This window comes from Megalobrama amblycephala, linkage group LG15, assembly GCF_018812025.1.
Source record: "Megalobrama amblycephala isolate DHTTF-2021 linkage group LG15, ASM1881202v1, whole genome shotgun sequence".
Classification (NCBI taxonomy): Eukaryota; Metazoa; Chordata; class Actinopteri; order Cypriniformes; family Xenocyprididae; genus Megalobrama; species Megalobrama amblycephala.
Window position 1 is genome coordinate 24,259,921 of NC_063058.1, and position 72,089 is coordinate 24,332,009.

At 36.5% G+C, this 72,089-nt stretch overlaps 1 long non-coding RNA gene across 2 annotated transcripts; it reads left to right on the forward strand.

The window, feature by feature from the left end:
* Positions 1–492: 492 nt before the first annotated feature.
* On the forward strand, positions 493–58,537 carry LOC125247695. Of its 2 annotated transcripts, none has more exons than XR_007180147.1 (4): positions 493–2,081; positions 2,227–2,359; positions 50,517–50,715; positions 53,026–58,537. It is a non-coding gene; the product is annotated as an uncharacterized LOC125247695 (long non-coding RNA). The 2 variants fall into 2 exon arrangements; XR_007180146.1 differs by lacking the exons at positions 50,517–50,715; positions 53,026–58,537 and adding exons at positions 41,369–41,465; positions 43,932–44,796.
* The last annotated feature ends 13,552 nt before the right edge of the window (positions 58,538–72,089 follow it).

Consider the following 72,089-nt stretch of genomic DNA (forward strand, 5'->3'; position numbering starts at 1 on the left):
TTTTTTTTATCATAATTATTAGATAAGGATTTTTAACAAATTCTAGCTGAGCACATGCAGAAAAAATTCTCATTATTTCAATTGTTTTTTAAAATAAGTTTTTTATTTCCAAACTTTTCCAAATGATCATTACATTTACATTTACATTTTATTAACGCTTTTTCCAAAGCGACTTACAAGTGAGGAATACAACAAAGTCGTCATGACGAGGCAAATAGACAAGAAGTGCTCATAATACAAGTTATAATTATTGAATCATAATGATCATAATTATCGAATAAGGATTTTTAATAAACAATTTCTAGCTGAGCATGTGCAGACAAAAATTCTAATTTCAATTATTAAAAAAAAAAAAAAAAGATTTAATCATTTGCAATAATGAAATGAGAATTTAGTAATTTCAATAACTTTTCAGACAGACATAATCTTTGGATAAGGTTTTTTTTTTTTTTTTTTTTTTTTTTTTTTTTTTACAACAATTTCTAGCTAAACGTGTAAAACAGAAACCCAATATAAAAATGATAGAAAATAACTTTTTAAAACAAGATTTAATTGTTGATGATATTTTGATGATTTTCATTTTGACATTTTGATGATTTTTCTAAATGATCAGATAAGGGTTTTTTTTTTAACAATTTCATATCTGAGCTTCTGCAATTTCATGCACAAAAATGTATTATATGAAAATGATATTTTATTTACATATATTTCCTAAAAAAAGATTTTATTAATTTCCACAACTTTTCCAGATGATCATAATTATGGGATAAGAACTTTTAAAAATCTATTTCTAGCTGTGCACATGTAAAATAATAATAATAATAAAAAAAAATCCTCTATAAAAATTATAGAAATTTAAATTACTTTTTTTGTTACATGATTTTAATAATTTCTATGACTTTTTCCAGTCGACAATAATTATTGGATAAGGATTTTTAACACATGCAGAAAAAAATCTCATAATTTCAATTATTTTTTAAAATAAGATTTTATTTCCATAATTTTTCCAGGCGATCATAATTATCAGATAAGATAACAATTTCTTCTTCTTATATCTGTCTTGGCAAAGACAATCAAATCTCAGAGAAACTAAAACGTATGCACTCAGTGCTCAAGATGCCATTCATCCGAGTGGAAAAGGAAAACAAATACTCATGCCAGCTGCTGTTATCAGTGAAACAGCATTAGATATGGCTGAAGTTAGTATGCAACAATGTGCATACGTCATAGCGCATACTTCACTGCGTCCTTGGCTTTTGCCGGGGGTCGTGATCTCGTTCCTATGGTTTCATAAGCAAATCCTTTCCACAAATGGTAGCGACGTGCCTGATTTATTTGTCGAGTTTTGTAGGACGCAGGAAAAGCTCAGGTGAAGGATGAGAGCAGGGATCTTTAACCAACGCGGCGGACAGCACAATAACTCAGTATGATTGATTTATGCGTGTGCTGTTTAGAGTTCTGTTTAAAATCTGCACTATTACACTTACCTTTGGCTCTCCCAAAGGAGCAAGCCATGCATTTTCATGTTTACAGAGCGCAGGATAGAAGTTAGATCATCTCAGGCTGTATCACACTGGCTTTAATGGGATCTGTTGGGTAGCTATTCTGGAACAAGTGGGCAGGAAAAAGTGGAACTATTAGGATTTTATAAACGAGGTTCTCTGGGATGCTTTTAATAGTGGCTTATCCAATGCTCACCCCGTTTCCAGTATAATATTTTATTTTTCTAACCTCATTGTGTTACTTTAACCATAAACTTCATTACATTTTGTTACAATTATGCTAAAAAAACTATTGGTTACAAATACAAAAATATAATTTTCACTCAAAAACAAGATTTAAAGGCACACTATGTAGTTTTCGCCTTTAGAGGTCACTTATTTAAAACAAAGGCGTAGCTTGATGACACTTTGTCTTCACGTCTACAGTCGGTGGAAAAGAATCCGATGAGACTTGGGCAGAAATCACTAACATTACTGTCGTATGAAGCAGAGTGTGACGCACAGACACGGTCCGTGTCAAATTGCATAAAATTCCTTATTTCTCTGGATTTAAACATTCTTGGAAACATTTGGCATAATGTAAGTACACAAGTCAGCAAAATATATAATACTGTTCTAGTGTTATTTGGATATTTTAATCCAAAAATGTTACATATTGTGCTTTTAATGTCTTACATTATGTTGCCTCTCAAGTAAATTTATCTTGTTTTTATATATTTTATAGCATTTTCACTGCATGGAGAAGCAGGTTTTGTTTTCCAAGAATGTTCAGTGGAGGAGGACCGTTCTATCCCAGAATGCATTGCTGTCATCATATCCCTCTGTTACGGTTGTCAAGCGAGAGTGTGAACGATAAGGTGAGCATTTAATGACTCTGTCCATCATCAAGTGGCATTTGGTTGGATTTTTATGAGCTTATTTTTGTGAATTGATGGCCTGGATATGAAATTCTCCATGTTTTTATATGAAAGTACATGTATGCTTGGGGCTATATATATATAGATATATATATATATATATATATATATATAAAATTGATCAGAATTGAGTTTAAGAAAAGTCTATAAGGACTTAAATGAATGACTATGTTTGGAATAGCATACTAACATACTACTCTTATTGTTTCTACAGTATAGTATAGGTCACAATATCCAGTATACAAGCACTCCCACAATGCAATGCGCCCAGTATTGGAACCACATGTATCATTTTTAATAATTTAAAGTCAATTTTGAGCAATTATATATTTTGAGTATTATAATAAATGAAACATTATTTGGTAGTTGTCACGTACAAACACGGAAACTGGCAAGTAGATCCAAGTGCAGCTTTTAATAAACAAATCCAAGATCATAGTCGTCCAAGCAAAAGTCATAAATCCATCAAACAGTCCATAACAGAAACAGGGAAAATATTGTTTATGTTACGCCAGTGACATAAAACAAAACCTCGATGAACAACGATGAACAACTGAAGTATAAATAGACAGACACTAATAACATAATACAAGACAGCTGGATGCAATAACGGAATAATGAGTCCGGGAAGTGGGTTATGGGAAATGAAGTCCAAGTGATGAAAACCAAAAATCCAGGTTGGAGTGCCCTCTAGTGGCAGACAAGGGCACTCCCAGTAATGATCATGACAGTAGTATAGTAATTATTATAGATATATACACTGCTGTTCAAAAGTTTGGGATCGGTAAGATTTGTAATGTTTTTAAAAGAAGTCTCACCCTTGTAACCAAGGTTACATTTATTTAAATAAAAATAAATAAATAAATAATACAAAAAAAAAAATCATAATATTGTGAAAAGTTGTACCTTTTTTTTCAGTATAGGTGTGTGTGTGTGTGTGTGTGTTATAATTTGTGGAAAAATATATTTTAGTTTTATTATTTAAAAATGTATTTAATATTACATATTAAATTATTAAAATGCAAAATATCAACATTCATATCTATTTATTTTTAAGACACTAACATTCACATGCAACACATTGAGATTACATGACAACACTATAGTATACAACTGGTTAGGGTTATTAATTGTATATAAAACATTTTTTACTATTAAAAAACACTATATAGTGTATACTGCATTGTAGGCCTATTCAGTAAGTAATAAGCTTGTATACCATTCCAATCAGCATGCTAGAAATATTTTAGATTGAGGTCAGGTGTGCAGCTAAATATTGCATCATGACATTTATTATTGCGTGCATTATCATGTCTTGCTGTTATTTCAAGTTTCGCCATGTTGACACAAAATCCAGCTCATTCGCAGAGTGGCAAACGCTGAAAATTATGTAAATCGAGCACATGCACGATTAGTCAGAGGAAGATTAATTCAAACTAAATCTGGCAACCTTGAGACAAAGAACGGTGCTCTACATGGCTGTTCGCTTTTGTGCGTGTGAGATTTTTTTTCCCCACGTACATCCTTCACACAATTCATCAAGGCGAAAGGAGACCTTGTGTGTGTGTGTGTGTGTTTTACTGGGGGAGTGATGTTCCTTATTGCCCTCTGAGAGCTAATCACCATGGTGTTCCAGAGATAAATCCAAGCTTTAGATAAAAGCAAGACTCATTGTGCATAACAAACCGAGCGGACCTCCTCCCGCTTGCTCTCCACTTACTCACTGCTGACAGCACACACCCACCAGGATATCTTTGCTTGTGGAAACAGTTCTGATCTGAAATCAGTTTTGCTGCACTGGTTGTAGGTTGGGTTGAAGGTGGTGAAACTGGTCAGTAATGACATGGCAACTCACTGCAAAACAATGATTTTAGTCAAGTCAAATTTATTTGTATAGCGCTTTTCACAATACACATTGTTTCAAAGCAGTTTTAAAACAGTTGAGATTTACTATATATCACTATAAGCAAGTATACTGTATATATGTGTAAAAGAGGTCAGCTAGTAAAGAGTTGTGCGTGTAAACCTCACTCCCCTGGCCTCAAGAGGTGCACTAGTGACTGACTCTAGAGGCTGCGGTCTTTAGCGTCCTTGTTAGCGCGCTCACCTCCCATGCTGGAAGCGCTGGTGCGAATCCCGCACAGAGCAGAGTGAGGTTATATTTGATGCCATGACCCAGATGGAAATGAGGATTGGGGGGGTGAGTGTAACGAAAGCCAGATAGTAAGAGCTGTGCGAGTAAACCTCATTAACCTGGCCTCAAGAGGTTCACTAGCAACTGACGCTAGAGACTGTGGTCTTTAGCATCCTTGTTAGCGCACTCATCTCCCATGCTGGAAGTGCTGGTTCGAATCCCACCCAGAGCGGGGCGAGTAGAACCAGAGTGGTTGCACTTGGTGCCGTGACCCGGATGGAAATGAGGTTCAGGGGGTTGAGTGTAACGGAGGCCAGCTAGTAAGAGCTGTGCGAGTAAACCTCATTAACCTGGCCTCAAGAGGTTCACTTGCAACTGACGCTAGAGACTGTGGTTTTTAGCATCCTTGTTAGCGCACTCATCTCCCATGCTGGAAGTGCTGGTTTCGAATCCCACCCAGAACGGGGCGAGTACAACCAGAGTGGTTGCACTTGGTGCCGTGACCCGGATGGAAATGAGGTTCAGGGGGTTGAGTGTAACGGAGGCCAGCTAGTAAGAGCTGTGCGAGTAAACCTCATTAACCTGGCCTCAAGAGGTTCACTAGCAACTGACGCTAGAGACTGTGGTCTTTAGCATCCTTGTTAGCACACTCATCTTCCATGCTGGAAGTGCTGGTTCGAATGCCACCCAGAACGGGGCGAGTAGAACCAGAGTGGTTACACTTGGTGCCGTGACCCGGATGGAAATGAGGTTCAGGGGGTTGAGTGTAACGGAGGCCAGCTAGTAAGAGCTGTGCGAGTAAACCTCAATAACCTGGCCTCAAGAGGTTCACTAGCAACTGACGCTAGAGGCTGCGGTTTTTAGAGTCCTTGTTAGCCCACTCACCTCCATGCTGGAATCACTGGTTCGAGTCCAGCGTACAGCGGGGGTGAGTAGGACTGAAGGGGTTTAGGGGGGTGAGTGCAGTGGCGGAGGCAGAAAGTGGATGGTGGGTGGGCCTCTAAAAGTGTGGGTGGGCCACAATAATTCGCATCATCCCATGTTTTTCAACTGGCTTAATTTGGGAGGGAAAAAAAATGATGGACCATCCCTCAGTGGCGTCAATTCATAAAAAGTCAATGTATGGCAAGTTCAAATTAGGTTATTTAATATAATATTACGTGACAATATCAATTCAAGTAAATCTACGAACAAGACAAAACTGCAGAACCAACAGCACCAACCAAAATAATAATCACATATTTGTAAATAACCTGGCATGGTAAGAGGCAGCTATATGGATATATGGACTTTATTTAGCGTTCATGTAAACATACGTTCAGATTCTTCGAATGAATTTATTTAAGAAATTCATTAAAAACTGAATATTGCTTCAGCCTTATTCAAAGGCCACAGAAACATGTTCGTTTGTTACGCACTTCAATCCATTCCACACCCAACGTTCTTGGTTTCCTTCCTATTTATTAAATATAGGCAATTGGTTGATGAAACATTGATTGAATTTAAGATACAATTTCTACAAAACGAAATTAACTTTAAAGAAAGACTTACTATAAAAAAAACTTAATTAAGTGGTCAAACTCATGTCTGACCTGCTGCATGTCTCCCGACATTGCGCATCCGTCATTCTATTCACTTTTCATAATCAACATAGGTGACATTTAAAAAATAATATTAGGCTCTATAGACTAATATTTAAATATAAATCTGAAAATAACGCCGGCGCGTTCTGCTGATTTTTTTCCTCATGACAGAAAACAACAAGCCTTTCATCAAGACTACAAATGGTCTACTTTTATTCGTGTACGCTTGTACTTTTGTGAAATAAAATAAATAAAAAACGGTGCGCTTTCTTTTTTTCTGCGAGAATCTTTCTGAAACGTCTCAAAAATGAACTTAAACACAGCGTATAATTGTACCTAAAAGAAAGAAACATCTCCATTCAATATGTCTGTGTTAAATAAGAGGCGATCTTTCCATTAGAATGTGTTGTTTCTGAAATCATGGCTAGTGTAGCTGCTGTTATCATTTCTCTTGGCGCTCGTGCACATGCGCAGTCTTCACACAGACAATCAAAATGCACACAACGTGTCCTTGCACTCGATGTGCGATCACTGATGAACACCTTTGGTTTTAATGAGAAAAAAAAGATATGAGGGCGGATTAGAACCCAGAACCTCAGAAACGCTTGCCAAAAATTCTACCACGAGACCATTACATGAATTGTTGCAGTGAATTTATGTATTTATTCACTGCTGTGAAGAATCTCGGCATTAATTATATTGTATTATTAATACATTTTAGAAAACCCCTTGCACACAAATTACATGCAAAAAAAAAAATATTGCATTATCATGCCACGGCGGGCCAGACTAAACACCTATAGCTTACCTTGTATGGCTGATGTCTGTTCTAAACAAGTCAAAGTCGGCTGGGTTTTGAATTGAAGATGTTGATATCGTCATAAAATCTGTTAGTTCTCGTTCAAACGAATAAAGTTGTTACTATGTCCTGTCATCTTTGTCAAGTCGTTTTTCTTTATTAAATGCATCATAGATAGCGGGTAAGCCATTTTTTAACATAAAAAGGGTGCTGCTGGTTGAAATCCAGATATTTGTGTGAAGAACATAACTGGCTACTACTGGCGTGTGAAGTAACTGAAGAAGAGACGAATTAGCATATTCTTATTAAGAGTTTTAATGCATGAAAAAAACCAAAACAAATCAATTTAAAAAAGTTATTGAAGAATTGTTCAACGTTAGAAAATTGTTTTATAAAAAAAAACATATATATATATATATATATATATATATATATATATATATATATATATATATATTTCCCTGGATCTGACTGGGTGGGCAAGCTGTCAATCTGGCCCACCCGTAGCTCCGCCCCTGGGTGAGTGTAACGGAGGTCAGCTGTGCGAGTAAACCTCATTAACCTGGCCTCAAGAGGCGCACTAGCAACTGATGCTAGAGGCTGCAGCGTCCTTGTTAGCGTGCTTGTTAGCGTTTTAATAATAATTCAAATTCTATGAGAATAGGGAAGTCCACACCACCGCTATAACAATAACGACACAATATTGTTGAAATCACTTTCAGGATAATTTTTTTTCCAGCTGATGAATGATAATCAGCCAATCAGAATCCATCCTGCTTTAAAGAGCTTGAGCATTTAAAGTGGCATACTTCAAAACTGCATTGGACTCTTATAATAAACAGAATGTTATCATATGTTGGTGTGAACGCTAATATAGTTATCGCTATAAGCGGCGACAAAGACTGTCCCAGTTCGAAGCCTACTTCGAATGCGACCTACAAATGCATCCTTCAGTTCCCAGGCCATCAAGGATAGAAGTGGATCCTTCGCAGTCTAGCCTATCCCAAGATTCATTGCTCAAGCATGCTTGCTTGATGCGTGAGAACCAATGAGGTTCATTCTTGTGTGTTATGCAGCACATTTGAGCTTTCGCAAGAACCAATGAGGTTTGTTCTCACGCATCAAGCAAGTACGGTTGAGCTTCTGTTTATGTTCGCTGGTCAAACTTTATATGTGAATAAAAGCCTAAATTCAATCTGTTCATCATATAAAGCGACGACTAAAATTTGGACTAAACCGCTCAATTCATATGGTTTCATTTTATGATCTCTTTATGAGCTTTTTGAAGTGACAAAGTGGAAATTGCCTAGAATGTCAATGGGGGGATTTAAAATGTCTTCGTTGATGAACGAAAGTCTTATGAGTTTGGAACGACATGAGTAATTAAATTATGACAATTTTTTCATTTTTGGGTGAACTAACCCTTTAATTTTATGTTAGAAATGCTGTCAATTGAGCTTAACTTGTACTGAACCTGGAATGTTCTTTTAAGTAGGTGGATATTCTTTTAAGTAGAAAATAGGTGCATGATGCCCCCGGCAGGGACAGTCCATCATCCAGGCGTTGGGCTTCCTGTGAATGGGAGGATGCCCTGAGCCAAGTGCATGAGAGAGAAAGAGTGAGGGACTGGCACTGGGCGGCAGCTGCAAAGAGTGGCCACGGCAGCCGGCTCGCCACTGGGGATTTTTCAGCAGAGGCAGACGGCCAGGAAGTTAGAAGTGGATTGAGTGTGAGACGGAGAGAGAGACACAAACTGATGAGAGGATGAAGGAGTGGGTTTTTTTTGCAATCAGCATCTATTTCCTCTCTCATTAGTTTCAGGGGCTGTTGACTTCTGGATGCGCCTTTCATGGGTCAGTAGATCAGGGTTTTTCTGAGAGCCTAGACTGAATAGAGAAGGTAGAGTCGTGAACAGTCGATCAACGCTGTTATACCGTCCAAAACGAGGCGTGCAGGATCTATGACATTATTTATGTGCTGGGTCATGCGTGTATGCGCATGTGTCTGAATATTCTCTTGCATGAATGCTAAAACAGCTTGCTGCTCATATTTACATGAATTTAAAAGGGTCATATTTAGTGTTTCCTGTGATTTATGTTCTTGCTGAACAAAACCTATTTCTATGGGGCAGACCCTTCGGGCACCTGAGCAGAAGCATTAAGTACAGTACAGTGTGTCTAATATATATATATATATATATATATATATATATATATATATATATATATTTAAACATAAAAATTAATAGGTGGATACAAAAATCTGAAATAAATATTGTAAATTAAATACAAAATTATTGTAATTTTTCTGTCTTGTCTTCTTGAAAAAGAGAAAATCTCAACATTTTGTAGGAATCATAAAGAAAATCACACAAAAAAAGAATGGCATGTGCTGCTATGAATGTGAAATCTTTGTTCTGTTCGCTGCATATTTCATAAAATTCCTCAAAGTTCCATACTGGAAAAAAGAATCAATGGATATTGCGATGAGTTCAAACTCCAGTTGAAATCCTGATGATTCATTTTGCTCCGATTCAAGAAATCTCTAGCTTTCACTTGCAAATTTTTACCTTCTGACCGGATCATTTTTTCCATCTGCGTGGGAGAAACATCAGAAGTGCACTACATTGGCCATATCATACGGAATCAAATTTTCCTTGATGTTTTTGAGATAAAAGACTTCATTGTTCTATAAAAACACAGTATACCTTTCTCTGAAAGTCCTCCCAAGTGATAAAAAGACCATGTATTGCAACTAACCTGCTTAGTGGCAATATAGTTTTAAAATTCGAAGGTTTCTGACACCAGAAACCCAAAATATTAATACATGACTGCTCAGATTTAGTCTTTCTGCTCAGGTGCCCGAAGGGTTTCCACCATAGAAATAGATTTTGCTCAGCAAAAACATAAATCACAGGGAACACTGAGTATGACCCCTATAAATTCATGTAAATATGAACGGCAAGCTGTTTTAGCATTCATGCAAGAGAATATATATGTATACATATATAAGAGAATGTATTTTACATTGTTGCAGCACCTCTCTTCCCAGTCTGTCAGTAACACTCTGTTAAAGAGTTATTTCACCAAAAATGTAAATTCTGTCATTAATTACTCGCCCTCATGTCGTTCCACACCCGTAAGACCTTCGTTCATCTTCGGAACACAAATTATGATCTGATGGCTCAGTGATTCCTCCATTGACAGTAAGATAATTACCACTTTCAAATACCCAGAAAGGTACTAAGATATATTTAAAATAGCTCATGTGACTACAGTGGTTTATCCTTAATGTTATAAAGCAAGAAGAATACTTTTTGTGCACCAAAAAGACAAAATAACAACTTTATTCAACAATATCTAGTGATGGCAGATTTCAAAACACTGCCTCATGAAGCTTTATGAATCTTTTGTTTCGAATCAGTGCCAAAGGTGACAGTATTCGCCATCTGACTGCATGAACTGAACCGTGATGTCTGTACTGTACAGTTCGAGATGAATACATGTACCCCTAATATATATATATATATATATATATATATATATATATATATATATATATATAATATGTGTGTGTACATACATAGAAAAATACTAGTTAAGAAAACGCTTTTGGCAGGTAGGTAGAAAATGTTAGTTATTTTGTTCATTAAAGCAGCTCCCGCTTATCTCACAGTGATGCGCATTTGTCACTCAGTCATTATTAGGGTAATTGTAACCATGGCAGCAATTCTGGGATGCAGGAGTGATCTCTGACCTTCATATTTCCACGTCTTCCTCACCGATCCTCTCTCCCGGCGGCTCGCTCCGCTCTTGTCTGTCCTTCTGTCACCGCCGGATTGTTCTTTCACTGACCGCATTTCCTGCCTTGCTCATTTATCCAGAAAATGTGGCTGATTGTCTCACTCTCCCCACTGACACTGATTACATGCACAAACAATGTGTTTACCGAATTCTCCCCGTAACGAGGCGAAGCTAAGTACAATATTGTCGGTCTAATGAGCTCGTAAACGCAATATGCTGGCATTCTGTGACAATCAGCAGGCTGGCCTGTAATTGATGAATAGACCTGTAATTTTACAACGAGGCGGGAAGAACTTTTAGATGAGTACAAAGGAGGAAATTAACCAATAGAGATTGCTCAGACACACAAACAGTCACCCAAAAGCATGAATATGTGAAATGAACGCCTCTGTATTTAGACTACACTATTAATTGTTCTGGATTGTGGTGATTTGGTGTGAGAGGGGTAATTAGACAATGCACCACAACAACAGTGGGAGGAGTACAGCAGCATCGTGTTGATCAAGACAAGTCAATGTTAAGCGGGTCACATTTTTCCACTTGCAGTGTTAGAGGACCTATTATGCGCTTTTACATTTTCACCTTTCTTCAGTGTTTCATGTTGCTGTTTGAGCATGAAAAAAGAGTCTGCAAAGTTACAAAGCACAAATTATCTCTAAAGGGAGTTATTCTCTATATCTATATAGCACTGTTTCTGAACTCCCTCGCTGCATCCAAAAACAAATTCTTCCCTATATATTATGCGAAAAACGGCATGTCAACGTGTATCAAACTGCCAAAGTCACGTGATTTCAGTAAACGAGGTTTCGTTACGTCATAAGTGTTTCGAAACGTTTTGAAATTTCAATGGTTCATGTGACTTTGGCACTGATTACAGGTGATCCACACTCCAATCCAGAAGGGGGCGCACGCGGTAATGCAACACTGTTTGCTAACCGCCACAACAGGAAAAAGCGCAGAAGAAGAACAGGTGATCTAGATATGCGCGTAATCTCTCAACCAGTGTTTCAACTGCGGAAAGACATCAATAAAACATTTGCTTATCATCTCGCTTAGCATTACATTTACCTCAGGTAAGTCATTTAGTGTCCACAGCATGTTAGTTCACTAGAGAAATAAACTCTAGAGGGGAGCATTTCACTGAATATATATATTAGTTTATATATTCATTTTATTTACTTTACCTGTTTCACTGTTTTAACTTTAGTTAGTGTGTAATGTTGCTGTTAGAGCATAAACAACATCTGCAAAGTTATAACACTCAAAGTTCAATGCAAAGGGAGATATTTTCTTTTAATGAAGTGGCTGTTTAAGGACTACAACAAATGGCTGGTAGGGACTACAACAAGCTTCTTCCCGGGTTAGTGACATCACTAACTCTAAAATTTACATAAACCCCGCCCCCGGGAACACGCAACAAAGGGGGCGAGGCCATGTTGGGCTGAGTGCTGTTACCATGCCATAATTTTATGTCGGACTGCTTCACAAATGAGGGTCAATTCAATGCTGGATTTGCACAAAAGATTAACATGACGACACATGCTAGTTGATGAGTTGAATCAACTCCACAGCAACTACATAAATTTATCGACTAACCATTCAGAAACGTCCAGTTTCATTCTAAAAGTTGTAACTTCTTCATGAGTCTCTCCATCAGTGTCCGACTCCGGTTTGAACAATGTAAGGCTGAACACCGTTACTGACAATCCTCATTTTGGCTGCGAGAGATTCTCCAGCTTTGTTTTTGTTGAGCAACTGAAGCATGAGCTGTTAAAGCTCCGCCCTCTTCTGGAAAGGGGGCCGGGAGCAGCAGCTCATTTGCATTTAAAGGGAAAGACACAAAAATTGCATGTTTTTGCTCACCCAAATAGGGGCAAATTTGACAAGCTATAATAAATGATCTGTGGGGTAATTTGAGCTGAAACTTCACAGACACATTCTGGGGACACCAGAGACTTATATTACATCTTGTAAAAGGGGCATTATAGATCCCCTTTAAGAAAAATGATCATTTCAAATGTGGCACAGTGCTATTTCAGTGCTTTTGGTTGAAGTATATTGTAGGTATTAAACAAGATTTTGTTCAATACAGCAAGCAAAAATGGCACAGTTGTTCTAATGCTGTTTTGCTTTTTGGTTAAATGTTAATTAAAACAATTAAATCTTGTTTAAGAAAGTTTCGATTTGTATTGAAAAGCAAGACAAAAAGTAGGCTATTGATTTTTTTTTTTTTTTTTGGCAGTATTCTACATCTTACAGCACTCGGGCCACAACCAATTTGCACGAAAGAACCCTCAAAACCTTCAGATGAATGTTTGATCTCTCTTGCGTCAGTGTTATCATCTGTTGCATCATCCCTCGTTTTGCACTTTTCGTTTTAGTCCACCTACATTCGGCTCCCTGCACTGTCGTCCGACACCTAGGATCAACAGAACTAGAAGTCCTCGATGAGTTTCGTGCTTCGAGTCAGCGGCGTTCACCTCATAATGAGCTTATCTCTGCCATCTCCACTGTAATGCCATTGTCTGCCAATCGAAAGTGACATAAAAGAGAGTTAAGCTGATGTTATGTGGTGAATCAGGCCTCAAATAACTACGTCCATCGATCAGCCATCACACGGACAGCTGTTCCCATGGAAACAATGGTCAAGCAGAGCACTATTCTTGCTGTTGTTTAAATCAGCACATGACTGGAATTTATAATTGAAAAGCAGAGAGAGACTGGCCATCTTTTATAAGTTGTATTTGTACTTCAACTTAACTATGCATATGAGCTATATTAAGATTTCATCAGAGTTGGTTAAAATACTGATTTTCTGATTTAATTCATTTTTAAAATGAATATAAGGTTGAAGCTTCCCTGTATCATTGATTCCTGCGTCGATTTTCAGCACAGCGGATTCATATATATATTTAAATTAAAAAAAAAGAAGTTTGCAGTTTTTGTTGAGTATCTTCTTTGTTACATCATTCTGTAATGGCTTATATATGATAGGATAGGATAATATGATAGATATGATAGGAGAATATGGAGCTCATACTTGAGGAGGAAAAGACATTCAGAGGCCCAAATTGATCAAAAATAAGCAATTTTATGATCAAAGCTCTAATCAAAACATATAATGCAATACAATGATGATTGAAAGATATGAATAAACGTTACTCAAAAGCTTGATGTATCATATTTGATACTCACATTTTAACATAATTCTTCTTTTAAAAAAAAATGATGTATGGAAATGGATTTTTATAGAAAAAAAATCATTTGGATTCTATATGGAACCCTAGGGTTCTTGACTTTTTAAGTACCTTTATGCCAAAACCCTTATATATTTGGAGAAAACTTTTACTTTTTTATTTATTCATTTATTTATTTATTTTTTAGAATTTTTTACTTTATCAATTTGTTATGAAACTTGGTAAAGGTTTTTGCTTGCAATGTGAACACACAAGAAAAAAAATGGTCAAAAATGGTCACATTGGAAATTAATGGGAAACAAATTTCATCTAGTGGAAATGTTTGGTACTGCGTCCAAACAAAATCTTACTGAAAGCTTTTTTTTTTAACTCACTTGTTTAGATTTATATTTTTAGAGTAATATATGTTTTTGAAAAAAAAAGTATATATATATACAATTGAAAATAGTATATTTTTGCATCAAATTAATCTTCTAAAACGTTTTTACTTTTTAAAAACTTTTTTCAAATCAGCAAAACTCTACCAAGTGTCTTCTTTAAAAAGAGAACAAACTTAAGTCTGTGCTCCAAAACATTCAAGATTTATTATAGTTATAGTTAAACTTATAGTTTAAAAAAAAAAAGTGCTCAAAAAGTGGTTAACAAGTAATAAATGTAAGTCAAGTCAAATTTATTTATATATTCAAGATTTCAAAGCATCATAGAAGCACAGAAAAAAGGGAAGTTATAGTTAAACTTATAGTTTAAAATGGTGCTAAAAAATGTCGGTGCAGGGGTGGAAAAAACCCCCTAGGAGAAAAAAGCGTGCTAACACTGAAAAAGTTAGGAGGGAAAAAACAAGTAATAAATGTATATAACATTATATAACTACTGCATAAATATAATTTACCCTATAAAAAAAATTCCCATAAAATTTACGGTAAAAAAAAAAAACGGCAGCTGTGGTTGCCAGACCTTTACCATAAAAATACGGTAGCAACATTTTAGGTTTACTGTCTATTTTACAGTTCAAAACCGTATAATTTTAAGGTGCCATTAGGGCTGTAACGATATGCGATATAAAACCGAAATCGCGATACGCAGGTCCACGAACCTGTATCGCGATGTGAGAAGGCAGAATCGCGACACACCCCTTCCAACTCCCAGAGTTATCCTGTCTCAATCAGCTCTCTAGTTCAGTAAGTGTTTCGCGCACACATTGAATCTTGCAAGCAGGTTTAAACGTTTCTCATGTCAGTCTCTTGCATGGTCGCGTGAGAAAAGTCGTGGCTTTCTTTCACCGCAGTGCCACAGCAACAGCTGTGCTCACAGAAAAGCAAAAGACGCTTGCGATGCTTTGCTTTAAGAAGTTCTGTGGGGCCGTTCACATATTAACGGGCGTCTTTTCCGCGTGCAAGTCCGTTATTATTTTCAAATGTAGCCGCGTGGCAGGCGTGCTCATAATGGGATCAACGCGGTCGCGACGCGCATGCAATTCTCAACTTCTCAGAATGCCGCAAGCGCACCGCAGGTCGTGTGACAAGAATCAACCGATCAGCTATGGCCTTTCCGTAACAAAACATCAAAAGCTCAGCCGAACAGCTGATCATAGATGTACATGGTGGTTTTTATATCTTATCTCCATCAATATATCTCGTAGTAGAACTAATGCAAGGGCTAGAAATCATTTATCCTTTGCAGAAACATCCTGATCCTCTTGGAGAGCTCAGTTCATGGTTGCATAGCAACGACCGACGCCACGGGAGCGCGAGCGCTTTGGGAAGAAGGAGAAGCGGTGCGGCCGCGCCTTCCACGCGTTTTTAGACGCGATATGTAAACGTCTAAGTTCATGTTAAATTTAACATTTTTTTTCAGTGACAGACAGCCCTATTCAACTGTTAATTTGAATACAGAAGGTTTTTATTAAATTTTTATATTTATTTATTTTATTGAAATGTGATCTTGTATGTACAACAAGGAAAATTATTGAAATTTGTTCATGTTTTTTTAATAAATCTTGTTTGAATTTCAGTTTCATTTTGTTCAAAATATCGTGATACGTATTGTATCGTGAACTCCATATCGAGATACGTACCGTATCGTGACCTGAGCGTATCGTTACACCCCTAGGTGCCATCAAATTGAAAATTGAATATACCTTGGCATACTTGAATAACAAGAGTTCAGTACATGGAAATGACATACAGTGAGTCTCAAACTCCATTGTTTCCTCCTTCTTATGTAAATCTCATTTGTTTAAAAGACCTCCGAAGAACAGGTGAATCTCAACATAACACAGACTGTTACGTAACAGTCGGGATCATTAATATGTACGCCCCCAATATTTGCATATGCCAGCCCATGATCGAGGCATTAGACAAGGGCAGCCAGTATTAACGTCTGGATGTGCACAGCTGAATCATCAGACTAGGTAAGCAAGCAAGGACAACAGCGAAAAATGGCAGATGGAGTGATAATAACTGACATGATCCATGATAACATGATATTTTTAGTGATATTTGTAAATTGTCTTTCTAAATGTTTCGTTAGCATGTTGCTAATGTACTGTTAAATGTGGTTAAAGTTACCATCGTTTCTTACTGTATTCACGGAGACAAGACTGTCGTTATTTTCATTTTTTAAACACTTGCAGTCTGTATAATGCATAAACACAACTTCATTCTTTATAAATCTCTCCAACAGTGTGTAATGTTAGCTTTAGCCACAGAGCATACTATCAAACTCATTCAGAATCAAATGTAAACATCCAAATAAATACTATACTTACATGATCTGATATGCTGCATGACGAACACTTTGTAAAGATCCATTTGAGGGTTATATTAGCTGTATGAACTTTGTTTATGCAGCGATAGAGTCGAGAGCTCGGGAGGGGGCGGAGAGCGCGAGATTTAAAGGGGCCACAGCCTGAATCGGCGCATTTCTAATTATGCCTCAAAATAGGCAGTTAAAAAAATTAATTAAAACAAATCTGTGGGGTATTTTGAGCTGAAACTTCACAGACACATTCAGGGGACACCTTAGACTTATATTACATCTTGTAAAAAAACGTTCGATGGCACCTTTAAAGGTTTATATTGTAATAATTACAGTTAATATCTGTTTACTTTACACACTGTAAAAAAAATACCATTAAATTTATGATAAAAAAATCGTATTTCATTAACTGATATAATGTTAATTTTCCAGTCTATTGAAGTACTAATATTTGTTTTGTACCTTTGTATTACACTGACAACCACCAAACACAGTGATCATGATGAATCAAAAGATGATGAATCAAAGCTCACCCCTAATGTACATAACTGATTAGAAAAAACTAAGTTTCACGCAGGGAATTGTGGGAATGTCAATTTACGTTTTTCACTGTAAATTATACAATGACTTCTTATTTTTCACACCCAAAAAACTGTAAATTAACTATTTATATTAGACCTATTACAGTTATTCACCGTATATAGTACAGAAACTTTCTGTAAACCAGTTTTTCACCGTATCAGTTTTACAGTCTTTTACCGTTAAAATCACAGTCATTTTTTACAGTTTAGTATCATAAAATCCCCTAAAAATAAATAATTTTATACAAAAAACATCAAACTAAAATATAGTTCATTCATTTAATTGAAATAAGCACCAGAAGGTTTTATACAGAGCCTTCTAACAGTGTAGAACTTCATAGAAGAAACATGGGGGAACAGAATGCGACGGCGGATAAATCAGTAACTAATATTACAACAAATTAGGCCTGGTTAATGAGAATGTTGTTAAACCACATAGTCCTAACCCAGAGTTTTAAGAGTCTTATCTTGGGTTCAGCAGATCATTATTTCCCATAATTCTCAGAACTCTCCAGGCCGCTCATCAGGATACACAGTTCAGAGCCAGACTCCACTTTTGGGGCTTTTCTTTGTGAATGCCAAATTATGGGGTGCTACTTACTTAAAGGACAAAGTCATTTGGCAAACCCTTAGAGTTAACAGCACATCTATCATTCTGCATTGATATCTACTTGAGAGCTTGTTCCGAACTCCAAATGTGTAATGTTCTTTTGAATAGTGATCAAAAAAAAAAAAAAAAAAAAAATGCTTTTCTTTAAAAAATAAAATAAAATAAATAACACGGAAACTAAGAAAGAAAGAGATGCCGTAGCCCGGATACAACCCTCTCTTGTAAACCCAGGAAAAAGAAGTCTCTAATTTTATTTATAATTCCCCGACTGCTTCAGCTCTTTCATCCTTTCCCCTGCTCATCTTTCTCATCCCTCTATCCTGCTGACTGCAGGGAGCTGAAAAGAAGAGGGTCCCACTCCTATCTGAGCTTGAACCCAGTGTGCCGGCAGAATAGATTGTAGCTTTTATTTCCAGCGTGACTTTTCCTTCAATGAGATTTGGGGAAGGTGACTTTTATCCCTATTGAGGAGGGTAGCACTTGCATACGGCGTAGCGCTCGGATGAGTTGAGAAAGATACGACGGGCTCCGAGAAAGAGGGCCAATTCAAAATCCACAGCATGGGGACCCATTTACTTTGTGCCTGTTATCTTTGTGTATGACTTGGACTGCATACTAGGTGGAAAGTGAGCTCTGGATTTGTGAAATACAAAGATGTATTATCTCAACTAAGTAATGGAGCCACACGCTCTGATATTTCAAGGCTTACCCTTGGCTGTTCCGTAGATTCTGTTGAGAAGCGAATGACCTGAGGTATTAACCTGGGCAGAAATAAAAATAGGACCACTTCCTGTACTGATAAAAAAAGGGAGAGTGAGAGAGAATCTCGGAAAATCCTGCTATCTTGGCAGAAGTTGAGTTCAGTTAATAAGTCTATAACCGTGCTAACCTCAATTTAGTGTCGAAGGATTCCCCATTCCCATTTCTCTAGGACTACAAGCCCGTGGAACAGTGTCAGGGAAGCTACATTAGTTTGCTAAGCTACACAGTTAAAGGGTGAGTAATTCTGTCATTAATTACTCACCCCTCTGTTTCACACCTGTAAGACATTCGTTCATCTTCGAAACACAAATTAAAGATATTTTTGATGAAATCCGATGGCTCAGTGAGGCCTCTATTGCCAGCAAGATAATTAACACTTCCAGATGTCCAGAAAGCTACTAAAGACATATTTAAAACAGTTCATGTGACAACAGTGGTTCAACCTTAATGTTATGAAGCGACAAAAAAACAAAATAACGTCTTTATTCAACAATATCTAGTGACGGACAATTTCAAAACACAAGCTTTACGAATCTTTTGTTTCAAATCAGTGGTTCGAAGCGTGTATCAAACTGCCAAAGTCACATGATTTCAGTAAACGAGGCTTCGTTACGTCATAAGTGTTTCGAAATTTCAATGGTTCACCACTGGGGGGCGTGACTTTGGCAGTTTGATACACGCTCCGAACCACTGATTCGAAACAAAAGATTCGTAAAGCTTCGAAGCTTCATGAAGCAGTGTTTCGAAATCGTCCATCACTAGATATTGTTGAATGAAGTTTTTTTTTGACACACAAAAAGTATTCTCGTCACTTCATAACATTAAAGTTGAACCACTGTAGTCACATGAACTGTTTTAAATATGTTTTTAGTAGCTTTCTGAGCATCTGAAAGTGTTAATTATCTTGCTGGCAATGGAGGCCTCACTGAGCAATCGGATTTTATCAAAAAATATCTTAATTTGTGTTTCGAAGATTAATGAATGTCTTACAGGTGTTGAATGACATGAGGGTGAGTGATAAATGAGAATTTTCATTTTTGGGTGAACTAACCCTTTAAGCAGATACTTTTAGCTTAATTAAACTAGGGTTAACCTACCCTTTAGATAAAATAGTTGCCACACTATAAGCTGCTAATAAAAGTAGTTAGCAACACTGAAGCCATTTAAGGGGGCAATATCTTTAAATATGTATATATTTTATACAAGTTAGATAATATATACTGTTTTTTTTTTTTTTTTTTTTTTTTTTTTTGTAAACCAAACAGTTAATGGGTTGACGGGCTCCAGATATGGAAAAAAATAAAAATACTATGGAAGTCAATGGGGACCAGAAACTGTTTGGTTACCAACATTCTTCAAAATATCATCTTTTGTGTTCAGCAGAACAAATAATTTTATACAGGTTAGGAACAACTTGAGGATGAATAAATGGGTGAACAATATCCCTTTAACAATGCAATTTCAACTCAGTGTGACTGATATTCAGGTGTGACTTATTTTACAAAAAATGCAGTATTTAATATCTACGGAAGAGGATTAGGGCCAAGCAATAATAAAAAAATAAAACCATCTCGAGATTAAAGTTGTTAAATTACGAGAAAAAACGCGTTAAATTTCGAGAAAAAAGTCGAAATAAAATGTTGAGAATAAACTCATTAAATTACGAGAAAAAAGTCGTTAAATTATGAGAAAAAAGTTGTTAAATTTCAAGAAAAAAGTCAAGATAAAATGTTGAGAATTAACTCATTAAATTATGAGAAAAAAGTCGTTAAATTTTGAGAAAAAAAGTCGAGATAAAATGTTGAGAATAAAGTCATTAAATTACAAGAAAAAACTCGATAAATTTCAAGAAAAAAGTCGAGATAAAATGTTGAGAATAAACTAGTTAAATTACGAGAAAAAAGTCATTAAATTATGAGAAAAAACTCGTTAAATTTCAAGAAAAAAGTCGAGATAAAATGTTGAGAATAAACTCGTTAAATTACGAGAAAAAAGTCGTTAAATTACGAGAAAAAACTTGTTAAATTTCAAGAAAAAGGTCGAGATAAAATGTTGAGAATAAACTCGTTAAATTACGAGAAAAAACTCGTTAAATTTCAAGAAAAAGGTCGAGATAAAATGTTGAGAATAAACTAGTTAAATTACGAGAAAAAAATTAAAATAAAACTCGTTAAATTTCAAGAAAAAAGTCGAGATAAATGTTGAGAATAAACTCGTTAAATTACGAGAAAAAAGTCGTTAAATTACGAGAAAAAACTTGTTAAATTTCAAGAAAAAGGTCGAGATAAAATGTTGAGAATAAACTCGTTAAATTACGAGAAAAAACTCGTTAAATTTCAAGAAAAAGGTCGAGATAAAATGTTGAGAATAAACTCATTAAATTATGAGAAAAAAGTCGTTAAATTTCAAGAAAAAGGTCGAGATAAAATGTTGAGAATAAACTTATTAAATTACGTTAAATTTCAAGAAAAAAGTCGTTAAATTATACGAGAAAAAAGTTGTTAAATTTCAAGAAAAAGGTCGAGATAAAATGTTGAGAATAAACTCGTTAAATTACGAGAAAAAACTCGTTAAATTTCAAGAAAAAGGTCGAGATAAAATGTTGAGAAAAATGTTAAATTACGAGAAAAAAGTCATTAAATTATGAGAAAAACTCGTTAAATTTCAAGAAAAAAGTCGAGATAAAATGTTGAGAATAAACTCGTTAAATTATGAGAAAAAAGTCGTTAAATTACGAGAAAAAAGTCGTTAAATTACGAGAAAAAACTTGTTAAATTTCAAGAAAAAGGTCGAGATAAAATGTTGAGAATAAACTCGTTAAATTACGAGAAAAAACTCGTTAAATTTCAAAAAAAGGTCGAGATAAAATAAAATGTTAAATTACGAGAAAAAAGTCATTAAAATGAGAAAAAACTCGTTAAATTTCAAGAAAAAAGTCGAGATAAAATGTTGAGAATAAACTCGTTAAATTACGAGAAAAAAGTCGTTAAATTACGAGAAAAAACGTGTTAAATTTCAAGAAAAAGGTCGAGATAAAATGTTGAGAATAAACTCGTTAAATTACGAGAAAAAACTCGTTAAATTTCAAGAAAAAGGTCGAGATAAAATGTTGAGAATAAACTTGTTAAATTACGAGAAAAAAGTCGTTAAATTACAAGAAAAAACTTGTTAAATTTCGAGAAAAAGGTCGAGATAAAATGTTGAGAAAAAACTCGTTAAATCACGAGAAAAAAGTCGTTAAATTACGAGAAAAAACGTGTTAAATTTCAAGAAAAAAGTCGAGATAAAATGTTGAGAATAAACTCGTTAAATTACGAGAAAAAAGTCGTTAAATTACGAGAAAAAAGTTGTTAAATTTCAAGAAAAAGGTCGAGATAAAATGTTGAGAATAAACTGATTAAATTACAAGAAAAAAGTTGTTAAATTTCAAGAAAAAAGTCGAGATAAAATGTTGAGAATAAAGTCATTAAATTACGAGAATAAACTCGTTAAATTACGAGAAAAATGTTGTTAAATTATGAGAAAAACTTGTTAAATTTTCGAGAAAAAGGTTGAGAATAAACTCATTAAATTACGAGAAAAAAGTCGTTAAATTACGAGAAAAAACTTGTTCAATTTCAAGAAAAAAGTCAAGATAAAATGTTGAGAATAAACTCATTAAATTACGAGAAAAAACTCATTAAATTTCGAGAAAAAGGTCGAGATAAAATGTTGAGAATTAACTCATTAAATTATGAGAAAAAGTCGTTAAATTTTGAGAAAAAAAGTCGAGATAAAATGTTGAGAATAAACTCATTAAATTACGAGAAAAAAGTCGTTAAATTACGAGAAAAAGCTTGTTAAATTTCAAGAAAAAAGTCAAGATAAAATGTTGAGAATAAACTCATTAAATTACGAGGAAAAAACTCATTAAATTATGAGAAAAAGTCATTAAATTTTGAGAAAAAAAGTCGAGATAAAATGTTGAGAATAAAGTCATTAAATTACAAGAAAAAACTCATTAAATTTCAAGAAAAAAGTCGAGATAAAATGTTGAGAATAAACTTGTTAAATTACGAGAAAAAAGCCGTTAAATTATGAGAAAAAACTCGTTAAATTTCAAGAAAAAAGTCAAGATAAAATGTTGAGAGATAAAATGTTAAATTTGAGAATAAACGAGAAAAAGGTTGAGAATAAAGTCATTAAATTACGAGAAAAAAGTCGTTAAATTACGAGAAAAAAGTTGAATAAACTCATAAAATTAAATTACGAGAAAAAAGTCAAGAAAAAAGTCAAGATAAAGTTTCTGCTCTTTCTTGGTTTTCCTCGTATGTTGAGAATAAACTCGTTAAATTACGAGAAAAAAATCGTTAAATTATTTTTTTTTTTTTTTTTTTGAGAAAAAAAACGTGTTAAATTTCGAGAAAAAGGTTGAGAATAAAGTCATTAAATTACGAGAAAAAAGTCGTTAAATTACGAGAAAAAACTTGTTAAATTTCAAGAAAAAAGTCAAGATAAAATGTCAAATTTATTTATTGAGAATAAACTCAGAAAAAAGGGAATAAAATTACGAGAAAAAAGTTGTTTAATTACGAGAAAAAAGTCGTTAAATTTCATTTTTATTATAGAGAGAAAAAAGTCGAGATAAAATGTTGAGAATACTGTAATGTTGAGTTTCTCCAGACACAGGCTCTTTCTTGGTTCCAGCACCCGGCAAACCTTCAGAGAGACTCGTATCTCTCTGATGTACAACTAGTGTTATAGGAAATGTTCTCGGTTCCGGCCGACCTAATTACAGTTCTACGGATTTGAAAAATGTTAATGTATTGATAATGTGTTATTTGCAAGAGCAAAGAGATGGTGCAGGACTTTCGATCTAGGAAGACAGAGTTTAGGTGCTAGGAAAAGGACTGCCCATTTGAAGCAAGGTGTCTGAGATCCCGTGAAGGACAGGGCTCACTTATCTGCTAAACCATTTCTTGGTCAAGATTTTAAAATCACGATGTTTAATACTATGACAGAACTCATTACTTTCTGGTTTTACATATTACCACAGCGTAAAAGCCGAGCAGAACAACCACCCAAATCTTATACTGTCACACTGTTCCGATTTCAAATGATATATTTTTTAATTTTTTTAGAAACATGCAAATGAAAGATTTTACCATTTAATCGAAGGTTTAATTCCAAATTAATCTGTTCAAAGATTAGGATATCAGTTTTTTCTGAATTTAATAATAAATTTCTTGTCATGATTCCACTGTTAGTTTTGTGAATTTGTAGGTTTCGTCAGGGCGCGAGGAAATATAGAGCTTTTGCCAGTGAAAACTAACACCATTTTTTTTTTAAGGGCAGCATTTGAAAAGCAACGGTTTTTTTGCATATTGAACAATAGACATCTCTTTTTTGGAAAATGTGTGTGCAATTCCACTAATGTGTTTTCAAGTTTTGTGTGTGTGTGGTCCAGATATTCCTAATAGAGAAATACAGCATTATAGGATCATTTGATAACGAGAGCATATTATAGGTCTAAATCCTGATAAATAAATTTCTTTCTAAAAAGGAGCACATTTACTGCCTTTTTTATTTGACAGAAAAGGAAAATGTAAAAATGCTAGTTGAGGTTTTTTAATAAGAGTTTAATAAAGCCTGCTTGTTTTCTGAATTAATTTATAGAATGTCAAGTTTGTACGTTGATTTTGATGATTTGATAAGTTTAGTATTCTTCCTCTCCTAAAAATCATTTTGTATATGGAGAGTCCTATTAAAATGAAAACTGCTGTGGTCTATGGAAAAATGATCTCTGTTTCTAGAAAAGAACCATGTGTTTTCTATTGTGTGTGTGCATTTCTTATGTTGTACTCAATCATTTTTTCTTTCCACCGAAAAACTTCTAGTTTTGTTTTCTTCCAACATGTTTTCTAACACAAGTGTGCTCAAACAGCGTTGGATTAGCATTTTGCAAACCAATTAAGAAAAAAGTAGATTGTTATTGGAAAAGATTATTTATAATTTTGTTCTACAATATTTATGGCTGGGTGGTGGTTTTGTAGGCAGCTTATCTATCGCTCTGCTGTAGAATTTGCATCAATATCAATTCCATCATGTTAATGAAAGATGTAGTTATGTTTGGAGTCTTTATTATTATCTACATCAGTATTTAGTTAATTAAAAGTAATGGTGTCCTGGTGGCCTAACACAGTTCATCATGTTTCTCAAAGGAGTTATATTTGAAATTCACTGAAGTGTTTTAGGTGGCCATTTAAAGTAATGTAAGGCGGGACCGATAATTTCATTTACAATAATGTATCTTAGAACCACTTAAGCACTAAATGGGGAAAATTAAAGACAGAAGTCTGAAATTTACGAGTTTTTAAAGCCTCTGGACTTTAGTTATGACTCTGGACTGTACGTTATGATCCTGGGAATGAAATGCAGCCACTGTGTTTTTGTTCAATTTTATGGAGGGTTTATTTATACCCATAAAAGAAAAATGTGCGTGACGTTATAAAATCCATATCAGCCATGTAGCTAAAAATTCCGCCGCCTATTTTCCAATACAGTCTGCTCTTCGTGTCAAGTGGAGAGTTTTGTGATTGGTCATCTGTTAGCAATGACAGGATTTGTGGGCTAACGTCAAACTCCAGGCCTTTTCGACTGGAGAGCGGAAACTACTTCCACACTTGAACACATCATGCTGACCAGCGTTTCCTTCCTCGGAGATTGTTCAATTCCTGAGCTGTCGCTGATGAAGATGGCGAGTCGTCTGGCCTATTGGAGCAGCTTTGTACCTCTTCATCATGTTGAAGGCTGACATACTGCTTCTGAGAAACTGGGGCTTGAGTTGCCAAATCTTGATTTTGGAGGTTTTTAAGGATATTGCTGTTTCCAAACTTTTTTTTTAGTTTTTTTTTTTAGTTTGTCTCAGCTGTTACTAAATTAAAAATTAAACAAATTAGTTCAGTCAGCTGTACTTTTACGAGTATTTAGCACTTTCTTTTTCTTTCAAGTTCACAGAACTGATATATTTTGAGTTTTATTAACTTATTTCTTTTAATTTAGACGAACTTAAAGGGTTAGTTCACCCAAAAATTCTGTCATTAATTACTCTCCCTCATGTCGTTCCACACTTGTAAGACCTTCGTTCATCTTCGGAACACAAATTAAGATTGTTTTCATAAAATCCGATGGCTCGGTGAGGCCTGCATTGCCAGAAAGACAATTAACACTTTCAGTGTCCAGAAAGCTACTAAAAACATATTTAAAACAGTTCTACAGTGGTTCAACATTAATGTTATAAAGTGACGAGAATACTTTTTGTGCGCCCAAAAACAAAATAACGACTTTATTAAAAGTGATGGGCGATTTCAAAACACTGCTTCATGAAGCTTCAAAGCTTTACGGATCTTTTGTTTCGAATCAGTGGTTCGGAGCGTGTATCAAACTGCCAAAGTCACACCCCCCAGTGGTGAACCATTGAAATTTCGAAACACTCATGACATAACGAAGCCTTGTTTACTGAAATCACGTGACTTTGGCAGTTTGATACACACTCCGAACCACTGATTCAAAACAAAAGATTTGTAAAGCTTCAAAGCTTCATGAAGCGGTGTTTTGAAATCGCCCATCACTAGATATTTAATAAAGTCGTTATTTTGTTTTTGGGCGCACAAAAAGTATTCTCGTCACTTCATAACATTAAGGTTGAACCATGTTAAATGCTTTATATTGCTGTACTTATTCAGCAAGTGCCACACCATGTTATTGTTAACATGTTAGCAAATTAGCAAGTTAGCATTTTCTAAATTAGCTTGTTATAGCTAGCTAATTTTACACTAATAAAAACGTTTACATTGGGGTTACATGATAATTTTAAGTTAAATGTATGAGTGTACTCAAACATTTCAAGTTAAGAACAATTAAAATGTATGAGTAGTACAAAATAAAAATCTGCCAGTTCTGCTTAAACTTTGAATTGCCTTTGAATTTTTTTTTTTTTTTTTTTGGCAACTTATTCAGGTTTACAGTGTGACAATAAAAACATTTATAATGTTACTAAAAATTCTATTTCAAATAAATGCTGTTCGTTTAAACTTTATATTTATCAAATAATCTTCTTGATCAGCAAATCAGCATAATAGAATGATTTCTGAAGGATCATGTGACACTGAAGACTGGAGTAATGATGCTGAAAATTCAGCTTTGATCACAGGAATAAATTTCATTTTAAATATATTACAATAGAAAACGGTTGTTTTAAATTGTAAAAACATTTTATAATATTACTGATTTTATTGTATTTTTCATCACATAAATGCATCCTTGTAGAGCAAAAGAGACTTCTTTCAAAAACCGAGCCCAAATATATATATATATAAATTTCATCATCCTTCAAAAATTTTTCTTTCTGATCATTCTTTCAAAATAGCAGCAGGTTTCAGCCCTATAGTTTAAGTGTAACTTATTCAACTCTCATATAAAAGAAGAGTTGAAGATTTACTGAATGCGAAGAAAGCCAAATCTGTGCCGCCTCAGCTTAAAAGCTGCTTTGTGCTGATGTGGGACCACATTTTGCAATCCAAATCCCAGCCTTACTCAATTTAAGAGAAGCAGTAAAAAAAAGAGCTCACTTGAGGGTGGAAAGACCTTGAGCACCAAGGGCACAGGAAACAATAAATAAAAGGAAAATGTCACATCTGAGCCCCAAATCAATCAAAGACATAAATCGTATCAAGTGTTTTATTTTTAGCTGATTTCTTTTTGCCTTTGCTTGGGTCACAGTGCTCCATGACCCCAGATTCAATAAAAAGAGCTAAATGATTCAAGAAGAAAAAAATAAAGAGACAAAGAAAATCCAATGTGTTGATGCTTGTCATTTGAACACAAGAGAATTTTGATTTTAAAGACCAGAATAATTATGCTTTTTCTCTGCTTTTTTAAGGAATATTTCAGTATTTAGTATAAATGACTTATCTGTGCACACATCATTTTTTTTAAAATTAATAATCTTCGTAATCTTTAATCAAAACAACTTCCCTCCCTCTTGCAGCAACACCTCTTCTCTGATGATGAGTTTACTGTCACGAGGGCGGGGCAACCTGTCACTCACATGAGATCCACCAATAGAAAACCACAACCATCCACTCAATTCCCAATGGACGAAATCAAGTACAATTTGTCTTGTTCAAGAAGCTGTTTCACTCAGATATACGTCACTTAAGGAAAAAAAAGTCTATCGCAACTCATGCCGACTTTAATGAATGAAAATGTATGTCGACAAGAAATGTTTTTCTCTGGAAAAAAAAGATTCGTTCTGCTCTGGGACTTCTGCTGCAAACTCGTTTCGAAGGATTATATAATGTTAACCAAGACTTTAAACTTTAAACCCTTAAAATGAATAGCATTTCTGTAATCGTTTAACAATTGTTTATCATGTAGCCTAATATTTATTTTCTAGTACTATGCTTTATAAACCATAATATATGCCAAAAACGCAACAAATTCACAAAAGTAATGTGAAATGTAATCCACATCTTCAAAATCCATACGCTTGTGATGAATAACTCAAATTCAAGACTATATTGGGCAATCTTCATCTCCATTCGCAGCAGCGACCACAAACGTCAAATCACTCGTATACGAATTTGTACGTTTTTTGCTAAATCGCACGTATTTTATGAGTTGCCAAATTTGTATGAATTCATATGAATGACCTACTAACCCCGCCCGTAAACCTACCTGTCACTGGGGTTTAGACAAATCGTATGAATTAGCATAAATAAGCCACCTCATAAAATGAGTGCAAAATTGGTCATGAGATTGCATGAGATTCGTCACAGATTGCAACATGCTGTGTTTTGGGAGATGTGCGTTTAAATGAGAAATGCGTGCCTTTACAGATTGGATTGGGCTACAATTTTCAGCAATTAATAACTTGAATTCTGCTTTTTACCTCATATGAATCGATTAGCCTAGCCTATGCCGCTAGGGAGGACTGCGACTGCAACAGATCATCATTTGGACTGGTACCACTTTTGAAATTTTTGCAATAAATTATTGTGATTACAGCTGTCTGTTATTTTTTTCTTTATAACTGTACACATTTTTAAGAAAGGATTATAGCAGGTTTAGAGGTAGGAGTGGGATTAGCGGCTCAAAATATCATTTTAATGTATTGTTACCAGGGTTGCCAGGTTTTCACAACAAAACCCTCCCAATTGCACCTCAAAACTAGCCCAAAGGCAATTCAGAGGGGTCCCACGGTAAAAATCGCGTTCCAGGGGGTAAAATTCACATTTTTGGTGGGGCTCCCCTGGTAAAATTTGCATTCCAGGAACTAAATATTATATTATTTTGGGTCGATTCAACCCACGGACATGAAAAACGACCCACGGCAACAGTATAATAGTAGCCCAATTCCGCGGGAAAACCAAGGTTTTGGCAACAATGATTGTTACTAAAAGTCATTTTCCTACATGTCTAAAATGTATATATAGTCTAAAATTGTAAAAGGGAATTATCCGACAAGTCAAGGCACTGTCACGGCACACAGAGTGAAATATACATCGCGTAGCAAAGAGGATACTGACAACACGTCGACAGACAAGACACAGCAGGTTACTTATGATATTAAACAAAGTCCCAACTTTCAAATTGTGTCATTTTTTAAGAAAATCAAACAATAAAAACCGTTTTGTGGCTCTTTAATGTGTCGTGACAGATTGATGTAGCGCCTCAGCTCAAGCGGCTCATGAACCGATCATCTCTTCCTACTAGTTAATTTATAGCATCAAATAAACATGAATGAACATGAGAAGGAGTGTTGTTTCAAACGCAGAAAGATGTCAGTACACAACATTTTTCAAGTTCAAGTCCACCGAGGTTAATCTTCTAACTCCTGACTGCTTTGTCGGACAAAATGGCGGATTCGGCGTTATGACTGGTTAGATCGCTTGTCAATCAAACTCCCGGCGAAGGGTCAATTATACAAATATCTTTAAGGTATAAAAAATTCTTAAATATGTTTCTTTAGCTGTAAATACGTAATAATGTTTACGTTTAAATGTTGTCAATACGTTCATATTGTACATTTCAGCATCTATCAAATGTACAAAAATGTACGTTCTGCACTTGAATGTATTGATGCCTACGTATTACCAATGAGACCATGCTGAAGAAAACAAGGTCCAGTGAATTTCCACTTAAAGTAGATGTTTTGTATCACTATAATATGATATGTAAATATCCGACATGGTTTTAAATGCATTCTAATGTGATTACAAGCTTGAAGAGATCAAAGAAAATCCATGAAACATGTTGATGAGAGAAGACGGACTGTGTGGCATCGTGTCAAATGGGCCAATTTGTCATTTAAATATTACGCTAAAGAGAACCTCAGTTCCCAGAATTTGAAACGAGATCAGAAGCGTCTGAGTTCTCCGAACGTGTCCAAACAAGCCTCAGAGGAAAGCGTCCCGTGTCTTTTTGCTCCAGTCGCTGAGATTTTATTGTTTTAATCAAAGATTTCCCTCTGCAGCATGAGCAACTACAAATTATGTTGGACTGTTGGTCCGCCGCCAGTTGAACTGTTTTGTTCTTGGCTAATGTCATGCAGTGCCCTGAGATGCGAGTCTTTGCCATTTTCCTTATCTTTTGTCGCTCTGCCAATTACTAAACATCTTTTTATCAGTTTGATGTCAGAAAATGTTACATTTTGAGTGATAGACCTACTTTCCCATATTTAACTTGCGATGTTAAGGTGTTCTAAGAGTTTGCCAGGGAATTGCTATTTAATTGCTATACCATAGGGCGTTTTATGTGGTTTTTCTTTAGATTTACACATCTAAGAGAATTGTAGTAATTATTTTTCACAGTATAAATAGGTCTACTTTAACAACTACCTTCGTATTTTAGGCAACACAATCTCACCACCAATGGTCACCACCATATGGATGATTTTTTCCCAACTAGAATTAGACCTATAATTTCCTTTATGAAATGCTTTATAAAAAATTGGTCCCCCCAATGTTCAAGACATGGTCCCTCAGGTGGGGGCCCGTGGCATTAAAAAAACCCTTGACCAATGATATAATGAGTGTTGAAAGGTGAACTCTATATGCATTATGAACACAAGCTGAAGGTCTTCAAAAGTTAATGTTTCAGGATTTGGTTGAGAGATGGATTTCATTCAACTTCAACAATGGTGCCCACAACAGAAAAACTTTATCAAATTTTTCTTTTTCCCTTCTCCGTCTCTTGGGGAATGGAAACAGTGGAGACCTCTTTAAGAATCTGAGGTATTGTTGCCTGTTCTTTGCTTTTAATTAAGGTTAAATGAACAAATGGCAAGGATGTCTGCTGGACTGCCTGCCCTAAATAATCTCTCTGAAATTTCATTTGCCTTTCTCAAGCATGTACTACTATATAATGAGTTTTTGCTGAGCAAAATTTCAATTGAGTATAGAAGAGATAGTCACCCGCATTCAAAGCAATTTCCAGCAATGTCCTACAGACATCTTTAAATGAAATAAAGTCAAGTCTCATCACTTCCTGTTACTCACAAAGGCCTCATGAATGTTAAAATAGTATGTTTATTAAGGACCCTGCTGATGTTTTAAATAATTTGGGTTTCTGTTTCACAAGTAAGACCCATTGAGAACATTTCTGCTGGTTTAGTATGTTAAAATTCAGGGTCAATAAAAGTGCCCTAGAATGCTTTTTCACAAGATGTAATATAAGTCTAATGTGTCCCCTGAATTTGTCTGTGAAGTTTCAGCTCAAAATACCCCATAGATTTTTTTTTATTAATTTTTTTAACTGCCTATTTTGGGGCATCATTATAAATGCGCCGATTCAGGATGCTTCCCCTTTAAATCCTTGCGCTCCCCACCCCCAAGCTCGCGACTTTATATTACATTGCATTTACAAAGTTCACACAGCTAATATAACCCTCAAAATGGATCTTTACAAAGTGTTCGTCATCAGATCATGTAAGTATAGTATTTATTTGGATGTTTACATTTGATTCTGAATAAGTTTGATAGTATGCTCCATGGCTAAAGCTAACATTACACACGGTTGGAGAGATTTATAAAGAATGAAGTTGTGTTTATGAATTATACAGACTGCAAGTGTTTAATAATGAAAATAATGACGGCTCTTGTCTCCGTGAATACAGTAATAAACGATGGTAGCTTTTACCACATGAAGCAAAAATGCCACCAAAATTAATAAAAATGCCCAAAAATTCAAGATATAGGGCAAAAAAAAAAAAAATCACTTTGTGTGTTCTTGTTTTTAATATTTATAAAGGATTATATATATTATAAAGGATACCACACAAGCAAAAATGACATTTTCCCGAATATCAGCACATTTGCAAATACAACAGTTATTAAAGCTGCAAGCAGCGATGAAAGGGCCCTCGCACCCGGGCTCACCGCCACCCATTGGCCTTAGGAAAACAGTGAACAGTGGGCGACATGCATGTAAGCGAGTGAATACAGGAGAATTATGCCAAAGTCATTTCGAAATGCCACACTTCCTGTGGCCAACAGGTGGCGCTTTGACCATCACTGAATATTGCCATGATGATGTCTTCAGGCAAGGACTATCATCGAACATGTGAAGTTTGAAACAGATCGGACATTGTATGCCTGAATTACAACAACTTCCTGTTTCTTTCGTGGCGTTATTTGCAAACATTAGCACTCAGCCAAGTGTTGCATGATTTAACGTGTTTCTAGCATGTTTGGTACTTCGTGGCATAATGAAACGTGAATCTGGTAGTGAATTACAGTGTAAAGCATGCCATTTCCTGTTGCCAGCAGGTGGCGCTATGGCTAACTGAATATTGTCATATAGATGTCTTCAGGTCAGGACTCTAATAAAACATGTGAAGTTTGGGGCAGATCGGACACTAAATGCCCGAGTTACAACAACTTCCTGTTTCATGGCGAAACATCGAACTTTGCCAGGCCGCCACGGACACGCCTTTCAGCGAAAACTCTAGATCTTCGCAATTTAACGTCTCAAAGGCCTTTAGATTAGACTGACCAAATATGATGTTGATCTGATTGAAGCTCTAGGAGGAGTTCATTAAAGTACAACGTCTGGAAATGGCAAAAACTGCACAAATTTTGCAAAGAAAATTCAAAATATCTCACTTCTAGTTAGTTTTCAGATTTCACTCCACTACTTTTTTTGTAGGTATTGGGCTGTTAGATGTGTGTACCAAATTTCATACCTGTACGTGAAATGTAGTGTCAGGGGCACTTCGTTGAAATTTTTTAGGTGGCGCTATCGAGCCATTTTGCCACACTTAATTCTGAAACCCACATCAGACGTAAATTTTCACCACTTCTGACGCATCTGCAAAGTTTCATGAGTTTTCGAGTATGTTTCAGCCCTCAAAAAAGTGATTCACCTTACATGGCGAAACATCAGACTTTGTTGGTCACCATGGACACGCCCTTCAACGAAAACTCAAGATCTTTGCAATTTAACATCTCAAAGGCCTTAAGATTAGACTGGCCATATATGATGTTGATCTGGTTTAATCTCTATGAGGAGTTAATCACAGTGTAAAACATGTCATTTCCTGTTGCCCCCAGGTGGCGCTATGACTGTTATTGAATATTGTCATATAGATGTCTTCAGGTCAGGACTCTAATAAAACATGTGAAGTTTGGGGCAGATCAGACATTGTATGCCCGAGTTACAACAACTTCCTGTTTCATGGCGAAACATCAAACTTTGCCAGGCCGCCACGAACACGCCCTTCAGCGAAAACTCTAGATCTTCGCAATTTAACGTCTCAAAGGCCTTTAGATTAGACTGACCAAATATGATGTTGATCTGATTAAAGCTCTAGGAGGAGTTCGTTATAGTACAACATGTGGAAATGGCAAAAACTGCCAAAATTTTGTAGAGAAAATTCAAAATATCTCACTTCCTGTTGGGTTTACAAACTTTGCACCCAGGGGCTTTTTTGTAGGTATTGGACTGTTACATCTGTCTACCGAATTTCATAACTGTACGTGAAACGTAGCACGAAGGGCGCTTAATTGAAATTTTGTAGGTGGCGCTATCGAGCCATTTTGCCACACCTAATTCTGAAACCCATATCAGATGTAAATTTTCACCACTTCTGACACGTGTGCAAAGTTTCATGAGTTTTTGAGAACGTTTAGGCCCTCAAAAATGCGATTCATTTTGGAGAAGAAGAATAATTGGCTGAGCAATTCCAATAGGGTCCTCACACCATCGGTCCTCGGGCCCTAAATATTCGGTGACTTACATTTTAGACATTGAATTTGAACTTACTTTGCGACCGTTAAAAAACTATGTTCTATATAGTATGAATAGGAGTAGTATGAATGTAATCTTGACATACTACATCCGCCATGTTGTCATTATCATGTGACCTACAGGCGTCAGTTACGTCGCTTCACCTCCATTCATAAATCCTCTCCCGTGGCCTCATGGGATATTAAAGTGTCCATCGAATGCACACTTCAGAATCTCACCAGAAGTAGTAGGTCATCCGGGAACTTTTCGTCTACTGTTTTTCGAATACTATGAATTCGGACATACTGCTCTGTTGGCGTACTGTTTTTCGCATACTATATAGTAGAAAAGTATTCGATTTTCGGATGCAGCGTATATCACTTGCTTTGTCCCTGAATGAATCAGCACAATCAGAATCAGAACAACTCGTTTGACTGAATGATTCAATGACTCACTCGTTAAGACAATGAATTGCCGCCACCTACTGGTGGTTTAGTTTCATACTTAAAAGTATCATTTAATTGTGGTTAAAGAGATAGAATGCGTTGATAAATGTCCTCTGTATAGGACATATTTTGTTTTGCATGCAACTTTAATGTCATTATTTGGTTTCTTTCCTTTTGTAAACTTGTGTGCAGCTTTTCTTTTACTGATTTTTTCCTGCGTTTATGTCTTGACTATAAAGTGTATTGGTCTGCTGAGTTTATACACGTGTAAAATGAACAGATTCTGGTGTAGAGGGGCTTCCTCTGCTCTGTGCCAGGGCTTTATGCCAATGATCTAAAATCCAGCATACATAAGCATATCTAAAGGAAACCCCTCTTTTGAAGAGCGACTGAAAAGCGCTGCGATTCAAGGGTGAAAACATCTTCAGAAAGTATGACTCACTCTTTTGCTAATGAGAGCACTGCTGATCTGCTTAAAAAAAGTGAGTTGTAAGAGCTATTTATGCTAAACAGTATAAATATTAATAGTCAACATAGCATGAAAAATGAAGTTATTTTTTCCTCACAACTTTACATCCTCCTTTATATATACTAAAGCACCTGAATTTCTGTTCATCATAATGTCGACTCTTTGGATGTGTGACGCTACCCATGACCTCATGCTGCTCAAGGCTAAGCACGAACCTGTGTGGCATATTTACCTCCGTAATGAGCATTTCATGGCCTTCCCTCTTGTAATAGAATATTCTTGTCTGGTGAATTTATAATGGAGTTTGCATTCTCTGGTTCTTATTAAACTCTGTCGCTAGGATGGGCTAGTACAAACGACCCTTCTATTAGCCTTCCTGCACCCGGCGCGGTCATTAGAGCAACATTAGGAAATTAGAGGAGAATTGCATTATGGGTGCAGCAGATGGAGTGGCTGCAGTACAGGACAAATGTGATTGGCTCTTCCAGCTGCAAAAACAGTTGGGTCATTCTAGTGCCTTTTTCAGTTTGGTAAAATTATTTAAAAAAAGAAATATTTTTATGATTTTAAACATTCAGTCAGATCAGATATATTTTAAATATTGAATTCTCTCTCTCTCTCTCTCTCTCTCTCTCTCTATATATATATATATATATATATATACAGTACAGTCCAAAAGTTTGGAACCACTAAGATTTTTAATGTTTTTAAAAGAAGTTTCGTCTGCTCACCAAGGCTACATTTATTTAATTAAAAATACAGTAAAAAACAGTAATATTGTGAAATATTATTACAATTTAAAATAACTGTGTACTATTTAAATATATTTGACAAAGTAATTTATTCCTGTGATGCAAAGCTGAATTTTCAGCATCGTTACTCCAGTCTTCAGTGTCACATGATCCTTCAGAAATCATTCTAATATGCTGATCTGCTGCTCAAGAAACATTTATGATTATTTTCAATGTTGAAAACAGTTGTGTACTTTTTTTTTCAGGATTCCTTGATGAATAGAAAGTTCAAAAGAACAGCATTTATCTGAAATACAAAGCTTCTGTAGCATTATACACTACCGTTCAAAAGTTTGGGGTCAGTAAGAATTTTTATTTTTATTTTTTGAAAAGAAATTAAAGAAATGAATACTTTTATTCAGTAAGGATGCATTAAATCAATCAAAAGTGGCAGTAAAGACATTTATAATGTTACAAAAGATTAGATTTCAGATAAACACTGTTCTTTTGAACTTTCTATTCATCAAATAATCCTGAAAAAAAATATTGTACACAAATATTTTGTACAATTGTACACATTAAATGTTTCTTGAGCAGCAGATCAGCATATTAGAATGATTTCTGAAGGATCATGTGACACTGAAGACTGGAGTAATGATGCTGAAAATTCAGCTTTGCATCACAGGAAATAAATTACTTTGTGAAATATATTCAAATAGAAAATAGTTATTTTAAATTGTAATAATATTTCACAATATTACTGTTTTTTACTGTATTTTTAATTAAATAAATGTAGCCTTGGTGAGCAGACGAAACTTCTTTTAAAAACATTAAAAAACTTTTGGACTGTACTGTATATATATGCTGTAAAATATGATTTTCATGATTATCACATTTTTTTCTTTTGTCAAATCAGCTTTAATTGATGAGGTTCAGATTACATAATATTTTGAGTTTCTGTTGATCAAACCAATCGCCTTTGTTGTATTAACAAAATTTTAAGGCAACCAGGTAACTTACTTTTTTAAGTTAAACCAACAATTCTTTGGAAGTGTGTGTGTGTGTATGGGTCATTGACGAATAAGGTTTTTTAAAAGTGTAGATATAATTAATTTTGAAGTTTTATTAAGTGTTAACAATGAGATTATGTGGTTTTTATAATCAATTAACACTGCTTTTGTCATTTTTTACAAGATGGACAAACTTTGTCACCAAAAAAGTCATTCGGTTTAACCAAAACTTCGTTTTTACTGAATGACACTTTTGGTTATACCGAATGATATTTTCAAACAATGCTAACAGACTGATATGTAGCTAGTTAGATAGTTAGTTTTTATGTATTTTTTATGTAATTTTATGTAATATGTTACTTTGCTTCATGACCATGTGGTCCTTTGCAGGTGTCTGAATGATGTCACATCCTGTCACATGATATTGATCGCATGTCTTATAACAAAGCAACGACTTTTACACATAATTTTAATACCATTTTGCACTATGTTAATATATGATGTAATAAAATCATGCCAGAATAAAAAATATATTCATTTACTACATTTTAAGATATTTTAATCAAAAATGAAGTGGCTGTATTGGCCTTTGGACGGTTAAACCGAATGACCTTTTGACACTTCAAAATCTTTAAAATACCTTTATATGTAGCCAAATATAATTATAAAATTAAATTTTTTTGTTTATTTATTTACTTTATATTTAGCCATCTTGAGCTAAATAATTACATAAATTATTTATCATTTATATTATTATGAATAAAACAAGTGATTTATTAACATACATTTTTTTAAAACGACAATTTGTGCACTCTTTTTATGTATATGAGAGACACAAATGTCATCTGTTTTGTAGAAAGGCCCATTTGTGTGATGATAGTAAATGTCACCGCTAGCTTATCATTTAACCACGTCAAAGACAGTTTGAATGAGTATGGATGAGGAAGTGTGCGTGTTTTTAAAGGTTTAGACTGAAATGCATTGGTGCTAAAAGTTCATTTTACTCTGCATGTCCTTGTGTAGCAGCGACCACTTCTTTCCAGATGAATTAGACAAAAACCTTCAAGAAAACAAGTCGAGCTACAAGGTTTGACCTGTTGAATTTGTGTTATGCTGAAGAACCTTGCACTCACCCTCAAAGTTTGAAAAGTTTTCTCCTTTCGCACTCGTCCGCGTGCCACAAGCGAAATCCCTGTACTACGATCAAAATGAATGTCTCAGACCTTGTACCCTTAAATGAGTTATGCTCCCGAGAGCGTTACATAAGGAAAACAGATCATGTCTTTAGGACATACACTGTCCGTACGCTTCTTAATCTTCCGCTATAGTCTTCATGGGCTCACGATGTGCGCCCTGGGCAATGAGCCTTGAAGATATCCACGATACCGCCAGGCCGTTAGTGTGATTGAGCGAAGGTGCTCGTCTTTTTCCGTTATTTATACGTTTTAATGATATCCTCACTGTGCGTCCCATCTCCTCCCAAGGCTGCTAGTGTAAAATGCATATTTTAAACACTTGCCCAATGCAGATAACTCCCATCAGTCATTCCTGGACATGTTTAGTGTGGGTTGTGAGGACAGGGGGTCTCGGAAAGCGGAGAACCGGTCCAAGTATCCTCTTCCAACTGCGCGAGAGGACATTTTATTAAATAACTTTAAATATTAATGCAATCCTCTGGCTATGTTTGCTCACTGTTCCGAAATCATCCACCCTTCCCCGAATACACTTGCGTGTGTGTGTTTCTTTTATGTGTGTTCTTCAAAAATGAATGAATATGTATATGTTTTCTTTCCCCTCACACCCGCTGTTGCCCAAGCTCCGTGCCAGCAGGCAACAACCGTGTTGCATTTCATCCTGGTTTTACGCCAGCATGGCAGGTTTGTCAATACAGATTGTCAGCGTCTCTGTCAGCCAGAAAGGGTCATCTGTGCTTGTGTCAGAAATCGGCACTGTAGCCTCAGGATATGGAGGTCTTTAGAGTCAACAGTCTGACACAAGAACACAAAGCTCTGAGTTTCCTGGCCATTGGCTGAGTGTCGCAGCCAAGGTTTCATTAACTATACATAACAGCTGAATATTTCAAACGTTTCTCCTTTGTGTGCGTCCTCCTTTGTATATTAAGGGGATTATGGGCTCATTTTCTCAAAAACATTGATTAATACTCACTTTGTTAATCAGTGTCTCTGGTGCTGTCCTTTTAATAGGGCTGGGACAATACATTGATTCTCAATGTTTGATACAGTGATTCTGGATCTGTTCTGATATTTTCTCTTTCAAATCGATTCTGAGCTTAGTTTTGAACAGCAGATTTAACTAGTTTTTAACCACACACTCATGCTCACGAAGAAGAGTGCTGGAGAGTGATCCTGCGCAGTGTTGCCAAGTCCACGGTTTTCCTGTGGAATTGGGCTACTTTTACAGTATTTCCGCAGGTTGTTTTTCATGTCCGTGGGTTGAAGCAACCACAATAACGTGATATTTTACCATGACCAAATTTTACCAGGGGAAAGGCGGATTTTACCCCCTGGAACCTGGTCACCTAGTTTTGAGTATCAATTGGGCGGTTTTGTTTTGAACACCTGGCAACACTGATCGTGTGTTCGGCTGAGTCATTTAAGTGGTTAAATATACTTTCAACTCGGCTCAGAAAGCTTTTATGAATTATTATTTTATGTTTAAGTGGTGTGTGTAAAGCAACTGGAAGAAAGCAGTGTTTCTAAAGCACGTAGTACCATCTACGGTTAAAAACTAAGCTCAGAATCATTTCAAGAGAGAATTGCGATATATCGAAAAAATATCAGAATCGTCTCAGATTCTTTGTATCACGAATTGAGAATTTATGTATAGTCCCAGCCCTACCTTTTAAAGGTGCCGTAGAACATCTTTTTAAAAGATGTAATATAAGTCTAAGGTGTCCCCTGAATGTGTCTGTGAAGTTTCAGCTCAAAATACCCCATAGATTTTTTTTATTCATTTTTTTAATTGCCTATTTTGGGGCATCATTAAATATGTGCCGATTCAGGCTGCGCGGCCCCTTTAAATCTCGTGCTTCCCTCCCCCGGAACTCGCGCTTACCTTAACCAGCATAAACAAAGTTCACACAGCTAATATAACCCTCAAAATTGTTCTTTACAAAGTGTTCGTCATGCAGCATGTCTAATCGCATAAGTATGGTATTTATTTGGATGTTTACAAAGATAACATTACACACTGTTGGAGAGATTTATAAAGAATGAAGTTGTGTTTATGAATTATACAGACTGCAAGTGTTTAAAAAATGAAAATAATGACAGTCCGTGAATTTAGTAATAAACGATGGTAACTTTAACCACATTTAACAGTACATTAGCAACATGCTAACGAATCATTTAGAAAGGCAGTTTACAAATATCACTAAAAATATCATGATATCATGGATCATGTTAGTTATTATTGCTCCATCTGCCATTTTTCGCTATTATTCTTGTTTGCTTACCTAGTCTGATGATTCAGCTGTGCACAGATCCAGACGTTAATACTGGCTGCCCTTGTCTAATGCCTTGAACATGGGCTGGCATATGCAAATATTGGGGTCATACATATTAATGATCCCGACTGTTAAATAACAGTCGGTGTTATGTTGAGATTCGCCTGTTCTTCGGAGGTCTTTTAAACAAATGAGATTTACATAAGAAGGAGGAAACAATGGTGTTTGAGACTCACTGTATGTCATTTCCATGTACTGAACTCTTGTTATTCAACTATGCCAAGGTAAATTAAATTTTTGATTCTAGGGCACCTTTAAGATCCAATTCAACCATATGAATAAGCAAAAATTACTTTAGTTAAACATTTTTTTTTAAGAGAGTTAGTAAGAGAGAGAGAGAGTTTAAGTTAGAGAGTTAAACTTTCTTCTTCTGCAATCCAGAATGGCAGCACAGCTGACAGGTTTATTTGAGCTGCGCCCTCTACTGCTGTGTTTTTACATTTCATTCAGCCTGAGGCTTATTCATTTCACTTTTGGTGTGAAAGATAAATAGATAGAAAACAAAAACAAAGATACTGCTGTTTTCATTCATAATGCAAATGATAAATAGGTCAAATAAATAGGCTACTAAAATAAAAAACTTGTTCTTATAAGCCAAGTAAGAATTTTCTTGTTTCCGCGGGGAACATAAAAACATCACGGCATTCTTGGATTAAGACCCTCTCAGAGATTTAATTAGCTGAGCTATGCTAATCACAGTCTTGTGGCCACTGAAAAATACATTAAACACACACCTGCTATGACAACACCCAGACAGCGCAAACAAAGAGAGAATGCGAATGTGAGTCTTTATAGAGAACATTCAGTGCCGACATGCCAACCAGGGGAATTTATACAACCTGCACTATAGTTACAGCTGTGAGAAACATTAACATTCTCATATTCTCAAAAACATGTTGGTGTGGGTCCATTATCAACCTACTTTCTGGCTTGATTGGAGAGAAATAGAACTGCGACACTTGCATTGTTCTGAAACTATTATTTCATTTAGGTTCATGCTGAAAAAGAATGTGTTTTCAGGACTATATACCTGACTGGATGTGTGTTTGTTCATTCAAATATATAAGAATTGAATTAAATATCTACATATTTAAAAATAAACAAACTATCCAAAATTAAATAGGTTAAATTTGCTGAAAAGTATATTTGAAAATAGTATCATAATTAAAGCCAATTTAAAAAATGCACACGCACGGCCATGTCATTGAATTTCACACACGCAGATATGTCATTGTAATAGACGCAAATGAAAGGACTGATAATGTTAATTACAGCAGCAAGGTGACACGGCGGCTCTTGCTGAAGACTGCAGTCATCGCTTTAATCAGGGAGAGATCATCAACCGAGCGAGGTCAAACAGAGAAACCACACGTGAGTTCAGACATATAATCTGATCAACTCTCCATCTCCATCCCTCTCATACTCAGTTGTTTTTCACTCTTTTTTTAATGTATTAAATTAATTTTTTTGGAATATGTTCTGTAATTTGTATTATATAATATATAAAATGTTTTATAAAGTAGTATTTTATTTTATTTTATTTTATTTTATTTTCCACATATAAAAGAAGATCTTACCAGACTCATACAGAATAAAGGATGTCAATGATGACAAAATGTCAACATTTTGAACTATCCCTTTAAAGGGTTATTTCACCCCAAAAATGAAGATTCTGTCATTTATTAGTCACCCTCATGTTGTTCCACACCTGTAAGACCTTCATTCATTTTCAGAACACAAATTAAGATATTTTTTTTTATAAAATCCAATGGCTCAGTGAGGCCTCTGTTCGCCTTATTCACCTCGAACGTTCTAAGGAGCTTGAGGGGGTACACCTACCACTTCCGGGAATTCTCGCGTTGCGATTTCTCTTAGCGGCAATGGCGCGGCACTGCTGTGTTCCCCAGTGCTCCTCACACAGGAAAAAAAAATCCAACAGTGGACAAACCTTTCGCCGTTTTCCAGAGGATAAGGGACTACGTCGAGAGTGGATAAAAAATATCAGAAGGCATCCTGGTCACTGGCATAAAGTTGGTTTGACGTCAGACGTTTGATATTCGCAAATTTAAGGACTGTCTCTAAAGTTACATCCGACATTGGTATGCACGATTCTAACTTCAATAACATTTGAAGGGAAGAATTAACAGCCATAAAACCAGCTGTAAAGTGTTAATCTACATGTCAGCTATGATGCACACCTTTTATATTTTTAATATTTATTAAAATAAACTGTCAAATTATGTGTAAATATGGTTATTTTTCACTGCTGTATATACGCTCATACATAAATATGCCATAAATTAATGCTCAATAACATAGGAAGAGAAGAATTAACAGCCATAAAACCAGCTGTAAAGTGTTAATCTACATGTCAGCTATGATGCACACCTTTTATATTTTTAATATTTATTAAAATAAACTGTCAAATCATGTGTAAATATGGCTATTTTTCACTACTGTATATACGCTCATACATAAATATGCCATAATTTAATGCTCAATAACATGAAGAGAAGAATTAACAGCCATAAAACCAGCTGTAAAGTGTTAATCTACATGTCAGCTATGATGCACACCTTTTATATTTTTAATATTTATTAAAATAAACAGTCAAATCATATGTAAAAATGGCAAGATTCGTAGTCGTTTCCATTGCTGCTACTGATTGATAGTACTGTATCGGAGTCCAACTTACAGGTTTGTGTACCCCTCAACGGCGTTCGAGTTTTCAAAATGGCCGCCAGGTGAATAAGGCGAATTGCCAGCAAGTTAATGCCCAGAAAGCTACTAAAGACGTATTTAAAACAGTTTATGTGAGTACAGTGGATCAACCTTAATATATTTAACACTATCTAGTGATGGGCGATTTCAAAACACTGCTTCGAAGCTTTACAAATCTTTTGTTTCGAATCAGTGGTTCGGAGCGTGTATCAAACTGCCAAAGTCACATGATTTCAGTAAACGAGGCTTCATTACGTCATAAGTGTTTTGACATTTCAACCGTTCACCACTGGGGGGCGTGACTTTGGTAGTTTGATACACGCTCCGAATTGAAACAAAAGATTCGTAAATCTTCGAAGCTTCATGAAGCAGTGTTTTGAAATCGCACATCACTAGATATTGTTGAATAAAGTCGTTATTTTTTTATTTGTTTTTGGTGCACAAAAAGTATTCTTGTCGCTTCCTAACATTAAGTTTGAACCACTGTAGTCACATGAACTGTTTTAAATGTGTCTTTAGTAGCTTTCTGAGCATCTGAAATTGTTAATTATCTTGCTCTCAATGGAGGCCTCACGGATTTGATCAAAAATAGCTTAATTTGTGTTCTGAAGATGAACGAAGGTCTTAAGGCAGGAACACACCAAGCCAACGCCGACGAACTAGTGGTGATGAAAGCAGACTGAGGGGTTGGCTCACGTCGGCAGCATCTGTGTCCAAAGTTGCCCTGACGCACCAAACCAACACTCGACAAGTAGCACGTCAGTTCCTGCGCCTGTGTAAGATGAAATACCTGTCCGAACCAGCCAGGTGGCAGTAGCTGAACAGCCAATCAGACATGTCGAATCGTCCGAAAAAAAGCAGACGAGGACCAACTTCAGTGCGGAACACACTGAGAAAACTCAGTCGGCCGACCGTTGGCTTGGTGTGTTCCTGCCTTTACGGGTGTCGAACAACATGAGGGTGACTAAATAATGACAGAATTTTCATTTTTGGGTGAACTAAGCCTTTAACAGTCGTGGTGACTATGGACTTATATTTTTATATTATGCTGGTTATACTGCATATTATGTCATTAATTATATATATATAATTTTGTTCCACTGAATCAAATAACAGTATATTGGCTTTGGACGCACTGTGTCTGTGTGCCTCATCATTTTCCAATTGACGTTTGTGACTCATATCTGACTCTGCCATGCCCGCACCTCGACTGTGAACAGCTGGCTCCGGAGGCGACACGGGTCGGGCCCCTTGATTGGATTGCATTAACTGGATTGAGGTGGTGTTGTGGCCCGCCCGGGTCTGTGTTAAATTGCAATATGAGGATAAGTGATGGGCCCAAGTAAATCAAAGTGAAAGGACCCCTTCTCCCCTAAATACGTGGCTTGGCTGACTTCAAATCTTTTGTGTGGGATTTAAACCATACTGTTTTCATCTCGGCAAACTCTGTATCCTGTCATCACGTGGTTTTCCCTCTTCTAAATAAATAATGGGACTTCATAGGATAGCGGTGGGCTACTTTTATGGAATGCCATGAGGATCAGATGGACAAATGATTATTCCTGGAGTGAAATCACTTTGTTTTTGGCCTTCTGACTTTTTTTATTATCTTGAGAAAAGTCTTGCTCAGCAGATCACAAAATAAAGGAGAAATAAATTTGCCTTGTTATTTGAGGAAAAAATTGTTCAGTAGATTTGTGTGCAAATTTAAATAAAACGTAAGACCTAGAAAATGAATCAATTCAGTGAGTCATTACACATAAATGGTGTTTATTTGTCACCACACTGCTATAAAGATGTAATCTGAAGAAATGATCACTAAACTAATCTAATTTAAGTCACTAAAATGAATCAAAAACTGCACTACTTCCTTCAAGAAAGCGTTTGATTAGACAAAACTATTTAAATGCATACGTTTAGCAGTAAACTAGCATGTAGTTTCAAAGCTAACACACCTAAAAGCCACACACAACAAATGCTTTCTTAGGGGTTTTTTAATAGCTTTGTTGTAGTTATTTTTTGTGTAGCTTTGCTACTTCTAGTGTCGCTACTTTTGAAGTAGCTTGGCTATTGTTTAGCAATTTGCTAACTTTCTGAAGCTAGCAAATAGCTAAACAATAACAAGCTAATAGAAAATAGCTCCAGTTAAAGGCTCTTGTTCAGGCAGCGTCCTGGCACCTGGACAATATATGTTGAAATAAGAACAGCTGGAAAAAATGTTAAACAAGCAAAGAGCACCAGTTTTTTTGAAGCTACAGCTACCTAGTCGTTCTGACATTTCTCTGAAGTGCCTTTCTTCGCACAGTCTCAATTTGTTAAATTGTGCATGTGTCTATTTAATTCATTATTCATGTGGCCTTGCTATTAGAATCCTGCTTTTTTTACAGGCGCAATTGTGTATGAAAACACTGTAATGGAAGATGGATCTCTTTTGGACATCATGCTGTGTGTAATGTATGAATTTCCAATTTTTTTCCCCATTTTGAATCACATATTGAGTTGTTAGGAGACTGTGAAGTGTTCAGTTAGAGACGCTATGGTGAAACTCAGACGTGTACTTCATGTTGTGAAGTCTCCAGTAGAGAAAACACTCTGTCTGCAGATGTTGTGAATGTAGTTTTGTTGCTTGTTCTGTTTGTGAACATTTGCAAAAACCACCAACTCTCACTCACAGAAGACGTGTACTGTTCGACTGTACATCTAGTCACCGATAATGCCAATGCAATTTCGGTTGTAAGTGTCACAAGTGCTGTCCATCCCAGAAAATCACTTAATAGCCAATTTCATGCAAGAACGGTGAGGAACGAAATACAGAGTTAATACTAAAGAAGAGAACAGGAGAGTCCAGAGAGAGAGAGAGAAACAGGTTTGGCTCTAGTCACACCTCATGGGCCTGTGATAAGGTACGAAGTAATAACTCGTCTTCTATGAGTTTTTCCTAAGCAAAATCATCTACATTCCCTCCAATGTAGTTTACAGGTGTCTGTAGCATCTTGTTTTATTTCACCAATGGCATAAATCTGGTCTAGATTGCAGTTTATAGAACGACCCACTTAAAAGTTACGGAAAAAAACGAAACTGGCGCCGCGTTCGTTCCGTAAGTAGAATAGGGAAGGCGTAGAACATTCAGCGTAAGCGTTATGAAGAATGCGGAAGCGGAAAGTACGTTCAAGGCGATATTTTGTTTATAAAGCATAAACGGTTGTATTTTTGTCGAAAATGACCAATCGATTCGCTAGATAAGACCCTTATTACTCATCTGGTATCGTTTAAAGCCCTTGAAGCTGCACTGAAACTGTAATTTTGACCTTCAATCTGTTGGTAGGCATTGAAATCCACTGTAAGGAGAAAAATCCTAGAATGTTTTCCTCAAAAACCTTCATTTCTTTTCGACTGACGAAAGAAAGACATGAACATCTTGGATGACATGGAGGTGAGTAAATTTATCAGGAAAAGTGTATTTAAAAGTGGACTAATCCTTTAACTACTACAAATAATTTCTGTCATTTCGGCGAGTCTGATTAAAAACAAACTACTCTTACGAACTGGTTCTTTGTAGTGAAGGAATCAGAAAAGTACAGTTCGAAGCAGTCTGATTCTCAAGCAAATGACTCTTATGAACTGGTTCTTTGTAGTGTAGTTTTTGTGTGCTGTATGCATCAGATAGACGTTGATAGACTCTGAATGGTCCTTGCCACATCACAGACTCCAGAAAACACCAAAGTTATTCAGTAATAAGCTTTTACAGACACAAAAACTTGCAGTTGAACAATTGCCTCAAGCTAAAAAAGCCTTTTCCCTCCTGTTTCTTGTTGATGTTTCTAATATGTAAACATCATGTTTTACTGAAACAGTAGTAGCATATATGTTTTTAAGTGTTATTTGGAGCAGTTTAAATGGTTTTAACTGAATGTTGGGAAAAACGGTTCTGTCTTTGTAGACTTGCATCATCACATGGGATAAAACCCAGCTCTTCAGAAACCTACAGATCTTTCCATTTGGCTCTAAACAGAATTAGCTTCCACGCTAAACTAGTGTCAACACCAGTGCTTGAGACTGCCACAGTCTAAAACAACATCAAAATGTGACTCCACAACAGCACATACTTCTTGCATATTAACAACACAATTGTAAAAAGGACACAAGCGGTTATTGTCATTTTGCTAACACCAAACTGATCAAAGCGTTTCGCCTTTAGCATGAGTGCTAGCTGCTTCAGATCTGTTGCTCTTTTATCTTTTCAGCGTTTATATGAAGTCAGACAGAATTTTTCCCCACTCTCTTGCCCAATATGGAATTCTACTGTAGAAGATTATTTTAACTTTTTTTTGGATGACTGGATAGAAGCTGTTAATTAACTCAGAATTAGTAACAAAATGGTGGCGTTTTATGCTATCAGCTTTTTACCGCCATCAAAGAAAATGTGTTTTGATGAGTATTTTAGGATCTGAATGATAAAATATTTGATGTGTTTAGCAATGACCTAGACCTGTATGCAAAGTCTTTTTTGTTTTGCATTGAAGTAAAAATGAATGCCAGGATTAATCACTTATATTCTTTTATTCACACTGAAAGGCTTTTTCAGTATAATCACAAGACAGCTACATAAATCTTTAATGAATATGACTTCAATTTAGGTGATTTATACAACAAAAAGAGGTTATTAATTGAATATAGGCCTACTTTCTAGTTTAACACCCTGCTTGGCTGTTGGTTCTGTGCATTGTGTCATTTACAGGATCACGGTTAGTAAGTCAGGTTAGTAACTAAAAGATAATAAAATAACTGGAGATGAGAAGGAAATTTTCTGCATGCTGTTATCCAACCCATTTCTGCAAATTACATTACATTGCTTCTTGCATGTCTCGTGACTCTTTCAAAGTGAAATACGGAGCTATGTAGAACTAAAACAAGTAAACAGATTATTACAACGGGGCCACAATTTAGTAAAACAAGGGAATTAATTCTTATTCGTGGTCATGATATATTAGTAGCAGCAGCAATAACAACAGCGGAAGCAATTCCAGCAATAGCAGCAGCAATAACCAACAGCAGAAATAACAGCAGCAGCAATAACCACCACCACCACCACCACCAGCAGCAATAACAGCAGTAGCAGCAGCAATAACCAACAGCAGAAATAACAGCAGCAGCAATAACCACCACCACCACCACCAGCAATAACAGCAGTAGCAGCAGCAATAACCAACAACAGCAGCAATAACAGCAACAGCAATAACCAACAGCAGAAATAACAGCAGCAGCAGCAATAACCAACACCAGCAGCAGCAACAGCAGCAGCAGCAATAACCAACAGCAGAAGCAATAACAGCAACAGCAGCAGCAGCAACATCAATAACCAACAGCAGCAGCAATAACAGCAGTAGCAGCAGCAATAACCAACAACAGCAGCAATAACAGCAATAGCAGCCATAACCAACAGCAGAAGCAATAACAGCAACAGCAGCATCAATAACCAACAGCAGCAGCAATAAGAGCAGTAGCAGCAGCAATAACCAACAGCAGCAGCAATAACAGCAGTAGCAGCAATAACCAACAGCAGCAGCAATAACAGCCGTATCAGCAGCAGCAAGTAGCAGCAGCAATAATCAACAACAGCAGCAGCAATAATCAACAACAGCAGCAATAACTGTAGTAGCAGCAGCAATAACCGCAGTAGCAACAGCAGCAGCAATAACAGCAGTAGCAGCAACAACAGCAGTAGCAATAACCAACAGCAGCAATAACAGCCGTAGCAGCAGCAATAACCAACAGCAGCAATAACCACTAGCAGCAGCAGCAGCAGCAGCAATAACCAACAGCTGCAACAATAGCAGCAGCAACAGCAGCAGCAAGTAGCAGCAGCAGCAGCAGCAAGTAGCAGCAGCAACAGCAACAACAATAACCAACAACAGCAGCAATAACAGCAATAGCAGCAGCAATAACCAACAGCAGCAGCAAGTAGCAGCAGCAGCAGCAATAACCAACAGCAGCAGCAATAACCAACAGCAGCAGCAAGTAGCAGCAGCAAGTAGCAGCAGCAGCAGCAGCAATAACCAACAGCAGCAGCAAGTAGCAGCAGCAGCAGCAATAACCAACAACAGCAGCAAGTAGCAGCAGCAGCAGCAGCAATAACCAACAGCAGCAGCAAGTAGCAGCAATAACAGCAGTAACAGCAACAATAACCAACAACAGCAGCAATAACCAACAGCAGCAGCAAGTAGCAGCAGCAGCAGCAATAACCAACAGCAGCAGCAAGTAGCAGCAATAACAGCAGCAGCAGCAGCAATAACAGCAGTAGCAGCAGCAGCAGCAACAACAACAGTAGTAGCAGCAATAACCAACAGCAACAGCAATAACAGCAGCAGCAATAACCAATAATAGCAGCAAGTAGCAGCAGCAATAACCAACAGCAGCAGCAAGTAGCAGCAGCAATAACAGCAATAGCAGCAGCAATAACCAACAGCAGCAGCAAGTAGCAGCAGCAGTAACAGCAGCAGCAACAGCAGCAGCAATAACCAACAACAGCAGCAATAACAGCAGCGGCAGCAATAACCAACAGCAGCAATAACAGCAGTAGCAGCAGCAATAAACAACAGCAACAGTAATAACCAACAGCAGCAACAGCAGTAGCATCAACAATAGCAACGTAGCAGATCTATTCTGTCAAGACCAAACATGTCACCATATCCATTACCATGGCAAACACACCGAGAGTTGTCATGGCAGATTTTTTTTTTTTTTTTTTTTGTCCCATATGCGGGATCCGTAGTTAAATGTCCAGTGAGTGTTTAGGTTTATCCAAAACAGATGAATGCAAATCCGGTAACGTTGTGTTTTGAGGTCATAACATAGTATTATGCAAGGAACTGTGTGAAAATATGACTTAATTAATACATAGTCTGCCCTTGTAATCATAATTTGTTTTGGAAAGGAATAAAAGTTGTTGGGTGTTTTAATGCCACTAGTGTTCAGCTGGAAACTGCAGTGAATATATATGCATTTTTTTGCAGTTTTACATAATTGTAGGTAGAGGTTGTTTTACTGCTTCATTTCTTTCACTGAGCTCTAAGATAACAGTGTTTTTATACAACAAAATGCAAAGTTGTGGGAAAAGATCACGTACTGGACAGAGACTGTCCAAGGCTGTCTGGGATTTTTTTTTTTTTGAGGCAGGAACTGGCTCACGAGAGTGTATTGTGAACGAACAGAGGGATTTTTGTAGTAAAGCTACAGGGATTCATAAATTTCAGCTTCCATTTTTCCAAATCTCGGATTTGCTTGTTGTCAAGCATATCATCCCAGTGTAGATACATCCGTGTTATTCCTCCTAGTTTTTTGAAATTCAATGGGGTGTTCACTCGAATCTCTCTATAATTCATGGGACTTCGACCGTATATGCTGGGCGCTATTTATGTTTTTTTTTTTTTCTTCTTCTTCTTTTGGATGAAACGTCTCTCTCTCTCTGGAGTGGCAGACCCAAATGCCAGAAATGAAAAAAGTCGTTCGGTCACATTTCTCTCTCTCTCTCTCTCTCTCACTGCTCGTTGCTGGAGTGTGTGGTTTTGGAAAAAAAAAAAAAAAAATTGATTGTAAGCTCTGTCGTGACTACCTCTTGCCGGAGCTCTTGGACGGCCTGTGCAGTTGTAATTTCTCAGATGGCAGAATCTCATTTACTCCTGAGCGCGATGTGTATTTCAGAATGTGTGAAAACAAGGCACTCAACGCAGCTGAGAGAGGGGGCTGTCAGATGCCACTCAGGCCAGACTCAGAGCCCTCATCATCCCCTAGTGGATTAACACCTTCTGGCCTGGATCTGCGCCGTGCGGCTGGCCCTCTCATCTATCTCGTTCAGGCCTCCAGAGGAAAGCGAGTCCATGTTTCCGGCAATCCAAAGCAAGTATGTGTCTCCTGCAATCAAATGGACAGCTATCACAGTATGTTGTGCTTTTTTGAGGCAAGCATTACTATTAATATTGCTCATACTTGGGGTTAGGGGATTGTCCAAATAAGTATTAAAGGTGCCCTCGAATGAAAAATTGAATTTATCTTGGCATAGTTAAATAACAAGAGTTCAGTACATGGAAATGACATACAGTGAGTCTCAAACCCCATTGTTTCCTCCTTCTTATATAAATCTCATTTGTTTAAAAGACCTCCGAAGAACAGGCGAATCTCAACATAACACCGACTGTTACGTAACAGTCGGGGTGTACGCCCCCAATATTTGCATATGCCAGCCCACGTTTCCAACATTATAAAAGGCATTAGACAAGGGCATCCAGTATTAACGTCTGGATGTGCACAACCAAATCAACAGACTAGGTAAGCAAGCAAGAACAATAGTGAAAAATGGCAGATGGAGCAATAATAACTGACATGATCCATGATAACATGATATTTTTAGTGATATTTGTAAACTGTCTTTCTAAATGTTTCGTTAGCATGTTGCTAATGTACTGTTAAATGTGGTTAAAGTTACCATCGGTTATTACTGTATTCACAGAGACAATAGAGCCGTCGCTATTTTCATTTTTAAACACTTGCAGTCTGTATAATGCATAAACACAACTTCATTCTTTATAAATTTCTCCAACAGTGTAGCATTACCCGTTAGCCACGGAGCACTATCAAACTCATTCAAAATCAGAAGTAAACAATATAACAGTATACAGTACTCACATAATCCGATGCATGCATGCCGCATGCATGACGAACATTTTGTAAAGATCCATTTTGAGGGTTATATTAGCTGTGTAAACTGTGTTTATGCACTGTTTAAGGCAAGCGCGAGCTCTGTGGGCGGAGAGCACGGGATTTAAAGGGGCCGCAGCATAAAAGCGGTGCATTTATAATGATGCCCCAAAATAGGCAGTTAAAAAAATTTATTAAAAAAATCTATGGGGTATTTTGAGCTGAAACTTCACAGACACATTCAGGGGACACCTTAGACTTATATTACATCTTTTAAAAACATAATCTAGGGCACCTTTAAACTTTGATGATCTTGTCCTGCACAGTTTGTATTATGCACAGACCTATAGCAACCACACTCAAAAAAACAAAACAAAAAAACAACAACAACAAAAAAACATGTTTTCCAGTACAAATATGTATACAATCTTAAATCAAAAAATCAATCAATCAATCTTAAATCATTCAAATTCAAATATGTTTTTAATTCACTAAAAAGAACCGGTTCGCAAATCTCATTTGTTCGTGAATTGGATTATACTTATCTCCTTGTACTGTATGTTTCTGATTCACTAAAAAGTACCGGTTCAAAACATTTATTTGTTTGTGTATTGGACTACACTGGTTACACTGTATGTTTTTGATTCACTAAAAAGAACCAATTCATAAGAGTCGTTTGTTGGTGAATAAGACTGCACTGGTCACCTTGTATGTTTTTAAGACCTGGCTCATAAGAGTCATTTGTTTGTGAATTGGTTTACACTAGTTGGTTTACACTAGTTGGTTTTTGATTTACTGAAAAGAATCACTTCATAAGAGTCATATGTTCATGAATCAAATTACAATTCTCACACAGTATGTTTTTAATTTACTAAAAAGGTGAATTCATCTCATTTGTTCGTGAATTGGATTATACTTGTCACCTTGTATGTTTCTGATTCACTAAAAAGTACCAGTTCAAAAGATTTATTTGTTTGTGTATTGGACTACACTGGTTATGTTTCTGATTCACTAAAAAGAACCAGTTCCTAAGAGTTGTTTGTTGGTGAATCAGACTGAACTGGCCACCTTGTATGTTTTTAATTCACTAAAAAGAAGTGTTTCATAAGAGTCATATTTGTGAATTTGGACTAGACACTAGTTGCAGTGTACATTTTGGGGATTTTAAGAATGCATATACATACCCAGCCATAAAAAAATATGTGAACCGGACTCAAACCCGCAACACAGCTCACCTTGCCAGAGCATGTGCAAGAACTGTGTTATTTTCAAAGGTGGAATGAATCATGGCAGAGGGCTCTGGGCGGGCGATTTGTTGAGCTAATGGTGGGCGAGACATCACATTTTCATGTTTGCAGGTCCAATGCATCACAGAGGGCCACAAACATTCATCACAGTTCACATCTCCTCTGCAGACATTTGCAAAATCTGTGTTTACTCATTATGTCTAGGTTTTCAATTCTCTGTCAGTGAATATGGATTAGATAAGCTCTCTTTCTCTCTCTCCCCCCCTCAGCATGGAGCAAGCGAGCGCTTCCAGAGACCCGGACAGAAATTCGGTGTGAAATGCGAGGGCTGTCTGCGTGTGTGAGGGAGCTGACAGGATTTTAGGAGCGTGGAAATGGAAATAAGAAGCAGGCTTTGGATGTGCCCGGCTGCCATCCTGGAGGAAAGATTGGTGTCTGTCGCAACTGGCCCAATTTCAAAATTGCCACGTCCGTTTACTCTCCATCTTTATTTACACAAATCTGTTTTGTCACTCTCTCTTCACCATTTGCCTGGACAGATGCATTAAAACACTCAAAACAATCAAATCCGAAGCGGCCGGTCGAGATGGAGTTGATTGACGAATTGGCACGGCTTTCCCGGCAAACGTACTGTGAGACAATGAAAAGCGCTTGTTGTGGCTGGAACGAACCAAACCAGCTCATTGGATTTCAGAGGCAGAGTGTGATGAATAAATTGGACTATTAAATTCATCTGAATATAAATGTGATATATTTATCATAATATTTGTCTTATTTGATATAGTAGATCTTAATGTCATTTATCCAATGGAAGATTGTAGGGGAACATCACAGGAAACAATACAAGCAATCAGGACTTTAGGGAAACTACCGACTCACAACATTTTCTAGAAACATTTATTTGCCAGGCTTTATAGATTTGTTTTTTAGTTTTTATTTATGTTTTGCTGACTTGTAAGACCAGAGATAATAACTTATCCATTAGCAGCTCTGTATGTTGTGTGCCATATGTTATTGCAGCTAAAAATAGCAATTTTATGGCTAGTGTGTTCATAGACCACTGCAGCGATGACCTACATATGAGTGAATATCATGAAAAGGTCACATTTCTCCTGAAAATCAGAAGAAAAAAATAAGAAACTACATTTTCACAAAGAAAATGGATTTTTTTTTTTCATGACAATTATACACATTTCCGCTGTAAAACTGAGCTTTTTTTACCATCAATCTTAATTATTCTGATTAAATTCTCAGTCTACTATCAATAAATGATCTAATTTAAATCTGCATAATTAAAGGTAGCACAACAAATACTACCATGATGTATAAACAGTGTCATGAAAATATTTTCACAAGGTAAAGCATCTTAAAAATCCTAAAAATAGGCTGTGTTTTCATTTAAGAAAATATAATTATTTCTTATTTTCCCAGACACCTTATTTACAGTTTTTATGTAATTCACAAATCACATTTTAAAAAAATATGTAGACAATTTAAAAGAGGATTAAAAATCCTCAAACCATTCTGAATGGAGCATTGTTTGTGTAAATACAGTCAAATGGGGCACCTTGATCTCAAATGGAGCACTCTAGATTTTTAGAAAGGGCACCGCTGATCCAAAAGCCCCATGACGTAATCAGCCATTTTCAATCTATATATCCTCATAACATCTGGATAATATATGATGTCTACACATTTCATTTACACCCAGCAACAGAAATATGACTCTGTTAGACAGACAGAAATCCGATTGCATCCATCTAGCTTTAATCATGTTACATGCAAATCCGCAAGGTCTAATCTACTTTAGGAGCCACAAAAATTGTCACTATATGCATTTATATAATGTTAAATAGATCTTTATATAATTTAGGTACATTAGAACTAGTGAGAGACATTGGCAACATCAGAAACACTTGAACTCTTTGTAGCGTATTTCTCCCCATAGTGAACTCTCTTAAAATGGTATGGTCCTTAAAGGTTCTTTATTTATATTAATAGTTAGTGTAATGGAGGCCAGCTAGTAAAAAGCTGTGTAGGTAAACATCACCCCTTGGCCTCAAGAGGCGCACTAGTGAATTACACTACAGGGAAAACCCACCTGGTTTGAATCCTGCTAGGAGTGGGTGCGAGTAGGACCTGTTGCATTGGTGCGGTGACCCGGATGGGAGTGAGGTTTAGGAGGGTGAGTGTAGCAGGCTCAATAGGCGAACTAGCGACTGACACTACAGGGCTGAGGTCTTTAGATTCCTTCTTAGCACATCTGCCTCCCATGCTGGTTTGAATCCTGCTCGGAGCATGTACGGGTAGGACCTGTTGCATGGGTGCCGTGACCCGGATGGGAGTGAGGTTTAGGAGGGTGAGTGTAGCACCCTCAAGAGGCAAACTAGCGACTGACGCTACATAGCTGCAGTCTTTAGCATCCTTTTAGCGTGTCCACTTCTCATTCCCATGCCGGTGATGCCGTTTTGAATTCCGCTCAGAGCGGGTGCAAGTAGGATCTGTTACATTGGTGCCATGACCCGGATGGGTTTGAGGTTTAGGAGGGTGAGTGTAGTGGCCTCAATAAGCAAACTAGCAACTGATGCTACATAGATGCGGTCTTTAGCATACTTTTTAGCATGTCCACTTCCCAATCCCATGCTGGTGATGCTGTTTTGAATCCCGCTCGGAGCGGGTGCGAGTAGTACCTGTTACATTGGTGCCATGACCCGGATGGGATTGAGGTTTAGGAGGGTGAGTGTAGTGGCCTCAAGAGACAAACTAGCAACTGATGCTACATAGCTGCGGTCTTTAGCATACTTTTTAGCATGTCCACTTCCCAATCCCATGCTGGTGATGCTGTTTTGAATCCCGCTCGGAGCGGGTGCGAGTAGTACCTGTTACATTGGTGCCATGACCCGGATGGGATTGAGGTTTAGGAGGGTGAGTGTAGTGGCCTCAAGAGACAAACTAGCAACTGATGCTACATAGCTGCGGTCTTTAGCATACTTTTTAGCATGTCCACTTCCCAATCCCATGCTGGTGATGCTGTTTTGAATCCCGCTCGGAGCGGGTGCGAGTAGTACCTGTTACATTGGTGCCATGACCCGGATGGGATTGAGGTTTAGGAGGGTGAGTGTAGTGGCCTCAAGAGACAAACTAGCAACTGATGCTACATAGCTGCGGTCTTTAGCATCCTTTTTAGCATGTCCACTTCCCAATCCCATGCCGGTGAAGCTGTTTTGAACCCGCTCGGAGCAGGTGCGAGTAGTACCTGTTACATTGGTGCCATGATCCGGATGGGATTGAGGTTTAGGAGGGTGATTGTAGTGGCCTCAATAGGCAAACTAGCGACTGATGCTACATAGCTATGGTCTTTAGCATCCTTTTTTAGCGTGTCCACTTCCCATTCCCATGCCGGTGATGCCATTTTGAATCCTGCTCGGAGCGGGTGCGAGTAGGACCTGTTACATTGGTGCCATGACCCAGAAGGGATTGAGGTTTAGGAGGGTGATTGTAGTGGCCTCAATAGGCAAACTAGCGACTGATGCTACATAGCTACGGTCTTTAGCATCCTTTTTTAGCGTGTCCACTTCCCATTCCCATGCCGGTGATGCCATTTTGAATCCTGCTCCGAACCGGGTGCGAGTAGGACCTGTTACATTGGTGCCATGACCCGGATAGGATTGAGGTTTAGGAGGGTGAGTGTAGTGGCCTCAAGAGGCAAACTAGCAACTGAAGCTACATAGCTGCGGTCTTTAGCTTCCTTTTTAGTGTGTCCACTTCCCATTCTCATGCCGGTGACGTAGGTTTGAATCCCGCTCAGGGGTATGTTTCCCAAAGCGAACTATGGTCACAAATTCTGTCGCTACCAATAGAGTTCAATGGGACTTACGACCATAGTTGACTAACAATGCTTTCGGGAAACGCACCCCTGAGCGGGTGCGAGTAGGAACAGTTGCATTGATACTGTGACCCGGATGGGAGTGAGGTTTAGGAGGGTGAGTGTAGCAGGCTCAAGATGTGACTGACGCTACAAGGCTGCAGTCTTTAGTATCCTTGTTAGCGTGGCCGCCTCCCATTCCTATGCCGGTGATAACGGTTTGAATCCCACTTGGAGTAGGTCCTGTTACATTGGTGCCGTGACCCAGATGAGAGTGAGGTTTAAAAGGGTGAGTGTAATGGAGGCCAGCTAGTAAAGAGCTGTGCAGGTAAACCTCACTACCCTGGCCTCAAGAGGTGCATTAGCCTGACACTAGAGGCTGCGGTCTTAAGCGTCCTTGATTGCATGCCCATCTCTCATGCTGATTTCCCTTCCGAAAGCAGCATGTCAAAAATATAATCATATCTAGCAACTCATTTTTGTATGCATGTGTGTACGAAAAACCCCTCTTGCCTTCTGTTGATTAAAAGTAAAATTTGGCTCAGCCTTCATTCTGCACCTAATCGCAGAAGTGAATTATTGCGGAGCGTAATAAACCTCCAAAAGCATTGCCTTTGTTCCTCTTATCAGCTCAGTTAAGCAATTTACCTACACATTCTCTCTCTATAATCACCACTAGGCTGCAATTATGCAGTTCTAGAAGTTTCTGAAGAGGATTGTAAAGAGAGTAGATGTCATCAGATACAGCCTGAGAAATAAAGACTCGAGTGTGCATGCTTAAACATTTAAGATGAAATATGTTAAGCAGGATATTAATAGGCTTGCATGCAATTATATTAACTACATCTTTTCATAGTGTCATAGTGACTCTTAAGATCTTATTCAGATTTTCATTTATTGACATCAGTGTTATTTTAGCTTATCATTGAGATACTATTATAGTTTTTATTAATATTTTGAATTAAATTTCATGTATATTTTCCATTTTCATTTTAATTTCAGTTAGAGTAATTTTGTTGAAGTTTTTTTTTTATTAAAAATGTCAATTTTTTTTTATTGTTTTTGTACAAGTTAAACTGAATGAAAATGGGAAATGTGGCCTTGGCGACAAGCTGAAATAAATAGTTTTCTATGTTTTATTTTAAATATATATATATATATTTTTTATGGTTTTAGTTTCAGTTATAATAATAGCAACCCTGATGCACATTTAGTAGTTCGTTGACTATAGGTAAAACTTTTCCATCTGATGCAATATAGTTTCACAATCTTGAAGTAATTCCTCAGTTTTCATGCTTTAATGCAGGAAAAAATCTCCCCCGTAACTCTTCCACCCACAGAGCTGCAGTCTGAGCTTCAGCGGTAACAAACTTTATCACTGCTTTCATATACAGCACTTTGGCTGCCAGCCGGCCCGTATCAGTACAGATTTGTGTATCCGTTGATTCATGTTGGTAGATTTCTGCTGGACTGAGTGGGGCTTCAGTAGCCGCCGGGGGCCTGAAAGAAACAGCAGGTGGGCTGGAGCTTTTAGCGGCCTGCATTTCAGCCACAAACACCGGTCACAGTGACTCTAATCTGTTTATTTGGTGGACTATTACTCTGGTAAATAATCTACTTGTGTGTGTGTGTGTGTGTGTGTGTTGTGTGTGTTTGACAATTAGTCATATTAATTACGATGAAAAGTGGGCGACTTGTTCTGTTCTCTCTTGTTGTTCTTTTTATGTTCTTGTTGTTATTTTATCTTCTCAGTGGGCTTGTTGTGGTTAATGGTTCCAGGAAAAATAAAAATTGCTGCAGAGAAGGGTGAAAAACATGGAGGATGAGTTTAAAAGATTTACCTGATATTCCTGTGTTTTTACTGGAGCATCGGTACAGTATGTGTGTTGAAAGTCACTGTAAAAATGTTTGAATTTTAACTGAAAAATAGTCTTAAAATGCTACAGTAAAAATAACTATTAACTGGTTAAACAGTTGACTTATTGTTAAAGATTATATACTGCATGATTTAACAAGAGAATACATGTATCTTTTTTTACTGTAAAATAAGGTAAAATTGTTTAGTATTAGTAAAAAGTATAAATTACCAACGTTTAAGGTGAAAATCTGTTTTACATTTCGAGTTTTACAAATCTAGGTTTTGTTTAATTTTTAATATCAGTTATGCATATTAGGTTATAAAGCAATTAATTTTATATATTGCAATCTATATGTATTATAAAAACTTTTTTTTAGTTTTGTGGTTTTCAGTACATTTTTAAAGCACAAAGTAGATTTTAGTTGTTTAATTATCATTATATAATATCAGTTAATGATATATGGGTCATTGACGAATAAGGTTTTTTTTACAAGATGGACAAAATTTGTCACTAAAAAAGTCAAAATTTCGGTTTTACCGAATGACACTTTTATACAGAATGACACTTTTATACCAAATGACGATATTTTCAAACAATGCTAACAGGCTGGTATCTAGCTAGCTAGCTAAATGACAATCAAACATTTTATATTTAGTACAAGTTTTTAAAATATTACAACATTTTCCATGTTTTATAGCGGTTGTACCGAATGACCTGATGTTTTGGGACGTGTGTATATAAGCAAGTGAAAACATTAATTTTTCAAATAGTTAAAAGAGAGTTAGTTACTTTGCTTCATGACCATGTGGTCTTTTGTAGGTGTCTGAATGATGTCACATCCTGTCACATGATATTGACCGCATGACTTGATACAAAATGGTCCCTTTATATTGGTTACTCCAAATGACATCAATGAAATTAATTTTTCCGGACATTCTTTCTCATATCAAGCAATGACTTCTACACATAATTTTAATACCATTTTGCACTATGTTGATATATGATGTTATCAAATCATGCCAGAATAATAAAAAAATATATACATTTATTACATTTTAAGATAATCACAAATTTAATGGCTGTATTGGTCTTTGGACGGTTAAACCGAATGACCTTTTGACACTTCAAAATCTTTGAAATACCTTTATATATAATTCATACCTTTTGGATTAAATAAAAAAGATCTAGTTGTACTACCTTATACTTTAGATGTCATATCTTTGTTTTAAAAATGACCCGTCACATCATTGACAGATATATGTAAAAAAACAAAAAAACAACAACAACAACAAAAAACACCAAAAGCCATCCTGAAAAAAAAATATTTTCATGATTTGTTATCACAGCATTTTTTCTTTTGTCAAATCAACTTAAATAATGTGGTTCAGATAACATAATATTTTGAGTTTCTGTTGATTAAATCAATCACCTTCATTGTATTAACTCATTTTTTTTATTTCAATGAACTCAAAATTGTAAGACAACCAGGTTTAAACCAACAATTTTTTTTTTTTTTTTTTTTTACAGTGTGGAAAATTTGTTTTAGCCAGAAATTTAACAGGATTTTTCTCATATGATTGTAAGTATTTAGTTTGAAAAGCTAATTTTCCATAATTGATTTTTTCATTACTTAATATTCCTACATTTTATCAATGGCTCTATGATCCAAGTGTCATTTCTCCATTGACATTTGTATAGTCACATTAACATGTTAATCAGTTGCCATTTCATTATTGACACCATGAAATCATTAGTTATTGATAATTCTTCTCTAGAATAGCAACAAATCATTACCCAGTGTTTACAGGAGGCTTCTTTCAGAAAGATGCAGAAAATGTAGACTTTGTAGACTAATCCCTTCTTACACTGAGCTGAAACTGGTCACTTTTACCTTGATTGGTTATGCAGATTTGGGAAATCTAGAATAAAAGCAAATCGTAAGTCAGACTTTTTGAGGTTTGATCATGTGATTTCTTCCTTCACAGAATGCCCACAAATTTCTGCGAATATGTTGTAGATATCTTTGGCATCAGCAGAGGGTTTGGGAAATGAGCTTCATGTGTGGGACAGAGCTGGATTTGAAAATTGGATCATCCTGTAGAAGAGGTGGAAGAATTGGAGTTGAGTAAGAAAACAGTCCATAATTCTTGCACCACAAATGCTCATCTCAATCAGTGATGACCCACTCTTCATAAATCAAGAGGTATCATAAAACAAAGTGGAGGAGAAGAAAAGGAAATGTGCTTTCCTTTCCCGTCTTACCCTCCCGTTCTCTCTCTGGAAAGAGAAAAACGGAAGTCGACAGATCATTCACAACATCAGAGGCAAAGAATAATGGTTTATCCTTGAGACCAGCAATCAACAAACACATGACTACATGCCTCACTAGCCACAGTGGGAAAATGTGTCACATGATTTACTAGTCACAATAAAAAGGGAAATTGGCTCTGTATATTTTCCCCTAATTTCATTCCGAGAAGGTTTATCGTCCATTCTTCTTAAATGAGGTAATTGAACAAAACGCAAAAGAAACGTAAGAATGGCATTTGGACTGAAATCATATATATTTTTACACACACACACACACACACACACACACACACACACACACACACACACACACACATATATATATATATATATATATATATATATATATATATATATATATATATATATATAAAACAGTTATAAATTATTATATATGTTGTTTATAATATTAAAATAAATTATTAAATTATTTTAAATATGTAATAAAAAAGTATAATAATTGTGTGTGTATATATATATATAATTATATGTATAATTATTTATTAAATTATGTAAATAAATTATATATATAAACAGTTATAAATAATTATATATATATTTATTTTAAATAATTAATAATTAATTTTAATATGTATGACATTTATTTATAATATTTGTGAGTGTGTGTGTATATATATATATATATATATATATTGTTTAGTTAATTATATATAATTATTTATTAAATTATATAAATACATATATATATATATATATATATATATATATATATATATATATATATATATATATATAATTATATATTGATCTTTATTAAATTATATATATATAAATTATATATATACACAGTTATAAATAATTTTTCATTTCATATATATTTATATATATATATATAATGTATCAAAAGCTTACACATTAATTTTATATTTATACATTTTTATATGTAAAGGATAATGTACATAGTGAAAATGACTTGTATATTGCCCTGAAGAGACAAAATTTCTTCAATTTTCTATAATGCTACATTACAGTTCCTGAAACGATGTATTTTCTCTTTTTCCTCCTCATCATTTCCTTAAAAACCCCTGAGATGAGAGTTTCCGAGACACCAATCATTATTGTTTAAAGACATAATGTGTGTGGCAAAGGTATGGTAAAAATGCAAACATACAGTTCAGGATCTCGATTCTTCGGAGAGCTCTCACTGTCACTATGGCAACTGAAAGCTGTTGGAAGTCTGTGGAATAAAGGCCGACTGAATGAAACTTCATTTTACAGATGTTTGCATTGCAAAAATCTGCCTTTGTAAAGTTTCACCTGCAATGCTTGTGGGAAAAAAAAAAGCAAAAACAATCCTAAAATTGTGATTTATAGCAGGGCTCTTAATTAAACTGTTCTGGCCCAAGGTATCCGTCGATTCGGCGCTTTAAAAGATATGACAGGGGAAGTAAATAAATAAGCAAGTAAACTCTAAAATGAATGAAGCTCATATCAGCAGCCGAAAACCGCAGGCAGTATTAAAGCTCATTGTGGCCGTCGCATCCTTAGGGATTACAGCATCTTATTTAAATATTTTTCCAGATAGAAAAGAGTCATCAATCCTGCATGACAAACTTACAGTGTAGTCAGCTCCCCGAAGGCGCCGCGGCTAATAAAATACAGCTGCTACCTGTCCTCAGCGTCTTCCATATCCCCCTGTCAACCTGAAGGTGAGGGAGATGCGGCATTTTGCACTGTACGTTGGCTTCAGGAATATTTATGTACAATTAAATAGTGCAGATAACAGGTAGGCTATTCGTGCATTCAGAAATGGGAATTAGAAATAGAGCTGGGACTGTATTTTCCCACAATGCACTGCTGACACCGGGCCAATGACACTGTGCAACTGAATGAGAGGCTGTAAAGCCATTGTGGTGCATCGTTCAAATGTTTTGCACATGTGGCAGGAAGGAATAGCATGCACTGACAGGAGGATTTAAAGGAACAGAACAAATGCAAGACACATCTGACAGGGATTATTGTATACGGCAAAAATCAAAGTTCACCTACACCCACTTGTATAATGTAAACATACTGCAACGGACAGCCACAAATACCCACGAAAAGGTCTTAAATGCTATGAACAGACCAAGCTGTCAAGTATAATCATGCTTTCTCATTCTTTTTCTGGCTCAAAGTCTCGTGTGCCGTCACACAATTCTCTGTTTGACTGTAATTGTACCATTTACAAGACTGGATTGTGTCCTACACACACCTGTCTGCACACATTATGACAGGCATGCTGCATGAGGTGATGTGTTGAGACAGACCACCTGCAGCCAAACCCCACGTCTGTGTGCGAACGCGGCTCGCGTGACTCATCTATGTGCCGAATGAGAATCATTATCATATTACTGCAGCTGGTCGTCGGGTTTGCATTTGAGCTGCAGGCTCATGCGGTTACATAACTGATGAGTGAAGGAATGTTTGTCTGGTCTTGTCATAGTATAATTAATCATTGTATTTACTGTATTTTATATAAATGAAATTTTTTTTAAAGTAATATATTCCATAATAAATTACAACTCAGCATGGTTGATGTTCTGAGAACATGAACGCAAACAAACGTAAACGACTCTCGGGACAGTTGACAGGCCAGCGGTGCATCGTCACAAGAGTTTAAGGCAGAAAGTATACTTTGTTTTTTGTACAGTCAAATGCACAGCCTTGCAAAGTATCCTTCATCTGACTTGTACGCGTACACAGGTGTTCGATGCATGCGCGGTTTTGAGCAATCTCTCGCCAAGAGTTACAACACATGTAAATATCTTTGCATTCTTTCATGTTAGAGTCGTACAAATGAGGGTACTTTCTAACCTCTTCGCACAATCTGTCTTCTGTGTAGGCCTCCACTGTCGCTGTAGCTTGCATGCGTTCCCGTCTGTTCTGTTTATGCAGTTTTTATTCAACTACCTTGTGAATCGATGTTCCCAGGGAATGGTTGCCACCTTGTGGATAAACTAATTACTGCAAAAAAATTAAAAAATTAAATGCACGTTCGACATTCGCGGTTACAAAAATATGGTGCCGCATGTACAGTATGTACATTGTACATTATTACATTATTTTTTTGTGGCTCTAAAAAGCTTGAAGCTTGTTTCCGCCACTAAATAAAAAAATAAAAAGGTAATTGTGACTTTTTATCTCACAATTGTGACTATTTTTCTCACAATTGTGACTTTTTACCTCACAATTTGGACTTCTTTTCTCAGAATTGTGAGATATAAAGTCAGAATTACGAGTTATAGTAACAATTGCGCATTATAAACACACAATTGTGAGATATATACTCGCAATTCTGACTTTTTTTCTTAGAATTGTGAGATATAAACTCGGCGAGTATAAATGGTGAGTTATAAAGTCCAATTCTGAGGAAAAAAGATAATTTTGACAAAAATTGACAAAAAGACATTCACAATTCGGACTTTTTAACTTGCAATTGTGACTATATCACACAATTCAGACTTTATCACTCACAGTTCTGCCTTTATTACATGATTGCGAGTTTATATCACACAATTCTGAGAAAAAAAGTCAGAATTGCTAGATAAAAAGTTGCAAATATACCATTTTTATTTTTTATTTAGTGGAGTGGCGGAAACAAACTTCCATAGGTTATTCTATAGCATTAGTTTGTAAAACCTTTATACCAACAAGTGGAACCTTTATATTTAAAAGCATATGCTTTTTCCCTCTAGTACTGATGATGTGTTTTTAAAGCAGTCTGGACAATAAGATCGTGTGCAGAATTATTTATTTCACTGTCTGGAACAAAACCGGCAGTCAACTTCATCAAGAATTCATAAGCTGGGTGTTTAAAAGAAAATGCAAGCTCGACAGTCTTGAACGCGATGTTTAAGTTTGCTCAGATCCATGTGTCAAGTGATTTGATCAAGGCTTCGGTCAAATGGAAATGTTTTTATATCTCCTACTTCATGGTACGCTAAATTATTCAAACTTCAGATCATCGCAGATTGGGTTTGAGCTATGCAGTTCTAAGAAAAACTGATCTGAATGTTGAATGTTCACCGAATCAAATCAAATAACTTTGCGTTAAAGGATGTTTTATTTAACTGTTGTCCTGTTTAAAAGGCCAAAGTCTGCTTTAGATAGCTAACATATTTAGTTAAAGATGTTATTCTGTATTTCAGCATCACGGACACTGACCAAACCATGACCCTTCCCTTAATAAATTTCTCTGATTTGATGCACACTGTAAAGTGTCTTGGACAGCTGCCTCGGTGAAACTTTTCAGCAGCTTGCTGAGTTGAGTTGTGACTGAGATATCGTAAAGCTTGGCACCGCTTCCCTGGTTCTTCAAGGGGAGGAATATATTTATGCAAGGAACATATGCATGGTAGGGCTGCTATTAACATCATGCAGTATTACTCAAAACAAGGTTTGGGCCACTGTGAGTAATATCCAGCGAACGCTCACAATCTGTTCTCTGCTGCCTCTGTCCGTGGAAGTGAAATGCGGAATTAAAACTTGACATTTTTAATAAATAGGCCTAAACCTGTTGTTTTTTGCTTTGTACTGTTTCTTCTCAAATGAATAATCCAAGCTGAATTTACAGCCAATCAACCGCATGTCCTTTATCTAATTACCAATCAGAATAAGATGCTGAGATGGGCGATCTGAGTGCCCTCCAAAATCAAGGGCATACAGAATGAAGGGTACTTTTTAGAATGGCTTAAATCAACATCAAACCTGATTACCGTTTCCCGCATGTCTCCTTATTTAATTTGGTTCAAATAGAGAGGTCGTTCCTGAATACAGCAATATATGCAGACCTCCGCTTTGTTGTTATCAGTCAAAGTCATGATGGCTTTTGGAAAACAGGTCTTTTAAAGTTCAACCAAAAATGAAAACTGAATGATTATTTTCTTCCATGAAACACAAAAGGAGAAATATTGAAGACTTTCTCATCCAACTGAAATTTTAATTTAATTATAATGAAATAATGAATATTTGATCATATTTATCAAGTTATAGAGTAAAATCTTCCGCCAGACCGCCTTCCGTATTCAACTTATGAAATGCGTAACTGACATTGTGTTACACTTTCTTCATAAGTTGAATACGTAAGGCGTAGGACATAGCGTAAGTATTTTGAACTGCGAGAGGCTTTAAACTTTCTTCGTAAGTTGAATACGGAAGGCGGAGGACGTAGCATAAGCGTTTTGAAATGCGAGAGACATTACACTTTCTTCGTAAGTTGAATACGTAAGGCGTAGGACATAGCGTAAGTATTTTGAAATGCGAGAGGCCTTACACTTTCTTCGTAAGTTGAATACGGAAGGCGGAGGACGTAGCATAAGCGTTTTGAAATGCGAGAGACATTACACTTTCTTCGTAAGTTGAATACGTAAGGCGTAGGACATAGCGTAAGTATTTTGAAATGCGAGAGGCCTTACACTTTCTTCGTAAGTTGAATACGGAAGGTGTAGGACGTAGCATGAGCGTTTTGAAATGCGAGAGGCGTTACACTTTCTTCGTAAGTTGAATACGGAAGGCGGAGGACGTAGCATGAGCGTTTTGAAATGCGAGAGACTTTACACTTTCTTTGTAAGTTGAATACGGAAGGCGGAGGACGTAGCATGAGCGTTTAGAAAAGCGAGAGACATTACACTTTCTTCGTAAGTTGAATACGGAAGGTGTAGGACGTAGCATGAGCGTTTTGAAATGCGAGAGGCGTTACACTTTCTTCGTAAGTTGAATACGGAAGGCGTAGGACGTAGCATAAGCCTTTTGAAATGCGAGAGGCCTTACACTTTCTTCGTAAGTTGAATACGGAAGGCGGAAGACGTAGCGTAAGCGTTTTGAAATGCGAGAGGCGTTACACTTTCTTCGTAAGTTGAATACGGAAGGCGGAGGACGTAGCGTAAGCGTTTTGAAATGCGAGAGGCGTTACACTTTCTTCGTAAGTTGAATACGGAAGGCGGAGGACGTAGCGTAAGCGTTTTGAAATGCGAGAGGCGTTACACTTTCTTCGTAAGTTGAATACGGAAGGCGGAGGACGTAGCGTAAGCGTTTTGAAATGCGAGAGGCGTTACACTTTCTTCGTAAGTTGAATACGGAAGGTGTAGGACGTAGCATGAGCGTTTTGAAATGCGAGAGACGTTACACTTTCTTCGTAAGTTGAATACAGAAGGCGGAAGACGTAGCATAAGCATTTTGAAATGCGAGAGGCGTTACACTTTCTTTGTAAGTTGAATACGGAAGGCGGAGGACGTAGCATAAGCGTTTTGAAATGCGAGAGGCCTTACACTTTCTTCGTAAGTTGAATACGGAAGGCGGAGGACGTAGCATGGGCGTTTTGAAATGCGAGAGACGTTACACTTTCTTCGTAAGTTGAATACAGAAGGTGTAGGACGTAGCATGAGCGTTTTGAAATGCGAGAGGCGTTACACTTTCTTCGTAAGTTGAATACGGAAGGCGGAGGACGTAGCATGAGCGTTTTGAAATGCGAGAGACATTACACTTTCTTTGTAAGTTGAATACGGAAGGCGGAGGACGTAGCATGAGCGTTTTGAAATGCGAGAGACATTACACTTTCTTCGTAAGTTGAATACAGAAGGTGTAGGACGTAGCATGAGCGTTTTGAAATGCGAGAGGCGTTACACTTTCTTCGTAAGTTGAATACGGAAGGCGTAAGACGTAGCGTAAGCTTTTTTTTAACTGCAAGAGGCATTACACTTTCTTCGTAACTTGAATACGTAAGGCGTAGGACATAGCGTAAGTATTTTGAACTGCGAGAGGCTTTAAACTTTCTTCGTAAGTTGAATACGGAAGACGCAGGACGTAGCATAAGCGCTTTGAACTACGAGAGGTGTTACACTTTCTTTGTAAGTTGAATACAGAAGTTGTAGGACGTAGCATGAGCGTTTTGAAATGCGAGAGACGTTACACTTTCTTTGTAAGTTGAATATGGAAGGCGTAGGATGTAGCGTAAGCTTTTTTTTAACTGCAAGAGGCATGACACTTTCTTTGTAACTTGAATACGTAAGGCGTAGGATGCAGTGTAAGAGTTTTGAACTGCGAGAGGTGTTACACTTTCTTCATAAGTTGAATATGGAAGGCACAGGACGTAGCGTAAGTGTTTTGAACTGCAAGAGGCATTATACTTTCATCGTAAGTTGAATAGGGAAGACATAGGACGTAGCATAAGCATTTTGAAATGCGAGAGGTGTTACACTTTCTTCATAAGTTGAATACGGAATGCATAGGATGTATAGCGTAAGCGTTTTGAAATACAAGAGGCATTACACTTTCTTTGTAACTTGAATATGGAAGGCGTAGGATGCAGCGTAAGTGTTTTGAACTGCGAGAGGCATTATTATTAGGAGTTATTTTACTTTAACACAAATACATTGCTTCACTTCAGAAGGCCTTTATTTTACTTGGGGTAATTTTAATTTTAAAGTGAACTAATCCTTTAACACCTACATACAACTGAAATGAAACTGAAGTCGTTGTTCACTAATAGTTTTCTCCAGTGAGTGACCAAACTGTTGAGCAAGTGAGTTGAACTCAAGAAATAATTCATTTCTGAAATGAATCAACTGGTTCAAAATAATGGATCTGTTCACAACACAACACTGTTCCTCACACAAAGCTATGACTCTTTGAATGCATTGCATGAATCATATGGAGCACTTTTATGATGTTTCTGCATCCTTTTGGAGCTTAGAATGAGCAGTTGAAATAGATTTGTGTCTCCGCTTTCTGGGTATTCCAGCTTGCTCCAGGTTGTGGGTTTTTTTTGTGAAATTCTGAGTATGAACAATTGACGTTTTCAATTTGCTGTCATTCATCGCTCTTCCTGGTAGTGAAGCTTGTGCGTGTTGTCCAACTGTCAGCGTTGTTACCCATGGTCTAAATCATAGGCTAAGCTGTGCTGATTTTTTTTCCTCTAGTACTCTGGTGGAGAAAAGCTTTGTTTCCTTCTGTGTTTGACAGCTAATGGTACTGTGCCACTCTGTAGAAGCTGTCATTGCAGAGGCAAAAAAGGAGAGAAAGTGAGGAAATGTTATGCCGTATGCAAAAAAAGAATCAGATGCGAAGGAGCAATTGGAATTGAATGGTGAGATGGATTCTGAGGTGTATGAGTTACATGACACGTACAGTATTGATCAAATCCAGCTGGTGCTGATGAACGAAATGATAGCTGGTGTGATGCTGTAACTGTATTGAAACTGTATCATAAGAGGATGTGCAAGTGTAAATGTATAATGACAAAAACGTTATCTTCAGTGTTCCGTATACAAGCTTTACTTCCTAATGTGCATAAAAGGGAAATCACGCAAATTTGAAGTATCATAATGGTAATAAAGTTGTTGGAAGATGAACAAATTAATTATAAATGTACATTTAATATTTATGTTAAATATATCTGTTATTTTTTATAAAATGTTTTAAGATCCATATTATATATATATAAGTAATTAAGTAATTACAACATTTAAATAGATTTAAAAAAGACGCGCACCACACAACGTGGAAGAAGCTTTTGACATGATCGACTCGAGTTCGAATCCGCCTTTTGCCGAACTCGCTCTTCTCCTTTTTCCCATCACATATAAGATCAGAAAGCCATTTATTTTCAATAAAAATTAAGAAAATACTTGTGTAAATAGCTGCTATTGTCACTTATTGTAAATAGCCGCTGCCTTTTATAATTTATAAAAAAATGTAAATGTAAAATCTATTTTATACTCTATACCCTTTTTACTCTTTATTTTATTTCTCATAATTTTAAATTATAATAATATATAATATAATAATAATATAATAATAATTTAATTTAAATTCATTTGATCTATTATAAATTAATTTAGATTTTTTTTTTTTCTTTTTACAATAGAAACTGCAGTGCTGGGAGATAAGGACAGTTTCATCCCAGAGTTCTGCCCTTCTGCCATCTTCAGAATGACTTTGCAAGCTCTACTGCGGTTCCGCTGGGACTGTGGTAGCCCACAGAGGGGATTGGATTTTGATTGGAGACAGGGCTGGATGAAATGAGGCAGAGGCTCGGAGGCCAGCCGGCCTGCAGGGAAGCGGATGGGGGAAAAGGGCCCGCCCTGCAGGAGCAGGTACTTCGGCTTTTATTACCGTCTCCTCGCACATCACCTCACGACGGAAGGTGAAAGACTGAGAGATGGGGTGGGATCTCATTAAGGAGCGCTGTGCGCTCTCAATAAACCATCTATCTTCATCCAGTGTGGGCCGCTAAGCATTTTCTTACCACTCATAACCCACAATGGCATTCTGATGTAATTTCATATTATAGAATGCAACAGTTTTTATTTTGTTGTTCGTATAATTGTGGATCTTTACTCTTCCAGGAGAGGGCACTGATTGCCAGGTTGAAAATGAACCTCTGGATGTCTATTATGGAACTTGATTACCTCACTAGAGCCTTCAGCAAGATAAAACTGTTTGTTTGCATGCATGTGTGTGTTTGCGAACAGACCGAGTATCTACCCATCATGCAATTTGCAAATGAGCCTTGTCAAGTTCACTGTATACCTCCTGAACACATTTCTGTGCTACGGTAAAAATTTAACTATAGATATTTGTACAGACATGCTTTTTGCAGTGTTGAAATTTCACTGATTGTGGGTATAGGGCTTATTCTGAACGGGGCATGCTGATTGGCTGACATTCACTGTAAATGGTCGACTCATTTCCACTTGATTTCATGGTAAATGCTGACACATTTACTGGCTAGCATTTACAAGGAAAGCTAGCAATTAAATCATCAAAAAGCATTAGTTTCTCGACTTGTAAACCATGTGCTGTTGCATGATGCTATTGTGTGAAATGCTAAAGCTGTTGAAAGCATGTGTCTTGTATTGGTATGAGACAAAGGGGCTAGCTGTCACACAGACTACCTTAGGACCTATAAGATTTTAATTAAGCCACATTGTGAGAGATACATTCCCAATTATGAGAAATAAAATTGCATTTGTGAGCTGTAAATTCATTTATGAGAAATTAAGTTAAAATTTGTGATATATATATATATCTCAAAATTGCAGCTTAATATATATTCAATTATCAGAAATAATGGAATTTTGAAATATAAAGTCACGTACGAGAAATAAAGGTGCAATTCTGAGAGATATAAAAACAATTATAATGGCACAATTATGAGAAATAAAGGTGCAATTCTGAGAGATATAATCAATTATGATACATGTTGCAATTGATATATGAAATGAATTATGAGAAATCAGGTCAAATTATGAAAAATAGAGTTGCAATTCAGAGAGATATAAATATTTAGTTCAGTCATGAAATTCTAGAGTGCGCAGGCTGACAGTTCCTTTACACACAATCTGTAAGAAATCATATCATTACACATGGCACAAGCTGATTGGCTTCTGCTGATCCTGCATCCAATGAGACTGTGTGCTCAACATTTAAAGGGGACCTATAATGCCCCTTTACGAGATGTAATTTAAGTCTCTGACCTCAAGCATTTTTTTACAAGTTATAACTTAAGTCTCTGGTGTCCCCAGAAAGTGTCTGTGAAGTTTCAGCTCAAAATATCTCACAGATCATTTATTATAGCTTGTCAAATTTTCCCCTATTTGGGTGTGAGCAAAAACACACCGTTTTTTTGTGTGTCCCTTTAAATGCAAATGAGCTGCTGCTCCCGGCCCACTTTCCAGAGGGCGGAGCTTTAACAGTTCATGCTTCAGTTGCTCAACAACAACAAAGCTGGAGAATCTCTCGCAGCCAAAATGAGGATTGTCAGTAACGGTGTTCAGCCTTACATTGTTCAAACCGGAGTCGGACACTGATGGAGAGACTCAGGAAGAAGTTACAACTTTTAGAATGAAACTGGATGTTTCTGAATGGTTAGTGGATAAATTTATGTAGTTGCTGTGGAGTTGATTCAACTCATGGACTAGCATGTTCTGTCATGTTAATCTTTTGTGCAAATCCAGCATTGAATTGACCCTCGTTTGTGAAGCAGTCTTCTGTTTAATGGCGGCATGGCAACAACATTCTACTACAACAACTCTTCCTCTTCTCTAAAGCAGCCCAACATGGCCTCGCCCCCTTTGTTGTGTGTTCTCGGGGGCGGAGTTTATGTAAATTTTAGGGTTAGTGATGTCATTAACCTGGGAAGAAGCTTGTTGTAGTCCCTAGACTCCCCACCAGCCATTTGTTGTAGTCCTTAAACAGCGAATTCTTTAAAAGAAAATATCCCTTTGCATTGAACTTTAAGCGTTGTATCTTTGCAGATGTTGTTTATGCTCTAACAGCAACATTACACACTAACTAA